The sequence below is a fragment of the Lynx canadensis genome, chromosome C2, assembly GCF_007474595.2.
Source record: "Lynx canadensis isolate LIC74 chromosome C2, mLynCan4.pri.v2, whole genome shotgun sequence".
NCBI lineage: Eukaryota > Metazoa > Chordata > Mammalia > Carnivora > Felidae > Lynx > Lynx canadensis.
Window position 1 is genome coordinate 104,065,355 of NC_044311.2, and position 72,089 is coordinate 104,137,443.

The 72,089-nt window shown below is 39.0% G+C and overlaps 1 protein-coding gene and 1 long non-coding RNA gene across 4 annotated transcripts; both read left to right on the forward strand.

Moving 5' to 3' along the window:
- The first annotated feature begins 309 nt into the window (after positions 1-309).
- CD47 (CD47 molecule) lies at positions 310-46,500 on the forward strand. 3 transcript variants are annotated; one of them, XM_030328975.1, is made up of 11 exons: positions 324-448; positions 11,909-12,256; positions 19,805-19,894; positions 32,496-32,603; positions 33,996-34,088; positions 35,114-35,206; positions 36,024-36,116; positions 42,279-42,310; positions 43,700-43,724; positions 44,336-44,368; positions 46,253-46,500. In XM_030328975.1, the coding sequence occupies exons 1-11, from the start codon at positions 403-405 to the stop codon at positions 46,255-46,257; spliced, it is 966 nt and encodes a 321-aa protein (XP_030184835.1). In that variant the 5' UTR covers positions 324-402; the 3' UTR covers positions 46,258-46,500. The 3 variants fall into 3 exon arrangements, with proteins under 3 accessions (XP_032450651.1, XP_030184835.1, XP_035920190.1); XM_036064297.1 differs by lacking the exon at positions 44,336-44,368; XM_032594760.1 differs by lacking the exons at positions 43,700-43,724; positions 44,336-44,368 and having other exon boundaries at positions 310-448.
- A 3,980-nt stretch (positions 46,501-50,480) lies between these two features.
- Positions 50,481-51,877, forward strand: LOC115524165. The gene is made up of 2 exons (XR_003971963.1): positions 50,481-50,779; positions 51,505-51,877. It is a non-coding gene; the product is annotated as an uncharacterized LOC115524165 (long non-coding RNA).
- The last annotated feature ends 20,212 nt before the right edge of the window (positions 51,878-72,089 follow it).

Consider the following 72,089-nt stretch of genomic DNA (forward strand, 5'->3'; position numbering starts at 1 on the left):
TGGGGAGTGGAGGGTGGCGGGACGTGACCCGCAAGTCCGGCGCTTGCCATTGCGGGGGAGCGGGATCCAGACCTCGTCGGAGCAGACCCGAGCGCGGACTCGAGCCCGCAAAGCCGAAGGGCTTCGCGTCAACAGCCCTGGCGGCGGGGCGGGGGCGAGTGCGCGTGCGCGTATCGCGCGGCGGGAGAGCTGGAGGGTGGGAGGGGAGCGAACGGGGGGGGGGGGGTGGCAGGAGCGCGCGTGCGCACGGCCAGGCAGCCTGGGCGGCGGGTCCTGCCAGTGACGGACGGCGGCGGCCGGTCCTGCTTGTGACGGCGGTGGCGGCAGATCCTGCCTGTGACTGCTTCGGTGGCTGCTCCAGACACCTGCGGCGGCGCCGGCGGCGACCCCACGGCGGCCGCGATGTGGCCCCTGGTGGTGCTGCTGCTGCTGGGCTCGGCTTGCTGCGGTGAGTGGCCCCTTTTTCCTGGGTCGGCGACTCGTGTCTCGGCGCCCCCGCGGCGCCCCCGCGGGTGTGTGGGCTGCGCCCCGGCTGGCTCGGCGTCGCCCTGGAAAGGGTGGTCCGAGCGCGGGACGCTCGGGCCCTGCACGCTCCTGGTGCGAGCGTAGGAGGGCCCTCGGGTAATCCTGCGCCCCCTTCCTTCCTTTCCCTCCTCTTCCTTTTCCCCCCTCGGTGGGAGAAGAGTTCTTCTCCTTCCCCCCCCCCCCCCCCCCCCGTACTCCACCTCCAGATGCACACCGAAGAAGGTTCTGAGCCGTGCACCTCGCGCAGAAATTAACTGTGGAGAGAAAGGGCGCGATCGGAGGCGAGGGGTGGCAACTGTTGGGGGCCCCCCTCTTTTGCACCCCGCTTCCTCCTCTGTGTTTAAACGCATTTGGGGATGAAGGAGGGAGAGTGGGAGGGCCCGGGCCTCTTGCGATAGAAGTGCGCATTTTGGCGAAGTCTGCAAGATGGGATTTCTCCTGTTTGCCCTCCCACTTGAACATAGGAGTTAAGGAAACATAAAGGACACAATTAAGTTGCATTTCCAACCCAGCATTTAATAGGAAGAATATTTTGAGTGCTTTTTTTTTTTTTTAACTCTAGAAATAAGCTACCTGGAAACTCTCGCTACCCACCCCCACGCCCTATTGCCCGTTCCAAGTTTTTCTACTTTATTTGGGCGAACCGTCTTAATAGTAATACAGATTTCGCTTGAAATATGAAGACCGTAACCTCTCTAGAGTCCAAACATATTTGCAGCAGAGTGGGATTTGGTGTCTTTCAACGCCAAAGGCGTTTGGTCCCCCCAGGCTTTTGGAATCCATTATGCTTTTTTTTTTTTTTTTTTTTTTTTAAACGTGTGCTTCCTCTGTAAAAAGTGAGGAATAGGAATTTTTGTGGTTCTCAGGTGCCTGTCATACTTCACATCTGTACAGTCTTCTGTGAACTTTTTGTAAGATTCAGAACTGAATTTGAGTAAAAGTAGGAAGCAATTGTTAAATTGAATTCTAGAATGCTAAATTAATTAGATTTTAAACCGATTATTAGCCTCCTTGTGTCATTTATAAAGGTTTGTGACTTCAAGCCACTTCCATTATGCCTTTAAATCCTTGGTTACCACTTTCCTCAATCTCTGAAACATCCTGGGTTGTTGGAGCTGTTAAGGATATCTTTATTATCTAAAGAGTTATTAGATAAGGTAGTATTTTCTTGTTATCATTAGTGGCTTATTGCCATTACTATTACTATACCTAAAATAATACTGCTTTCAGAAACCTGTTGTAGGATGAGAAAGCCTTCATGTTGAACCAAATTACAAATTTGTAATAAAATATCAATAACTCAGACCATTGGCATCAAAGCTAGTCTGAAGAATAAGAAGTGTAAGTCATATAGTATTTTAAAAACAGAGGTCCTGTTTTCAAGCAGATCGGAAAGAACTGTTATAATGCCACTTTTGGAGATAGGATTTTTGTTAGGCCATATTTAATAATAGTTAAGATCACATGTAATTGGTACTCATTTACATACAATATAAATATGCTCAAGTCCCCACAGTCACAGAATTCACAATTTATAGTATTTTATTGTAGTTAGTTAATAACCCGGAAAAAAAATAGAGGCATTATACTTTTGAGTTTTGTTGACTATAAAACAAGAAGTGATCGTGTTTGTCATAAGATATAATAGATTTTGTGTGTGTTTAATATGTGGTTTTAAAAAGGACATGTATGAAGATATGTTAACAGTCTCAGAACACGAGTAATTACCAACCAGGGTATTTAAGAGACTGAGTTTAGAATCCAAAATGAGTAAGAAAGTCACATATTTATAGGTTTATTTGTACTGAAGTTTGATTTTGCTTTCAGTTTCATTTATACATGACTGTTAATCGAAGGCATTTTTTTGAAGACACTACAGTTTCAGTTGACCTTTGTGGTAAAAGAAGTTATCTAAAATGCTCCTTTCATCTACTTTCAGGCAAACTGCCACCCCCCTGTTGGTTTACAAGATGCAGAATGAATTACTAGGCTCCTTTCCTCCCCCCTCCCCTATAAGCCCAATTATACTTTTTTTTTTTTTTTTTTTTAAAGCACATCAGCAGTTTCAGTAGTTTTCAGCAACTGGCAAATAAAACTTTACTCAAATAATGGCAGGGACATTGACTGTCTTTTCAGCAGTTGAATGATTTTTCTTTGTTCAAAGTGAGTTTTTAAAATCAAGGGTACACTGATTAAAAAACATTTTTATTATCTACGTCTGGTAGTAACGTGTCTTGCTTAAATGAAAATGTTTTCTTTTCTCTTAAAGAATGTATTACTTTTAAACACAAGTTGCCATTTTAAGGAAGTAAATGCCTATTTAAAAGTACTTATTTATGGGGCCTCCCCAGCAGTCTAGAGGCAGTGTGTTAAAGCATTACACTAAATGCCTACCATTAGGACACTTGCTCATGCTGTCATCTGTATTTTGGCAGATGTTTTATCTTTGCCACTGAGCTGTTAATGGAGATTTGAAAGACCAGGTTCTAAAGAAGAAAAATAGGTGTTTTTCCCAAGTTTGATAAATATTCTAAGTCCACAGTAATCACTCATATTATTAAAACCAAGTTTGTATTCCTTAATGTTAGTTCATCTATAGCTATATAGGCATTGTTTTTAATACTTTAATGTTCTTTTTGTGATATAATTTTCCTACAACCATTTCAGCCATATTATAGGTTTTTGCTGTTACCTTTTTATATAAGATAAAAATCTCTATATTTTTATATCTTGTGTCTCACTCAGACTAATATAGTGCACTCTTGGGTTGTCATAAAGCTACTTTTACTTTGTGTCCTGGTGCAGATAGTAGTTCCATGACAAAAGAGCAAAAATAATAGTGTAGGATTGATTTTGTTAAACTCATGTAGTACTAAAGTACATAGAGCACCTAAGAAATTTGATCCTGATATACCTAGACTAAGGACTTTTCCTTGTAGTTACATAGAGTTGAAATGGGAATTATGAGTTCTAAACTCTGAATATTACATTTGCTATCTGTGGAACAGTTATATAAGACTCAGAATCTGGTCAACCCCAGAGTTTGAGATTAAGAGAATAAAAGTGCATATTTGAATACATGTCACACTTACAGTTAAAAGGTAAGGTAAGGCATTTGGCAACTGCAAGGTCTGTCAAAACTCCCTTTTTCCATTTTGAGCAAATATGAGCCCATGCTATGCTCTAAGCACTTTGTAAGGCCCTCTTGTGTATAACAGATAAATTTCAGATCTTTTGCTTCTCAGTAACTTAAAATGTAGTATATAAAGGATAGGAAAGTTTGTTTGTTTTTATCTCCTGGTGACATTGAATATATTTTAAGTGCTTGAGAAGCCCATAATTCTGGATGTTACTAACTTGAAACTTTCTCTCCCTTGCAGTTCTAGGTTGACCACTTCTGTCCTTATAAGGCCACTTTAAATCTAGTGGGGGATTACTGAACACCTTGTGGACACCCCTACTTTCCTCCAGGCCTTTTTTGGTCTCTGTTGGGGAGAGAGCTGTCTAGATCCTCCTTTTTGACCCTAATTCTAACCCGATTCAGTTTGAGACTCCAGGTCTTCATACCAAGGGCTTGATCTAATGGCAAAAACTGGTAGGATTCACTTTGAGCTGTTATCTTTACTCATGAGCTTTGCTTCATTTACCTTAGTGACTGTTAGGCTTCTTACCCCATTCCTGAACATCCATTTCAAGCAGATAATTAACTTCCTACTCTACTGCAAAAAATAGTGATGTGTGGTGTGGACTCGCTCAGCTTCCCTCCCACCATTACTAAACTTATCTGCAATATCTTAAGCGGCCTTCATCTCATTCTCCTCCCTCCCCCAGTTTCAGAAGTATACCCATTCACCTTTCCAAGGAAAGGTTCACCTGTCTACAGCTCTTTCACTTCCACCATCTTGGAGACTTGCCCAGACAGCTTAATTCTTTCATCTTAGATCTCTACCTTTCCATTGGCTTCTTCCACACATGCTCAAGTTTTACCCCTTTTGGTCTTAGATCTTTCATCTTAGATCTCTCCTTCTCCATTGGCTTCTTACACACATGCTTAAGTTTTACCCCCTATTACAAACAAAGAAGAAAAACCAAAAAACCTTGCCCTTGTCCCCTTCTCCAGACTCTTTCTGTTGCTTTCTCTGTCTGCTTTCTTACACTGCCAAATCTATTGAAAAAAATAACTGCTTCTTCCTTCTTCCCACCCATTCACTTCCCAGTGCATGATGTTTGCTCCCACTAGTCTGCTGATATTGGTGTAGATAAAGAAGCTAATAATGTAGTTTTTAATCTAGAGGCTGTCTTTACTCATACCATTTAAGAACTATTTTGTTCATATAAAGACCCTTCTTTGGTGGTCTGCAGTGGTATTCTTTGCTGCTCTCACTTCTTTTTCTCACTTCCTTGATTTGTTCCTCTTTAATGATTTTTCCATAAATCTTGGTGTTCTCCAACATTTTATTCTCTTCTTCCTGCTGTTTGCTTTGCAAGTACTCTCTGGGCAATCTTGATTATGCTCACAATTGTCACTTACCAGCTGTTATCTTGGTGATTCCCAGGTATTAATAGTTCTGACCTTTCTTCTTAAATCCAGATCCATATGACCTGGGAACTATTGGACATCCTCATTTCATTGTACTGCAGGTACTTTAATACCTAGCCTATTAAATATTGAAAGAATATTCCCCTGTAAATGTCCAAAACTCCTTTCTCAATAAAATCCACAATCTAATGAGTTACACATACTCTTAGTAAATAACTTTAATTCTTTCCTCTTTCCCCTTGTTTCCCACATCCGACATATGTTGATTATATTAGATTTTTACTGTAATGTTTGGCTTTCTCTCCAGGTGTCAATTACCTGGACTATTGCAGTGGTGATCTCTTAGTGGGCCTTCCTTTCCTATCTCCCTTCCTGCCCTCAGTTTACCCTTCATACTACTGTACTGTTTTTTTAATGCAAGTAAACCTGAGTGTTTTGCTGTTGCTTATATTATCCAGTCCCAGCTCCTCAGAGTGACATGCAGGGAAGCCTTTACAGTATTTCTTTACCATCCCTTGTTCCTAGTGTTCACTTGAATAATCTTCTGCCTCCTGTTACCCACTTTCCTTATTCCTCTGTGCATGTTACATACTCTGCCTGGAAAGCCCTTCCTTTTCTACACCATTCCTACTCCTCCTTCAAGACTTAGCTTAAATACCATCCTCTAGGAAGATCATTACATTCGTGTAATTCTTAAGAAACTCTTCCATGCAGTTTGCAACTGACTTGTTCCAGATTGTCCACTAAACTATGTTGCTTCTCAATTCCATAATGAGGTCTATTGAAGTGAGAAGCAGTGGAAGATTCACTGGACATATGAAAGAAGAGTGAATCCTTTTTGCTACAGTGTTTAGATTTTGATTTCTTGGAATTCATACTTTACATTTTTTTACATTCATAGGGAATGTATTGCTTTGTATTTGTTGGACCCTGGATCCATACATAGGATACCAAATGAAGACACTGTCATTGTTTCTCTAACTTCTGAGACTAATGGAGATTCCAGTTAAGGAAAACAGTAATTGCAGGATTCAGTAGTTGAGTGCAGTGACAAAACTTGAACAGGGGGCAGTATGAGCAATAAGGAGGGGATGAATACGACTGAGTAGTGGTAGGGAAGGAGGGGAGGACAGGACTGAACATCTCCATTGTGTTTTAGTAGGAAGAACCAAAAGTAGCAGACTATAGCTGCCATTTATTGAACATTTCCTATGTATGCAAAAGCACTGCACTAAGAACCTAATATTTATTATCTCATTAAGTCTTAAAATCTCTATGATGTATACACTGTCACTACACATTTTCTGGATGAGGAGACTGAGGTACAGAGGTTAAAAAACGTGCCAAAGGTTATACAAGTATAAAGTGCTAAGTCTTGAGCCAAGGTCTGACTCCAGAGTGTGTACTCTTACCTGTACACGTTTGCCAGCATGTGCAGAGGTATGGAGATGAGAGGGCATTTGCAGATTCATGGAATTGTAAGAGGTCATTATGATTGGAGCTTAGTTTGGAAATGAGGGAGTACAGGAGGTGGGGCTGGACAGGATCTTGAAGGATCTAGTTCGCATTCGATGATAACACACTTAGAATTTAGCTTGAAGGGGGCGGGGGGTGTTGTTAAAGTGTATTAGGCAAAAGAGTGCACATTTGCATTTAGAACAGTTATTTTGGGAACTGTGGAAAATACATTGAGGCTAAGATGGGAAAACACTGAGGCTGGAGGTAAGGAGCTAGTCAAGAGGTTACGGCAGTATCTCAAAAGAAAGATGATAAATGTCTAATTCGTACAACAGACATTGGATTGAGGAACCATTAAATAATAGGTTGAGCCTATCAAGAATTTTTCATGGCTAAAGAGAGGGAGAAATCTAGCATGATTCTTACTAGGTCCAGGTCTTGTTGATGAATAGGTAATAGAAAATACTTTGGATGGTGAGTATTTGGGAGGGGGATAGGAAGAGGGTAAATAGGCTTTTGGACATGTTGTCCAAATTTCAAATTAAGTATAGTGCATTCAAGTGGAGGTGCACAGCAGAGTGTTGGCTTTCCAGGTCTGCAGTTGAGAAAGTTGGGGCTTGGTTAAACAAAAAGTGTGTAGATGTTAAAACTGTGGATTAAGGAGAATGCTGGACCTGGGGCATTGGGAGGAAGGTGGACAGTGCTAGTTATGAAGTTCTGAGGAACACTGACACTTATTGTGAGTCAAGGAATAGATTTCAGTAAAGAAAGAAAGATGAAGTGCGGTGGACAAAGCAGTAGGAGGAAATTCAGAATCAGGAGCTATCGCAGAGGCCAAGGGACAAGAGCAAGAAAGGAGCTGCCTACTGGCTGAGGAACTATAGAGTAGTCAAGATACAGAGAAAACCATGCACATTCAGTTTTTCACTTGGGATTATTAGGGCTTGGCAAGAACTATTATAGTGAAGAAGAGGTAGAGGCCAGGTTGCAGAGATTTAAGAAGTGAATGGGAGGTGAAGAAATGCATTTAGATTATTTTAGGATGCTAGGGAAGAGATGAATGATTTTTTAAACATTGGCTAATATTTAAGCATTTTTTAAAGTATTACAAAAAACCCTATGTGAATGGCATAAAGGATGTAGGAGGCTGATAATCAGTTAGGGAAAGTCCTTAGGGAGATGAGTGGGTGTGGAGCCAGAAATGAAAACTAACAGGTGAAGGGATGCAATTCTGAAGAGGAGGAAGGTGAGGGGGTTGTGGATAGTTGGGGTTGTAGGTAAATTTATAAGTGGGAAGTATTGGAAGCTTCTGGCTTCTCATGTGAAGGACTCAGATTAAGAAATAGGGCTCCTGAAGCACCTGGGTGGCTCAATCAGTTGAACATCAGACTTCAGCTCAGGTCATGATCTCGAGGATTGTTATGTTGAGCCCCACCCATGTCAGACTGTGCTGACAGCCAGAGTCTGGAGCCTGCTTCAGATTCTCTGTCTCCCTCTCTCTCTGCCCCTCCCCCCCTCAAAAATAAACAAACATTAAAATTTTTTAAATTAAAAAAAGTAATAGGGTTCCTTTGGAGAGTATATGATAAGCTCCTGCAAAAGAACAGTGATTTAAGAGTTGTTGCAAAGGACAGAGGCTTTACGTAGCATATATAGAAAGATAAAAGATTGAAGACTTGAGATGGGTGGCATCTATGACAGTCTTCTGTTGTTTCCTTGGTAGCAATGCAAATTTTCTTAGACATCTGTAAGACTGGTTACACTCCTGCCCATCTATAGCACTTTCTTCATACCAAAGGATAGCACTTAGGACCTTGTGTTACAAAAAGTATGTATCATTCTTCCAAGTGAGAATCGAAAGCTTCTAAAAGATAATTCTTGCTTTTTTTTTTCTTTTCTTTTCTTCCCCCCCCCCCCACCCCCATCATTGTATCCTCTCATCCTATCAAAATATTTCAGGTCAGGTAATTCTCAATAAATGTTTATTGAATTTGTACATTTCTGAGCTAAACTTGTGTGCTGTGACCACCATGTATTGAGCCCTGTCAGCAACACATAATAGCTGTTTTCAGGACTGTGGTATGAGATGGTTTCAGTTGGTGGTCTGTATTTACAGAGGTTGTGAAGTCCAGTATTTTTGGCATTTTATATAAAATAATTTCACCATTTCATTTGTTAATTTATCTGTAGGTCTTGTATCACTGATGGTTATACTTACCTATTCCTATCTGATTTAGACTGCTATAGGCATATCAGAATTTACTTATTCATGTTAATTGCCTATGTGCTTTTATTTGCTCTCTCTATTTTAAATCTTTTCTTCACTTTGATGTTTCATCAGAAAGCAATACACAAAAGAGAGAAAACCCAAATCAGATAATTTTACTAGGTGATAGGTTTTTTGTTTTAATAAATGTTTGTAGGGATGGAGCTAGTAGTTAACAGCTAGTAGAGTGGTATATTTGGACTACTTTTATTTATTAATTAGTACAAGGGTTATTAAAGTTATGGCTTATCCAGGTCAATTTTGCTTTGGATTTTATTGACAGCATTTATTCTACTTAAATTGCTTCAGCTATAAAATTCTTTTGTTACAACAAATAATGGAGTGCAATTAGTGCTTTCTGTATTCTTTAGAAAATTCATTCTCTAAACGTAAGTTATGAAATTATGGAGTATTTGCCAGCCATTTCTTTCTTAGAGCCTTCTAAAAAAGTTTGTTAGGAGAACTGAGCTCTTCACTTTTATCTCTTTTATTAAACGGTAATTTTTAGAAATATTCTTTTTTATCTTGACTCAAATACAAAATGACCAAGTGTCAAAGATTTTATTTCACATGTTAATTAATAAGTAAGCCAGCAAGATGGTAAAGCCACCTTGATTTTAAAAGAAAATTGAGAGAACAGACACATTTATAGGCAATCAGGAATGCTGAAATGAATTTTCAAACAGATGCAAGACTGGTCAGTATCCTCAGGGCAATAAAATGTGCTTTTTTGAAATCCTCTCTTCTTCCAGCAGGGAGAAGTGAATTACAGAACAAAGTTTATTTGTGTCTCTATGTACATGAATCATTTGCATTACTCAGTTTTACCAAAATTGTAAAATAGCCCAGACAGACAAACACAGTGAAAGGCACAAGCCCTCTACAGAATCAGATATTCCCAAGGAATTTGTCACACAATTCCTAGCACTCTATTGAAAGGACACTCAGGAATCTTTTTGTCCATTTCAAAACCTTTCATTATATTTTATGACACGTTCCGTTCTAATTCCAATGTCATACTTACTTCTCTCCTTTTTGTACGTTGTAGTTCCCCCTCACCTCCAGTGCTTCCTTCTCAGGGGGAATAATTCACAACCCCAAGGCTAGGGACAATTACTGGAAGTACAGGTTTTGCCTGGCACTTGTGAATGTTGGATGGCAAGCAATGCCGAGAAGTGGGAAGGGGTGAGCGGTGGACATCCCAAAGTTGGTTCAAACTGCACATTCCCAGAAATATAACAGTTTGGACCTGCCAGGTCCAGATTGTCACATTAAAAGGCTATGTTGCCTCACTTGTACAGTACTGCCCCTCATATTTAGAGCGTGGTATTGTTAGAGAGCACTTGCCCAGAAGTTTTCTCCTTTGGTGCTCCCCACAATTGTGTGAAGTAGCCAGTGTTTGTTTTTGATCCTCTTACTCACAGAGAGTAAACCAGGGCATAGAAAAGTTAAGTTAATTGCTTGCTTTGTACTCAGGCTTTCTGAACATTGTTCACTTCATATTCCACTATGCATCCTGGCATTTAAGTGGGCAGTTACTAAATAATAATTATGTTCCTAGAACAATAACATTCTATACCCCTGATTTTTATTCCCATTTTATGAAGGTAGAAAGAAGAAATCTTAAGGATGAGCTATTGAAGGTGATGTTTTATTTATATTTGTTAGTGCTTTGTTTTTTTGAGGAAAGAGCCGGCTAACTACTTAGGTAAAAGAGTTGATAAATGGCTGAGCAATGTGGAAGACCGCTATAATTTCCCCATATTCTTGCACATTTTAGATTTCATTTATAAGGCAACAATAGTTTATCATATGGAGAAGAGCTGGATAAAATATGGTGGTCCCCCTTACCTGCGGGGGGATATGTTCCAAGACGCCCAGTGGAAGCCTGAAGCCACAGATAGTACCAATCCTATATATACTATTTTTTCTATACATATCTATATATTTAATTTATAAATTAGGCATAGTAAGAGATTAACAGCAGTAACTAATAATAAAATAGAACAATTACAACAGTATACTATAGTAAAAGTTATATGAATGTGGTCTCAAAATACCTTCTCTTGATAAAATGCCTACATGATGAGATGAAGGATGTAGGTGCTGTGACATAGTGTTAGGCTACTCTAGCATCTTAAAATATAGAAATTTATAATGAAATGAATGTATAATATGTAGAATTATAGAATGTGTCAGAAGGATGATTCTCTGCTTCCAGACTGGTTCACTGCAGGTAACTGAAACCACAGAAAATATGACCATGGATACGAGAGGATTACTCTGGACCCTACTTATTAGCAGTATCTGCTCTTGGTTTTAACTTGTTTTTTAGCTTCTTTTGAATGGTTTATGGTTTCTGGGAGGAAAGAATACCTGTAATACATATTTGGAAATTGTTGTTCCATAGTTTAATGAAATACAGGGGTGGGAAAATGCCTTTCAATTGTATATACTCGTTTCTAATACGTACAAAATGAGTATTGCTGTCTGTATTTTGCAGTGGGGAGAAAGCCACAGAAAGTGCTTTTTCTTCTTAGCATTCTAAGACTTTCCATCCTCATGGAGAGATGTGATGTGATTCATCTGGTTTACCTTTTTATATTATAGTAGACTCCATCATCTTTTTGGAAATGCAACATAAGGATAGAGATAAACTTCCTATCAGTTTAGCACGTTCTATTTGGAGGAAGTATATGAAGTTGAGATTGGATATAATGTTTGGTTTGATTTTCTGTTCAAAATTTTCACATGGTGAGGACAGTATTTTTCTACATATATCAGTAGGCAGTAACGATTACTTCAAAGCTTCCAAAGCCAGATACTACACCTGCATGTTCCAGCAGGGTTGCTGAATTTATTCCCAAGATGCATGGTAATGTGTACTTTGTATTACTGAGGTTGAATAAGGAAAAGTTACAGTGTTCTCTGCCAGCTGTGCACATTAATATTGAAATAATTTGGGTTTTTTTTTCACCTTGCCTGTCTTCTGTATAGTTGCACTGTTTTCTTAAATGAACAAGAGTAGCATTGCTCTTTATCTTAAGGATTTGTAACATCTTAAAGTATAGAATTCTATAATGAAATGAAACAATTTTCTTTTTCTTTTTCTTTTTCAGGTTCGGCTCAGCTAATATTTAACATAACCAGATCTGTAGAATACACTGCTTGCAATGAAACTGTTATCATCCCATGCTATGTTAATAATGTGGAGGCCACAAACATTAATGAAATGTATGTAAAGTGGAAATTTAGAGGAAAAGACATTTTCACCTTTGATGGCGCTGTAGAAAAGACCACTCGCGACAATAAATTTAAGAGTACAAAAATCATACCACAAAAATTACTAAATGGCATTGCCTCTTTGGAGATGAACAAGGAAGAGGCTGTTGTAGGAAACTACACTTGTGAAGTAACAGAATTAAGCAGAGAAGGCGAAACCATCATAGAACTAAAATACCGTATTGGTAAGATTTCTATAAAAGCTTCTCATTTATTTGTCCTGTAGCATCCTGATCCTATTAGAAAGGGGGCAGAATGGGGCTAGGCAAAGCACAGGCTATTCATAATGTTGATGTAATGTTTATCAGCTTTAAAATCATGAGTTTTATCTTACTTGCTTTTCTACTTTTCAGAGTAAAACTCCTTTGCTGTTGGTTAATTTGTATATTGTGTGGTTCTCACACTTTTGGTCCCAGGACTATTCCTTTGGGGTGAACAGTCCTAAGGTCATCTATGCTGCATTTCTGTTTGCTGCCATCAAAAGTACTCTCTTTCATGTGATTAATTTTCCAGCCTCTTTCCAATTATTTGGCCTTTTCTTTAACCTTACACTTTGACCAAGGGTTGACGAGTGCCAGCCGTTTCCCCTCTGCAGAGACTAGATTAGGAGACTCAGGAGATTAAAAAATCAGGTTATCATGGATGAGTCCTTAAGGTTTCCTATGCTTCGCTTTGCTTTGGTGTTTTCTTCATTGGCCAAGATTTGGAAGAACTAGAGATCCAATTCAGTGTATTTGAATTCAGCCTTGATTATAGCACCATGGTTCTGCCCTTTCTTCACAAACTTGGCTTGGTGAGTTGTATAAAGCAGTAGTTAGTTGAAGTAAACAACCTGCTTTCTTTTCTTTATTGTGCCATCTGATTTCTTCAACCACATACAAGTGCATCATGACCTTTTGTTTGAAGTATCTGTTTAGAATCACTAGACATATTACTGATTTTAGGATTAGACCATACTTTGAGAACCTCTGCTCTGATGGGACCAGAACAGTTCAGTTGGATCACCTCTTTGTCTTCCCCTAGTGTTGAGACATTATAAAATGTCTGTCACCAGACTGAGAATGACCTGTTTAATTTGGTGGAATCTTTTGACAGTGTTTAGGATTAGGAATCAGGAAATCTAAATTCGATCACCTATTTTGCAACTTAACTATTTGCCCATATGATCTTGAGAACTGTCTTCTCTGAGTCCAAGTTACCTCCCTTATCTCTGGGATGGGGATGAAAGTAGATCCCTGCTTTTATGTATTCTGCAGTGTAATGAGCATCAAATGAGATCTCATATGTAAGTTCTTTGTAAATCAAAGTGCTTTGCAAATGTTGGTTGTGTTCCTGGAATGTTTATTTTATGAAGTAAGATTTATCAAGTTGTTGAAGCTGGCCTGGGATATTGTAAGAGGGATTTTTGTGCAGTGAGGAATGGGTAGGAGATAGTTTAGAGCGGGCTGGCAGAGTTTGGAAGGCGATGCTGCTAGGAAATCTCTTATGTTGTAACTTGTATTAATTTGACATTAACTGGGACTAAGAAGCTTTTAAAAAAAAAATGTATACCTTTCAGCAGGGTCTGACCATTCAAACACTGGGATTACCTAGAATTAGGTAACCTGACACCTACTTGAAATTTTTCTGAAGGAATGTATACTTAATGTGGGAATGAAAACACAAGATGGAGGGGGCGGGGAGCAGCAGTTTTGGAGTATAGCGTCAGTCCCTGAGAGACAGACTGTTAAACTCAAGATACGAGATTTGAAAGGCCAGAAGATGGAGTGAAGGTGGATGGGAAAGAAATACCAGTATCTGAGATGAAGACCAAGTTTATATTTTCATGTGCAATTATTTTATTTTTCTTTGTTTTCAAAGTACCCTATAAAAAAATGAGTTGTACTTACCTTTTGGGCCATTAGAATGAGAAGGTATTATTTTCTTGCAGAGAATGTTGAATACTATACAAGAAGTTTCAGACATTTGGCTTTGCACCCATTTTTATTTTTTGAAATAAAGATTCATAGGAAATTGTAAAGATTGAACAGAAAGATGCTGTCTACTGTGCCCAGTTTCCCCCAGTGATTACGTCTTCTGTAACTGTAGTAAAGTATCAAAACCAGCAGGTTCACAGTGGTACAATGTGTGCATATTTCTTTGTCATTTTATCACGTGTGTATATTTAAGTAACTACCACCACAGTCAAGATTCAGAACCATTGTTCCATTAACACAAAGATCTTCCTCATGCAATCCCTTTATAGTCACCCCCAACTGTTCCCAACCTGGCACACATTAATGCATTCTCTATGGCTATGATTTTGTCATTTCAACAGTGTCGTATAAGTAGAATCATACAGTATTTTGAGATTGGCTTTTTCTACTCAGCACAATGCTGTTGAGAACTATCCAATTTGCTGTGCGTATCAATAGTTTGTTTCCCCCACACTTCCTCTCTCTGAGCTAAGTAGTATTCCACGGTATGGGTGTATCACAGCTTGTTTAACCATTCACCTGTTGTAGGACATTTTGGTGGTTTCCAGCTTTTGGCTATTACAAATGAATCTGCTGTGAAAAATCATGTACAGGTTTCTGTGTGGACATAGTCTTCATTTCTCTGGATAAATGCCCAGAAGAATGATTACTGGTTGTATGTAAGTATATGCTTAGTTTTTAAAGAAACTGCCAAACTGTTTCTCAGAGTGGTTATTTCATCTTACGTTCTCATCAGCAACATACAAGCCATCTAGTTTCCCCACATCCTCGCCAGCATCTGGTGTTGTCTCTGTTTTACACCCATTTTTGACTGGAAGAAGAAATAAACCTCCTCTGCTCAAAGATGTTAATTTGGGGCAAGACTCTTACTGTGCAGTACAGAGTTACTATAGTAGTGCTGCTTGCCCATCATGTGGACTTTGGAGATTTAGCAGGAGAAACCATTATCACTATGTTGTGCTGTTTTTTGCCAATGTAGGTATAAATGAGGAACAGAAATTACTTAATAGAGAAATCTACTTAGTGGAATGTGGAGTAATGGTGACCATTTGTGTTCCTTTTCTGAGCACTAGGACTGAATGTGTAGAATATTATATATGAATTAGAGTTTTATATACCTCTGGTGTCTCTGTGTAGTATTATACTTTTGGAAGGAGCACAGGACTTGAATTTAGAAAGATTTTTCTATACTTCACCATTTCTAGTTTAAGAAAACTAGGTTGAGAAACTCAACCAATCTGGCCCTCAATTTTTTACCTGTAAAATGGGGATACTGTCTCCATGACAGAATTGTTTGGGATGTATATAAGTTAATATTTCTCTTTCTTAAAAAGATTTATTGAGTACCTACTATTCCCAGGCACTGTGCTAGGCACTAGGGATTCAGTAATGAGTAAGATGTGATCCCTGCTTTCAAGGAAATGATAGCAGTATAAATAAGAACAGTAAAATAACCTAACATTTATTTGAGCGCATACCAGATACTTTATGTATGTTGTGTCCTGTGATCTTCTCAGGAATTCTAGGAGATAGACATAGGTCTTACCATTTGTTAGGTGAGGCAACAGGCGAGATTGTGGCAGAATTCAGTTCCTTGTGATTGTAAGACTTCTTTCTTTGTACTTCTGTTTCTTTGCTAGATGTCTGCTAGGGGCTTTTCTCAGCTCCTAGAGGTCACCTCATCCCTTGCCACACAGCCTCTTCCATATAATAAAGCCAGCAAAGGAGAACCTTCCTCTTGTACAAAGAATCTCTCTCACATTTTGATTTTCTTTTCCAGGAAGAGCTCAGACCTTTTTCAGAGCTCACTTGATAAGACCAGCCCCCTCTTCTCCCAAAGGCAATTTCCCTTTTGTAAAGCCAACTGGTTGGGCACCTTAATCACATCATCAGGATCCCTTTTGATACATAACACAACAGAATCATGGAAATGAAATCCATCATATTCACTTCCCCATCCCTTCTTCAAGGGGAGAGAATTATAAAAGGCTGATTGTAGGGAGCAGGGATTTGGGGAGCCACCGTAGAATTATGGGTTTAATTAAGTAACTGGGGACTAGCCTAGCCTAGTCAACACATCAAAAAAGTCATCACAGGCCTGAAACATCACATAAAAATGTGGCTTGAATTTTAGTGTTATAAATTTTATTTTAACCTTCTTTTGTGGAAACTGGTGTTTGTGAAGGTTTACCATGTATATATTTGAAGGAAAGGCACATTTAATTTATTTTAGTGATCTCTTCACTTTTTCCAGTTACCCCTTTTGTATACAGTGATAAGAGGAGTGAAGTACTGGGTTTTTAGAATACTTAGGCTGGGAAGAAAAATTTAAACACTCATTCATAGACCATATCCTCTTAATATCATTTCTTTGTTTTTCCACTAATAAGTTCATCTTCTTGAGACCACACTACCTGAACAAGAATTGGGGAAGAGTAATGGGCAGAGTTGTCAGCCACAGCTTGAATGGAATAGCATTGCCTTTGGACTATCTTTCTTATTCCTAAGGTGGAAAAATATCCAATAGCGACTATTTTAAGCTTAGTTTATTTTCTTAGTACCATAAACATTGAAAATTGAGAAGGACCTTAGAGAAGTGTCTTATTCTTTTCGCCCCTTGAGGAACAATAGTTAAAGTCATCTGATAATAGTACCAAGACAGATCAATAGCTTAATGGGTATATAAGTGGTTTTATATAAAACATTGGCTTTTTCCCCCCAGCATCTCATTTGGTTCTTGAATGTCCACTTTGGTGACCCTCGGACTCTCCACCTTAACAAATTAGAGAGAGGTAACACATTCGTGCCAGTGAGAAGAGGTAAATTATGCCAGAGGTCTGAAGCAGTGATTTTAAACTGAGAGAATGATGGACCACCATGTACATGTGTGCGTATGTGCACACATGCACACATGCATACACTCTTGCTGTGGAGAACATATTACAGTCTTGGGGTGAGAGCTGAGAGGAAAGAGTGTGTGAAGTTTGAATAAACCTTCTAGTAAGTTTCAGTTAAGCATCTCTTAGGCAATAATATTTTTTATTCTATAATCCTACTTTCTGTATGTCACTGAAATATTTCTCATACTTCTCATTATTTCGGCATAGAGGCTTGGAGTTTTCCAGTAGTCATTTAGTCTCTTTCACCATCTCACTCATGAAGTACTTCTATCACATACCAGGTAATTGGTCATTCAGACATTTTACCTCAACATGTAACATGATGAAACTCTCTTCCTTCCCAAAGGTCTTGGTTTATTAGTAGGCAGTTCTAGTTGTAACTTAAGTCAAGCTAGAACTTGACATTCTGTAATTTCTCTCATGAAGAAGGCTGTGGTGTTTCTCTCCCAAGCTTGTTTTTCTCTAAGGTAGAAATCCCCAGTTCTTCTAGCCATTGCTTCTGTTTCAGGATCCCCATTCTAATCACCTTGCTTTGGAACAGTTCCTTGTTATGTGTTTAAATGTGAGGAGTGAAAATGAACTCAAGATTGTATTTGTGGATCACATGTTGCTTTCCTGCTACTACACAATTGCTGCAGCAACTTTATGATCAGTCCTGCTTCTTATTCTTAATCCATTGTCTACATAGCTAGCAAAGATTTTAAATGAATCAGGTCATTTTTCTCCCCTGGATGAAGCTTTCGAATCACTTATCATTGTTCTTGTGATAAAATCCAAACTCTTATTACAAGCTATTAAGACCCAATATGACCTTACCCCAGGAGACTCTTCCCATCCCCTCTTGTATCATTAAATTCTAGCCACAGTGGCCACCATTTTGTTGCTTGAATTTGCTGTTCCTTTGGTGTCTCTTCTTCCCTGTCTATGTGGCGCAGATCCAGTTCCTCACCCAGAGACCTCTCCTTACTACCCACAAAAGTCTGATCTTCATTTCCTTCCCCTGCTCACGCTCATGGTTCTACTTGCCAAATTCACAGTGGGTCTTAAGTTTCAATAAATATTTGTGAAATAAGTGAAAAATGAGTGGTCAGACCATGGTTAAACACATCTCTCATTAATAGGTTTCTGTCAATATGTTCTGAGATTATTTTGTTGCGTAGGCAGGGAGGTCAGTGAAAGAACATTTCATTGTTAGCTCATCTTGAACGTACACTGTTCATGTTGATCAGATACTGGTTGTATTTTGAATGTAGAGGGCACAGGATTTGCTGTTGGACCAGGTATGGGGTGTCAGAGAAACCAAGGAGTCAAGGATGACAATAAGATTTTTGGCCTGATGAAATGGGGAAACCCTAGGGGGGAGGTTTGGTGGGGAAGTAGGGGGAGGACTCTCAGAAATCTGTTTGGGACATGAAAACTTAAGATACTTAGGATTCTTAGTTCATTGTGCCTCAGTTCCCTCAGCATTAAGGAGGGGCTAACAGTTCCTCATATAATAATTGTGAGAATTAAAGAGTTAATGTAGACAACTCAATAGAGAACGTAGATTAAGAATAGTCATTAGATCATAGAGCTTTTAAATCCTTTGGGCATTAGATACAAAAACCTAAGCATAATTTACAAAGATTTTTCCTGGTAGGAATTTTGGCCAAATTGAAATAGGTTTTCTTTGGTGTAGGAAGATACACAGTAATATAGTTGGAAATTACGGTATTGATTTAGAGTATCTGAAAAATCCATCTCTTGGTAGAAACCCAAAGTTTAAGATACGGTCTTCCATTCACTCACCAAACTATCTCATGATTAAACCTTTAGCAGTAAACCGTTGAGTCTCTAGTATATACAGGGCAAAATGCTCGATTCTGAAAGGTCATATCTCTAAGACAGAATTTGTAACGTTATTTTGTGTGGATCATTGCGAACGTTTATCAGGTTTTAACGTAAGAGTAGCACAAGAAATGCATGGCTATCGTGGTGGTACGAAAGCACACAAGATTCTTCACACTCCAATATGGAAAGACAGAGCCAGGGAGGATTTGAATGAATAGGGTTGGTTTCAGAGGAACACCAGTGCTTGCTTTGGGGCAGTATTGAGGAATGTTCTTCAGCAAGTCCCCATTGTAGAGGCAAACTTTGAAATGTTTTTAGTGCATTTGCTTAGCTTTATTGTTAGGGAAGAAATACCATGATAAAATCAGTGCATTAGTGTTAAGATATGATTCAATTTAATTTTTAAAAAGTTCTCAAGTTATTTGATATCTTAATGTCACGATTTCTTTCATATAGACTGTGTGACTATTATTTTCACTGTCTAGGTAACATGTGACCCACTTAACAGAAGCTTCCTGAATACCTAATGTTACAATCATTGTAGTGAAGGTTGACTGAGTACTTGGTACATGTCAAGCTTTGTTTTAAGCCCATTTCACGTTATTAGCTTTGTAAATAGTCATAACAGTCCTTCAGGGTATAGGTATTCTGTTGTACTGGGGTTAACAATTGAGGTCACTGAAGAACAGAGAGGTGTTAAGACTTTGTCCAGGGTCACAAAGCTTGTAACATAGAGTTAGCTTTCAAGCCAGCCAGAGCCCTGTTCTCAGCTGTGCCATACTGTCTTCTTCCACAAATCATAGGTTAGGGAAAACGTGGAAAACACACTTAAATTAGCTTCTTTTTTCATAAATAAAATTTGTTGTATAAGTAAATTATTTGTGTAATTTGTAATTATTTTAAGGCCACAGCTTTAATAAATTATTTTTATTTTCTATCTTTACAGTAAAATATATTGTTGACTATTCAATGGCAGGACTTAACATGATTGTAGTAAATATTAATTGCGACTTTGTTTTCTTCCCAGTTTCATGGTTTTCTCCAAATGAAAATATCCTCATTGTCATTTTCCCAATTTTGGCTGTACTACTTTCTTGGGGACAGTTTGGTATTGTGAGTAAGTATTTATTTCTATTTTTTGTTTATGTTTTAATGATGAAAAGATTATTTCTGGGAGGTAATATCAGTGAAATATTTTACCTGACTTGTATTAAAAAGTGTGATAATGTGATAAATAAGAATATACAGTCTTAATATTCTTCTTGATTCATAAGTGGCTTTTTTTTTTAATTTCTTAAGAATGACTGGTGGGAATCCTAGCAATAACAATACCTTAAACTTATGTAGAGTTTAATATTTTCAGAGCATTTACACATATTATTTTGGCAAAGAGATGGTCACAGCCCACCTTAGTGTTAGGGTAGAATATTATACTTTTTATTTTCCCAGTTTGCACTTGTCCGTGTCCATGTGTTCATCAAAAGCCCCATTTGAACTGTGTGTTGTCATTCTTACTATGATTCTGTAAGGAAGTGGCCACAGGAAAATTGTGGTTTTGGATCGTGTTTTATTGTAATAATCACGTGACCAAACTTGTCAGGGAAAATCTTGATGCTATATCAGAATCAGCATTAACAATGTAGAATGGTCACTACTAGGTGAAAAGGTAGTATGTATTCTGGTTGATGCTTATACTCAACCATATTTCCCTACTGGTTTGGTAAAAGAAATTTACTAAATTAGTGAAGTTCTGAGGTGACAGTGTAAACTTCTAAACTTTTAACATGTGAGATGTATTCCTCATCTCCCTTTCACACAGTGAGAGGTCAGTCATTGAAGGCCAGCAAGCATTTATACGAGGCAAGGTGTGAATGATGCTGATTTCATTTATTTCATTCTATAACTTTTAAAAAAGTAAAAAAAATAATAAAATGTGGTAGTGGATTGGCTTATTGTATATTTCATGAATTTCACTTTTACTCAGAAATCTAAAGTGATCTGAAAATGGAAGAGAGATGACTGATTATATATTCTAAGGGCTCTTCTCAATGTATCACACTCTGGAAATGCTTTGTGATTTCAAAGCTGTTCTCAACTTTTGTCTAAAAGGCAAAGAAAGGGAAGAAAAGGGCTAACAGTGACAACTGTCAAGACATTTCACAACTTTTATTTTCAAAAAAGTGTCTAGACTTCTTATGGAAATTTTCTTAGGATTTCGGTAAGTCTTTTATATCACGAAAAAGACTGATACAGCATCAAGACCTATTCAGTCTGTATTGATGTTAGGGAAAGCCTTTACCCTTATTGGCAGCCCCAGGCCTTAAGCCTATGTCATATGTTTGAAGTAGAGAATAGCCTTTTTTTTTAAGATAATGAAATTATTTCACAACAGTGTGATTTGTTGCATTTGGTTTGATTGAAGTTTGCTGATCATAGCATTCTCATTAATGACATTACTTTTCATTGACTGAACCAGGAGTTAGCCTGTTTACTATCAGCCCTATTTTTACAAAATAAGCTTTACAATTTTTTTCTGACTTAAAAAATAATAAATACCACTTTAAGAACCCTTATACAAAATTGGAAATTATAGAGAAAAAATAAAAATCTGAAGTCCCAGAACCTAGAAATAAACTATTGGTATATTATAGTGAATTTTCTTCTTCCCTTTCTGTTTTTTTCTATGTATTTTTGTTAACCTTTCTTTAAGAAGGAAAACCATATATGGACTGATGTAACTTACATACTTACATCCTAATTTCCCCCCTTGTTTTCAGAAAATTTTTTATAGCTGCCTATGCTCTACTTTTATGGATGCAGTATAATTTACTTAGCTCTCATCTTGATGGATATTAAGGATGTTTCCAAGTTTTTTGATACTATGAAAGTAATTCTGCTAAAGATAGGTAAGACTGGAAACAGCAGAGGTATTTTAAGGCTCTTGATACATACTGCCAAAATGTTTTCTGTAAAGTTTGTATCAATTACTTACAGATGAGAATATCTGTTTCTTTAATAAGTTTATTTATTTTGAGAGAATGAGCAGGGGAGGGGCAGAGAGAGAGGGAAAGAGAGAGAATCCTAAGCACTATTACTGCAGAGCCTGACTCAGGGCTTGAACTCACATACTGTGAGATCATGACCTGAGCCAAAACCAAGAGTCAGACGCTTAACCGACTAAGCCACCCAGGTGCCCCAAGAATATCTGTTTTTTACCTCCGAATCCTGACATAATTATAATTCTAAAATCTTTGCTAGTAATTTGATGACAAAAAAAGCATCTTGTTTTAATTTTCATTTTTGTGTTAGGTTGAATGCTCTTTTTTTGTATTTATTCCACTGATCATATTTTAAAGAACATGCTAATTAAGCTAAGAAAATATTTTGATGGCAATTTTTTATTTAGGCTCTTCTTAGAACAAGTATATGTGGGGTGTGTGTGTATGTGTTGGAGGAGGACCTATATATTTGATTCGCTCAGTCTGGACTCACATTTAAAGGTGTTTAGGATAAGAACACCTATTTATTTGTGGAACTCTTGCTCTGTATGATAGATGCTGCGGAGCACATCTGCAGTCACATTTTCATCTCACAAGAACTCTGTGGGGGTAGGTACCATTGTTATTCCCATTTTGTAGAAAAATACGGAAGTGCAGGTAGGTTAAGCAGTTGGCCACAACCCCCCAGCTGTTCTCTGGTAGTACTGGGATTTGAACCAGTGCTATTTACCACTGCAGTATACTGCCTCCGTGTCTTGAACTTACTTTGAGAACTTTTTTTTTCCATGAAGAGTGAACCTATATGTGGGTACACATACTGAGTAGATGAAACTATTACTGACAGAGCAGAATGTAGACCTACTTTGTTTTAATTTATTCAACAAATGTCTATTGACAGGGTGCCTACTGATTGCTAGGCATGGGCTATAGGCTCGAGATGTGGAAGTGAAATGCATATTGCCCCTGGCTTTGTAGCACCCACATTTCAGTTGAGGAGACATGTAAGTGTGCATGTTCTGTGCCTTCTGTCACATTTTTGGGATAGTTATGGATCTAAGTCTACCTTTTACTTTGGTATGTTTTCTAAGAGACCTCCTATTTATGGCCTAGAGATTCCACCAAACAGGAGAGCCCCTCTATTTTTCACTTGCCACTTGGTTATATGTTTTTTACAGTGTGGTATCATGTAGCCCCTGAAGTATTAATAGTAACTCAGACCCATGACTTTCACTTTCTAGATTGCTAGTTCTCCTTAACTGTTTCAGATTACCATTTATAGTCTGTATTTGACCACTGGAGGTTTTTCTCAGTGGTTTTCTGGTTCTGCATGTCAGTCTTTTGGTAGCCCAAGATTAAACTTGGACTTCCCATAGGCTAAACATGTAGTAAAGAACAGGTTGTACCTTCATTTTTAGGAGAAAGAGTTACTTTCTACCAGAAATGTATCTTGAACTGTATCTCAAGATGCGATTGATCCTACTGAGGAAGAAGCCTGAGAAGACTTTTAAACTGCTGAAGCCAAGCCAGGACTTGGTGAGCCCTAGACCATGTTTTGAAGACAAAGGTTTCTCACAGGGAAATGTTCCTGAATACCTTTGCCTTTATCTTTAACTCATAAACTTTTAAGCAGAATCTTAATGCTTAGCAAGCTCAGAGGTTACTAGAATCAAACACTGAGTCTCAACCAAAGTCACAGATCCCTAGTAGTATTATATTTGAGGCACTTTGTGTTTTTTTCTAAAACTATACCAACTCACAGTTTCCTGCTTGACAGTTTCCCTTAATGACAATTAAGGTACTGGCTTGATTTCCAGGTTTCTTCTTTCTTAGTCTTTGACAACATACCAGGTAATTTCTATCATTTAGGTGTTTCATAAGTGGTTTCAAGTGTTACCCACCAAAATCTCTGGTTCCTATAGGGTTAAGATTCAATTCCATATCAGGAACTTACTAACATTCTGAAATTCTTTGAGTTAGGCATATACATTCTTACTTTTCCTTCCTTTGAACTTTTTACAAGGAGTCTTTCCACAAAACTGTGAGACAATAAACGTGACCAGGTAAGCTGAAACTTTGCAAAGCAATCTAAAATAAATGCAAAAAACTACTATTGCTCCACGACCTTTAACATTTTTGTCAAAACATTAAAACTTTTACTGTCAGTAATAACACTAGTAGGAAAGGAAAAAAAGTAATACTTAGTAGACGGTAAATTGAAACATCAAAAACATTGAGAATTAAAGTGTTTCATCAAGAGTAGTTGGAACAGTGCTTGCCTCCTTATTTTTTTTTTTTTACCATTTATTTATTTATTTATTTATTTATTTTTAATTTACATCCAAGTTAGTTAGCATATAGCGCAACAATGATTTCGGGAGTAGATTCCTTAATGCCCCTTACACATTTAGCCCATCCCCCCTCCCACAACCCCTCCAGTAACCCTCTGTTTGTTCTCCATATTTAAGAGTCTCTTATGTTTTGTCCCCCTCCCTGTTTTTATAGTATTTTTGCTTCCCTTCCCTTATGTTCATCTGTTTTGTATCTTAAAGCCCTCATATGAGTGAAGTCATATGATATTTGTCTGTCTCTGACTATTTTCGCTTAGCATAGTACCCTCTAGTTTCATCCACATAGTTGCAAATGGCAGGATTTCATTCTTTTTGATTGCCGAGTAATACTCCATGGTGTGTGTGTGTGTGTGTGTGTGTGTGTGTGTGTGTGTATACACACCACATCTTCTTTATCCATTCATCCATCCGTGGACATTTGGACTTACCTCCTTCTTATTATAGAACTTTGAATACAGAGCAGGCATCTTTTTTATGCCTCAGTGAATTGTCCATACTCCTTTTTAAGTTGGGATCAGCTTCCAACATTTTATCCTTTGCATTTACAGGGTTACACAATATCTCCCACAATTTCTTTCATGTGAAGTTTTTTGCCAGAGTCACCGCTCTTGGGACATCTGTGTTCCTTTTGTCACAACCTACTCACTGTCCCCATTTATGCCAATAAGTTCACTTTTACTGAGTTTCTCTGACTGTATATCTAGAGTCCCTTGAATGGCAGTATTGTTGATATTCCCTCATCCAGTTGTTTCTTCTATCATGCCATTTACATTTTATTCGAATTTCACTTCCAACATTACCACTTTATATTTCTTTACTCTTTCATCTTTGTTGCCTGTTTCCTGCTTTGATAATCCATCATAAATTATCACACTGATTTATTACTGGGACACAACGAAGTTACACAACACCTGCTTTGCTGTCTGTGCATGAACTGAATAACAGGTGTTCAGTGAGCAGTCACCAACAGTCTTTGAAAGAAGTGACATGATTGGTCACTGATCATGATACACATCTGATATTAACAGGGTGATTTGTGTACTGAAGAGATAACAGTGAAGTTTGCACTTCATGCAAGTACTCAGTTAATTTATTGTGGTATTGCAATAACTGAAATTTCTACTGTAATTTGGGGGCATTTGTGTTATTTAAACCATGGCAACTGAAATTCATGCATATTGAAACTGAGCCAAGCAAGGACCACTGTAATTTATTTCATATTCATGCATTCTGGGCATCTTTCATGTCCTTTTCTAACTTTCTAGTCCTTGCTCAAAATTACTCCACAAAGATTTTGGTTACTGCTCAGAGGTATTTGGTTATATGTTCCTGTAGAAGTCATTGTTGCGAAATTCAAGGAAAAAAATTACCACAACAGCTTTGAGATCCTATTAAGACCTTGAATCCAATTTTTAGGACTATTTTATTGATATTGAAAGTAGTTAGACCGTGAGCACACCTAAAAAAATAACGTAATGGAACAGGGGATTTCTTTGTAGATCAGAAAAATCATTCTGAAGAAGTGAGGATATATACTAATTTGCTCCAGGAAATTTCTATCCAGGAAGGTAAAATATTGGCACAATAAATACTATTACAAAGAATCATTCTGTGCCCTGGTTGATGGATACTATTAATAGGACTTTGTTATTAAGTTTCCTTTGAATTTCATTCACTAATCTTGGACTTAGAGTGCCTTCCCTTGGTCCTTTCCACATAATTATCACACTGTGTTATTAAATGTTTTTATGCCCTGGTTTTATTGTAGGAAGAACTGAACAAAACTGTAGCTTGGCAGTGTACTCTTGTAGAAATGTAATTGTTATTCCTTCGACTTTTTACAAATTCAAGCATCCCAGCTTCCTGCATATACTCTGAAGTTATGGCACCATCCATAAGATCAGGGAACATTTGGAACCAAGGAAAGGAAGTTACTGTGTTGGACATCCTCTTCTTTAATCTTCTGTATTCAAAGTACTTTCTGTACAGTGCCTGGGCTTTTTTATTTCGGCGTCCTATAGACCAGGAATGTGATTTTTAGTCAGGATTCATTTTTACCAAATTGTTTCATCAAAGCCAGTTGGATAGTGCATGCAGTTTATTGTAAAATCCTTTACTTGCCTTTTGGCAAGTAATCAGTTTATAATGGGTATTCATATTCTGTTTTCTCCAGCACCAGATTCACATAGCCTTTGTTATTTTTTTTATGAGTATGTTAAATATTTGTAAAGTAGTAATTTAATTAAATAATTAAAAATTTGGAAATTGTAATTTCACTTTCAAAGTGATTGGATGTGTCTTATCCTGCATCAAAGACAATATTGATTTGCAGCTGAACAGATACCAAAAAGATCTTACAATTACTCTCCTAAAGTTGTCAGAAAATAATGAAGTCAGACATGTCTCCCTTTATGATTTCTTCTTAATCTGGTATGCATTACATCTCGCTGGTTAGCCTTCTTATCTGACCACTAACTCACTGACCACTCAGTAGAGGAAACACCTAAATGTCATGCCTTTGAGCAGATATCGCATTCATAGATTTGAGGGTTTGTTGGTTGGATAGACTGAGGTCTTTGTAGATCTGTATGGGCATATTGAATCCTGTCTTTGGAATATCATGAAAACTAGGGTGACAGCTTTTATTTGATCTCCAAGTTGATCCGGTAATTTCACTATATTTTATCAACCACAGCCTGCATTTTTTTCTTGTATGTCCTTTCTGTTAGTCACAAGGAGACAAGAAAACCTAAATGGACTATGTATTCATGACATTAGCTGTTGTTTCAGGTGGTTAGAGGGACATGTCATTTTTTTATTCACATTTGAATTTGAAGATTAAATACATAAAGGGCCTTTCTTAGGCTAGAGGAGACCCACACCTTTTACTGAACTGGGAAAGAAGGCCAGGGAATAACATTCCATCAATCGCTTCTCCCTTACCCCTAACACACACATACAGGTGCACACGCATGTACACACACACACACACACACACACACACTAGAATGTAAGGGCTTTGAGGAAGAAGTATTTGTGTTTTTTGTTCAATGCCAGCACTTAGAATAGTGATTATCACATGGTAATGCACCATTATTGTTGCATAATCTTCTACTTGTACCTTGATTTCATTGATAGGATTTCAGCTAAGAAAAGGGCTTGCTACATTGTCGGTACATAGTAAATATTTCTAAAACAAACAAATTAATCAGCCTCGCTCATTTCTGAGAAGTAGCTGGCTATATTTAATTATTTTATAGAATATGTAAAAGGGGAAAATTTTAGAATTCCTAATTTATTGTCAAAAATATAATAGTTCTCCCCCATATATTTGGTACTCCTTTGTCAGGCAGCATTAGGGTTATAAGTTTTTGTTAAAAATATAAATACTGACAACACCAAATGCTTATGAGGATGTAGAGCAGTAGGAACTCTCATACATTGCTAATGGGAATGCAAAATGGTACAGCCACCTTGGAGGACAGTTTGGCAGTTTCTTTAAAATCTGAACATGTTCTTCCCATATAATCTGGCAGTTGTGCTCCTTGATAATTATCCAAGTGGAGTTGGAAACTTACGTCCACACAGAAACTGGCACACAGATATTTATGGCAGCTTTACTGTTCTACAACAGGTGAGTGGATAAACTGGTACATCCATACATGGATATTATTCAACAATGAAAAGAAATGAGCTCTCAAGTTGCCATGAAAAGAGATGGGGGATACTTAAATACATATTATTAAGTGAAGTCAATCTGAAAAGGCTGCATACTTTATGATACCAATTATAAGACACTCTGAAAGAGCCACAATTGTGGATATAATAAAAAGATGAGTGATTGCCAGGGAAGGGGCTAGGGGTGGAGGAGAAATGCATAGGCCAGAGCACAGGATTTTTAGGGCAGTGAAGTTACTCTGTACGATATAATGATGGATAGGTGTCATTATACATTTCTATAAACTCAAGAACATACAACAAGAGTGAACCCCTACGGTAAACTAGGGACTTTGGATGATTAGGATGTGTCAACATAGGTTTATCCTTTGTAGAAAATATACCATTTTGATGAGTAATGTTGATAATGGGGAAGGTCACTCGTGTTTAGGGGTAGGGTATATATGGGAATTCTCTGTACCTTCCTTTCATTTTGTTGTAAACCTAAAACTATACTAAAAAAATAAAGTCTTAAAACATAAGGAGTGTTACTGTCTTATTTTATTTTTTGTATTGATTTCAGTACTTTTAGCTGAGGAGAATCTTTTAACATGTGCTGATTTTTAAAATTACATAGATTTTTAAAAATCTATGCTAAACAACCAGGAAGTTTGATAAGAGCCTGCAGTTAAGGTCAGAAGAATGAAACTGGACCACTTCCTCACACCATACACAAAAATAAATTCAAAATGGATGAAAGGCCTAAGTGTGAGCCAGGAAACCATCAAAATCCTAAAGGAGAAAACAGGCAACAACATCTTTGACCTTGGCTGTAGCATCTTCTTACTAGACACATCTTTGGAGGCAAGGGAAACAAAAGCAAACATGAACTATTGAGACTTCAAGATAAAAAGCTTCTGCACAGCAAAGGAAACAATCAACAAAACTCAGAGGCACTCTGTGGAATGGGAGAAGACATTTGCAAACAGCATAGCTGATAAAGGGTTAGTATCCAAAATTTACAAAGAACTTATCCAACTGAACACCCAAAAAACAAATTATCCAATTAAGAAATGGGCAGAAGACCTCAAAAGACATTTTTCCAAAGAAGACATCCAGATGGCTAACAGACACATGAAAAGATGCTCAATATTGCTCATCACCAGGGATATACAAATCAAAACCACAATGAAATAGCACCTGACACTTGTCAGAATGGCTAAAATTAGCACAGGAAACAACAGATGTTGGCAAGGATGCAGAGAAAGCGGAACCCTCTTACACTGTTGGTGGGAATGCAAACTGGTGCAGCCACTCTGGAAAACAGTATGGAGTTTCCTCAGAAAGTTAAAGATAGAACTACCCTACAGCCCAGCAATTGCCCTATTAGGTATTTAACCAAAGGATACAAAAATACAGATTCAAAGGGACACTTGCACCCCAGTGTTTATAGAAACACTATCAACAATCAACAAACTATGGAAAGAGCCCAAATGTCCATTGACCAATGAATGGATAAAGAAGACGTGGGATACACACAGACACACACACACTGGAATATTACTCAGCCATCAAAAGGAATGAAATCTTGCCATTTACAAGAATGTGGATGGAGCTAGAGTGTATTACACTAAGTGAAAGTCATCAGAGAAAGACAAATACCATATGATTTTACTTGTATGTGGGATTTAAAAAACAAAACAGCACGTGGGAAGGGAAAAAAAGAGGGAAACAAGCTATAAGAGACTCTTTACTGTAGAGAACAAACTGAGGATTGATGGAGGGAGCTGGGCAGGGGGATGGGCTGTAAATGGGCAAGGGGGCATTAAGGAGGGTACTTGTGGTGAGCATTAGGTGTTGTAAGTGAAGAATAACTAAATTCTACTTTTGAAACCAATATTACACTATTGGCTAACTAGAATTGAAATAAAAATTTGAAACAAAATTGTCAGAATATTAAAAGAAAAAGTCTATTAGATTTGAATTACAAAAAAAGGCACATTGTATCATTTTTATCTTAATGCTAAGTGGGAAATTACTTGAATTTATTTTCTTTGATACATTTAAAGTTTTTATAGGTTTGATAAATAAGAGTAATTATACTTAATAAAGGGCCAGAAAAAATTACCAATAAAAGATCCTTGAGATTATTGGGTTCTCTGACATCTATATCAGATTCCTGACTTTTTAGCTACACTGAAAACTTTGACAGCTGACTTAGCAACAAGGTGCTTTCTCCATACTTGCTGTAGGACCTGCATAGGCACCATCGTGAGCAAGAAAATGAGTCAAAAGAATTTGTTTTTATAGGTTCACTAAAGGTATATAGAGATGCTTCATTGCCTGTGGTTACATAAGTAGACTCCACTGATATTTTTGATAGAAATGGCTACTTAATTTAAGGAAGAAGATAGTATCCTTGAAAATAAGTAGTAGTTGAACTAATTAACAGGAACAACAGCTATCTGGAACATGTAGTGCATTTATATGCAAAGGTTTGAAAAGTGGTGGTTTATTTTTGTGACTATTGTTGGCATTATTTTTCTCCTAAAGCTCTTCTGAGTCTGAAAAGGTAGAATTTTATATGAGGTTCACACTCTTATTTTTGTTAAGAATGATATGTCTGCCTCTTTGCATGAATTTGTACTGTACTCCGAGGTGAATTCTTGCTACGTGATCTTAGTAACTCTTTTATGTGTTGAATTAAACCAGAGTCTCATAAATGTTTGATTGATTGTGAGGTACGTTTGAAACACAACTTCTATTTTATAACCCTTTTGCAGAACTTTCAGGCTCTATTTAGATAACAGTATGCATGGGATTAAATCAGAAATCTGACATATGTCTAGAGAAAGTTTTCTTTTTTTAAACCATATTTGTGCCTTTTGTGACCTATACATGGAATTTCATCCTAAACAGTGTTTGAGCCTAGAAAATAGGGAAGATGTGAACACTGGTGCCCTGTAATAAGTCAGGAACATGATTGAATCATAGTCACGTAAGTTTCAAGGCTGGATGAGTCAAATGAAATCTTGGGTAACTTGCCATATTGATTCTCTTTTCTGATGAACGTGGATTTGATTACTCAGCTTCAGGACTGGTTATTGCTTAGCCTTCCATCTCCCCCTGAAGAGAATAAAGTTGAGGTTACAATCTAAAGTATGATAACAACCTAAAATAGGTAGGGAGTTAAAAAATCTTCAGGTGCCTGCATTGTATCTTAACATCTTAACCATAGATTATAATGGAATCCTAGGTTATAATACCTTATACATAGATTTTGTTATGGTCATTTAAGGGTTTATTTGTTGTTTTTAAAATTATATTTAATTATAAATAAACATATTTATAATTAATAATGTATAAATATATATATTTATAGTTTGTCATTTTAGTTGAAGCAGATTAAATGCTAAATATAACATTTAAAAAATCTTCACCTCAGTTCAGTCACCCATTGATTAATGGCATGGAAAATATTGTGTGTATGAAACACAGCAGAATTTCTGTCATACACTCTGCTACTCAGCCTCCTTTTAGGTTACTTTAACAACTTTCTTGGTGAAAAATTAATATTAGCCAAAACAGAACCCAAAAGGTGAATGTATAGCAAAAGAAATACAGTTAACTCTTGAACAACATGGGTTTGAACTCTGTGGGTCCATTTATATGTGGATTTTTTATGGTCCAATGCTATATATACATATATATTCCCTTCCTTATGATTTTCTTAATATTTCCTTTTCTGTAGCTTACTTTCTTATAATTCAGGACATGATACACCTAACATACAAAATATGTATTAATCGCCTGTTTATGTTATTAGTGAGGCTTCTAGTCAACAATAGGCTATTAGTGGTGAAGTTTTGGGGGAGTCAAAAGTTTTATACTTGGATTTTGGACTGCAGATGGTGAGGGAGGTCAGTGCTCCCAACACCTGTGTTGTTTCAGGGGGCAACTCTAATATTTTTAGGCTTATCCATTATATTCTTTCAAGGAAGGTATTAGATACTTGACAATAAAGCTAGCACCAAAAACAGGAACACATATGATGAGTGCTATTGAGTATTCGTAGTTTATTTTTATACAATTATTTTAATTGAACAATGTAAACATGTTTTACCCTCAGGATACCAAAAGGGTCTGATGTGTCTAGTGTTTATTCTACTTTTTCAAAACAATCTAGAATTCCAAATGCTTTCCTAATTTTATATTTTACTAAGTAGCCAGTTATTTCTCATCAGTGTATGTATATCAATTGTAAACCTGAGGCAGTTTTGTTCCTCAGGGGACATTTGACAATGTCTGGAGACATTTCTGATTGACACAACTGGGGGGCCATTCATGGCATAGAGTGTGTAGAAGCCAGGGATACTAAACATTGTATAATACACGGAACAGAGTTATCTGGCCCAAAATGTTAATGATGCCTTAATTTAGAAAGCCTGATGTATATACCTTCATTCTTTAAATACAGGGGAATAAAGCATCACCTTTAAATTTAGTACCCATATTTATACTGCCATGACAATAATTTAGATAATGACTTATGAAAAAGATTTGAGGTAGCTTCACATGATAGGAGGGAGTTGTTCCTCAAAGATTATTCAGTTACAGTAAGTTACAGTTTATCTCTGCATTTCATATGTTACAGAAATGGCTTTACTTTTTGTGATTGGGTTCATGTAATTCTTTGTGTTGTTTTTTTTTTAAGCGCTTAAATATAAATCCAGTCTCATGAAGGAGAAAACCATTCTTTTATTTGTTGGTGGACTAGTGCTCACTATAGCTGTCATTGTCGGAGCCATTCTTTTTGTCCCAGGTAAGATACACAGTTATATGAGTGAGGCAGGATTGATGGAAATGAGGACCCGGGGGCAGTGGGGTGGGGGGGGCTCATAGGGCTGTTGTAACACACATTACCACAAAGGGGGTGTCTTAAAAGTGTAGAAATTTTCTCACAGTTCTGGAGGCCATAAAGCTGAACTAAAGATGTCCTCAACACCATAATCCCTCCTGAGGCTCTTGGGGAGAAACCATTCTTTGCCTCTTCTGGCTTCTGATGTTTGCTGGCACTCTGTAGCTCCTTGGCTTATGGCACCATAATTTCCATTGCTGCCGCAGTAGTGTCTTTGTCAAATCTCTCTCTGCCTGTCTTACAGAGACACTTGTCATTACATTTAGGGCCCACCTGGATAATCCAGGATAAACTCCTCCTTTCAGGATCCTTAACTGAATCATCCTTTGCTATATAATGTAATATTCTTTTGCCATAGAAGTTAATATTCACAGGCTCCAGGGATTTGGAGGTGGATGTATCTTTAGGGCCATCATTCACCCCACTGCAGAGGCAGACTTCATTTGCCAAGACCTGGAAGTGGGGATGGGTGTAGGAAACAATTCTACCTGAAACCACTTGTTTTTGGAAGATGGGAGTGGAAGGGGGAAGAAAGGGAGTGCAGCACATGGAAAGATGGCAGATATGAGCTGGGACCCACAGTGCAGACTGGAGAGATCTGTCATTGCTTTGGAGCTAGATACAGTACAGTGTACTGTTTAGGAACATAAATTTGGCAGCTCTGTTTGCCTCTGGAGTTAGGACACCGGGAGGACGAGAAGAGTTGAGAAGATAACTTGAAAGAACAACTGTTTTGACTTTGGGACAGATTGAACACAGCAAGTAAAGGGAATAGTAAGAGGGACTCCCAAGTTTCTCACTGGAATTCTGTGGGTAGTTGAGGCAAAGCCAAGTCAAGGTTTCCACATGTTGAGACTTAGATGTTGACATTTAGTAGATGTTTTAAGTTTGGTCTTAATAAAAAAATAGTTGTGGGGTGCCTGGGTGGCTTAGTCAGTTGAGTGTCTGACTTCAGCTCAGGTCATGATCTCACGTTTTGTGAGTTCAAGCCCCACGTTGGGCTCTGTGCTGACAGCTCAGAGCCTGGAGCCTGCTTTGGATTCTGTGTCTCTCTCTCTCTCTCTGCCCCTCCCCTGCTCACGCTCTGTCTCTATCTCAAAAATAAATAAAACATTAAAAAATAAAATTAAAAAATAGTTGTTTTGTGTGAAGTTTTGGGAGAAATATATTTTTGAACCTTTTGCAGTTTGTAAGAGTAGTATTGAGATTAATACACTTAGTAACTTTGAGTACTTTAACTTCCTGTAAAGTAGGAAGTACACAGGATAATATTTTTAATGTTATTTTTATTAACAGGTGAATATTCAACAAAGAATTCTTGTGGACTTGGTTTAATTGTGGTTCCTACAGTGATTTTAATATTACTTCAGTACTGTGTGTTTATGATAGGTAAGTATATGTTATAGCATGATTTTGTCTACCTTTTTCTTTTTGAAAACATTTTTGGTTAAAATATTTCTTGTATGATTTTCTTTTTTTCACAACTTAATAAAAGTCGGCTTATGTTCTTAGTAACACTTTCCCTGTGTGGATTAATTTTAAGGTTAGCTTAGGTTTTCAGGGCATTCTATTATTTAATAAAAAGTAATTTTCATATATATTTGATGCTAGCCAGTGGATTTTTAAAATTATGTTATATAATTTCTTAATGATTATCTTCATATTTTTATATCAGTTTTTTCAAGTTATAAGCAGACATTAAACATGCCCTTTCTCTTCTTTTGCTAAGCCTGTCTTAAAAAATAGTTCTACAAATTAGGGTTATCGATTATAAATAGAAATATATCTTTTTTAGTTATTGCCAAATCTCAACATTGTAGTTTTAAAAGATGATGCAAGTATCCAAATTGTAATTGGTATAATCTTCACTGCATTTTTGGAGTCAATCACTAACATATTTTTGTTATTATTACAGTCTGTTTTTTCCTATTTGCACATTTAACTCCGTCTTTGAGCTTATCTCTGGCTTGGTGTACATTGGAAAGTTATTAATTTGTTATAAAATCACGGATCTAGGCACACGAGACAGAGGTTATGATGTTTACAGCAGCATGTTTTGCATAATGGTTCTCTTTGCTAGAGTAATTTTATGTGCATGTGGTGAAGTCACGCATAATAGCCATTCATACTGTAAAATGCACAAATGTGGTAAAAGCAGCATTGTTCTAAGGTTTGGGGTAAAAAGCACCAGTCCAGCTCAGCTCACTGTGAAAATAAAAGACTGCTGAACGTGTGACTCTGGAACAGACTACTTGTGTGAAAAGGCAAAGTTTAAATCGTTGGGAAAGAATCGAGCATCTCATAAGGAAATCCAGAGTCAGTGTATGGTCACTGGATGTTATTTTTGATTGCACAAAATACAAGTCGGTATGATTGCTTCTTAAATGCTCTCAACCCACTTTTTCTTTCTTCAGGTGTTTGGATGTCTTCCTTCACCATCGCCATATTGATCCTTCAGGTACTGGGCTATGTGCTCTCTGTGGTTGGACTAAGCCTCTGTGTCTCAGGTAAGGGTTACGTTCTTCTCTCATCCCAGTTTTTCTTACTACAGATTTCTCTTGGACAGAGCTCTTCTTCCTCCTCTCCTTCTTCTTTATCCATTCATCCATTCCCCTATTGAAGGACATCCTGCTGCTTTCAGTTTTTGATGATTAAGAATAAAGCTACTATAAACATCCATGTGCGTGTTTTTGTGTGGACATAAGTTTTCAACTCCATTTAAGTAAATACCAAGGAGTGTGATTGCTGGGTTGTTATGTTAAGAACATATTTAGCTTGTAACGAATTGCCAGTCTATCTTACAAAGTGGCTGTGCCATTTTGCATTCCCACCAGCAATGAATGAGAGTTCCTGTTGCTCCACATCCTTGCCAGCATTTGGTGTTGTGGGCTTTGTGAGCTTTCTTTTTTTAACTCTCATTTTTTCCCCACTGAGAATAGTGCTTTCCATATTGCCATGAGAATATTGGCTGTATATGGCTTGTGGGCTGATTATTCTAGCAGCCAAACTGCTGTGCCTATATTTGTGGGAGAATTTTTTAAATAACCAGCCTCTAATTGGTTGGAACTTAAGGCTTTACACACTATTTTCTATTAGTCTTGATGTGATAAGGCACATGTTATGCAAACAAAATCTTTTGTCTTTTAATAATTTGGAGGCATTTCACTGAGTTAATAATGATGAATATATGTAGGTAGTTTTTGTTTCTTAATAATTAGAAAAAGACTTACTCTCCTTAAAACTTGATTTATTGTTGTTTGTTCTTTTAAAAAGATAACTTATTTCATGTAGATTTTTAATGTAAAATCTCACTTGTTTTTACAGAGTGCACCCCAGTGAACGGCCCTCTTCTGATTTCAGGTTTGGGTATTATAGCTCTAGCAGAATTACTTGGATTAGTTTATATGAAACTTTTTGGTAAGTCAATCTTATTTTTTGTTAGCCTGTGCCGAGAATTTCAGTTATATAATTGAAATATAACGAATGTAATGCTTTGATTGGCTCTTACGGTTTGACTAAAGAAATTTATCAGTATTCCCAAAAACGAGAATATATCATGAATGCAGCTGTATTTCTTAAATAATAAAATTGGAATGATTTGGGGGTAATGAAAGAGGGTAGAAGTAATATGAATTAATGACAATTTTAGATTATAAACTATTTTTTAAAAAATGGCTTTATGTTTTAGAATGTATAAACTATACTAGCTAAAAGGAGAAAATATTGAGGATTCGTTTTATATTTTTTTATTTTTTATTTTTTTATTTTTATTTTTTTTTTAACGTTTACCCACTTTTTTAGAGACAAGAGACAGAGTGTGAGCAGGACAGGGGCAGAGGGAGGGGGAGACACAGAATCTGAAACAGGCTCCAGGCTCTAAGCTGTCAGCACAGAGCCTGAAGTGGGGCAAAGATTCATTCTAATAGAAAAAGGTTTTTAATTGTCCCATTGTTTCTATGAGAGACCTAGTTGTTACTTGCTCTTCTTGCAGATTGTTTATAGACCTTGGCTCCCCTAAGTAGACAGGTTGAAATTCAAAATCTGTCACTTTTGTTAAAAGAACAGTGTCTTTTGACTTTACTTGACTTTAAAATATTTTTACTTAAGAGACTCTTAAATATAGGGAACAAACTGAAGGTTGCTGGAGGGAAGGGGAATAGGGGAGATGAGCTGAATGGGTGATGGGTACCAAGAAGGGCACTGTTGGGATGAGCACTGGGTGTTATATGTAAGTGATGAATCATTAAATTCTATGCCTGAAACCATTAACACACTATATGTCAACTAACTTGGATTTCAATAAAATTAAAAATACAATACAATAAAATAAAATAAAACCTCCCAAAACAACAACAACAGCAACGAAACGAATATAATAAAAACATGGAGCTTTAAAATTTAGGCTTTTGCTACCTTTTAATTAATTAATTAATTAATTAATTTTTAAAATCCAGTATAATTAACATACAGTGTTATGTTAGTTTCAGGTACACAATATTAATGACTCAATAGTTCTATACATTATTCAGTGCTCATGATGAGGAGTGTGCTTTTTACTTCCCTTTGCCTATTTCCCCCATCCTCCACCCACATCCCCTCTGGTAACCACCAGTTCTGTATAATTAAGAATCTTATTTTTGTTATCTCTTTTTTCCTTTGTTTTTGTTTCTTAAATTCCACATATCAGTGAAATCATATGGTGTTTGTCTTTCTCTCACTGACTTATTTCACTTAGCATTATACACTCTGGATCCTTCCATGTTGTTTTTACTACCTTTAAAATAAATGGTTAGTAAGTTGGAATTAGCTAATTTTTTTGAATTTCATATTTAATCTGCCAATTTTCAAATAACAGATGTCTATATAAATTCTTATTTTTTATACATAGAGGCAGATGCTTTTAGGTAGTATGTTGTCTGATTTAAGCTAAAAATGTTCCCTACAATTGGTTTACATTAGTATCCCTTTAAAAAAGTTGTTTTTTGGGGCACCTGGGTGGCGCAGTTGGTTAAGCGTCCGACTTCAGCCAGGTCACGATCTCGTGGTCCGTGAGTTCAAGCCCCGCGTCAGGCTCTGGGCTGATGGCTCGGAGCCTGGAGCCTGTTTCCGATTCTGTGTCTCCCTCTCTCTCTGCCCCTCCCCTGTTCATGCTCTGTCTCTCTCTGTCCCAAAAATAAATAAACGTTGAAAAAAAAAAATTAAAAAAAAAAAGTTGTTTTTTTTATTTAAGCAGTAAACCAGACTCTTAAAAATTTTGTCAAAATAATCAAAAGTTGCCAAATAATAGAGTAAAAAAAAAATCAGTGTTCTGCTTTAGGTGAACTTTACTGTGTTTCAAAAATTATATGAACCTTGAATTGTTAGTCAAATAATTTTCCATATGGCTTACATAATATTGTCAAAGAAACTTTACCTTTGTTTCTTAACCTCAGCTTTTGCTGACTGATCATTGAGTTCAGTTTTGTTACATATTCTTTTGTCCCTATCTAGTTAATGCTTGTTAGATAAACAAAATACTTAACTAAAATCTCCCTATCTTTGGTTTATGTGTTCTCATAAATCAGAGTTGTTTCCTCAATGAAATTTTCTTAGTTCATGACTCACAGGTCCATAAAATACAATGAAGACCTCTCAGCCCAATGGTAGTAGCTATCATGAGCATCACATTATGAATGTTGATACATATTCTATTTTTGTTGAGTATTCCAGTCCCCATTTGTGTAGTTCTTGAAGTTGATACTGCTAGTTACATTGCTCTGTGTGAATGTTTGAGAATACAATGTTCTCCTCAATATTCCTACAACATGATGTAGTATTAGGTGTCTTTGATGGCTCTTTGTTCTGTTTATTCCTCATTGTCTGGATCATCCTCCCTTTTTTTAAATGTTTGCTTATTAGTTTTGAGAGAGAGCACGCACGCACATGGGGAAGGGACAGAGAGAGTGGGACACAGAATCTGAAGCAAGCTTCAGGCTCTGAGCTGTCAGCACAGAGCTGGACATGGGGCTTGAACTCAAGGACTGTGAGATCATGACCTCATCTGAAGTCAGACACTTAACCGACTGAGCCACCAGGCACCCCTGGATCATCCTCCCTTTTATTGCCTTGCTCCCCATGCCTTCCATGTCTAACAAATAATGATGTTCAGTAGAATTGCCAACAGGTCTGGAATGCCGACTCGGGTGGAAATAGGCATTGTCTAGCTACCACCTCCTGGGTCCTGTCTCTCCCTTCTCCATAGCTTATCTCCCAAAGAAGCTTGGGAAACCAGTGTAGTAACACACATACTGTTCTCATGTGAAAAATCGAAGTGAAAGTAAAATCCTAAAAGAGTTCCCCCAATTTTTTCTTTATCATAGTTTAGCATATAAATATTTACATGTTAAGAATTTAGTCCAATTTTATTGACATTTTGAGAATATTCTAAATTAACTTTCCAAATCAACTTGTCTAATGCCAGAATTCAGAGGCACACCTTCGGTCAGTTGAAGGGCAAGAAGAGAAAAGGTACAGAAAAGTTGCTCTTTAGATAATGTGGTAGAATAGGAAAATTAGTGTGTTTTTCTTATATAATCTGAGTGTGTAAATATCAGTATATGTAACATTAAGGTTGCAAATTTTAGCATTTTTATCAGGGGGCAAGTAATTGTGTTTCCAAAATAAATTTTACTCATTGTGCTCTATTTTGGAAAAGCTTAATGAATGTGTCTTAAATGCAATAAAATTCTCAGATTTTGTTGTTGTTAAAATCCAAGCTATCTTTTTTAAGAGTAAGTTAATGGCCCTATGAGAATTTTAACTTTGTTATTTTTATTATTTCCAAGTTTAAATTTGTAGCCTTAATTGTTACTTTAGAAGTAAGATTTTAACTTTCACTTTTTATGGTCTTTTGAAACTGTTGGATTTTTTTTTTTATTACTGGAAGTATTTAAGTTTTACAAAATGAAATTGGGGTTGGAAACAAGAATAATGTGAATCACATAGAAAATTAAATACTGCTAACTAAACTCACTAGAATTAGGCTTGTTGATTATATGGGGCATTTATATCCATTATTTATAAGAGTCCATACTTGTTCATTTTGTTTTCCTTTTTTTTTTAAGCCATTACCAGTTCAGTATAAAGACATATAATTATGTTTTGTTATAAATCAACCTACTAGTAATCAAAAACCAGATTTATCACAACATATCACTTGTTTTAGAATGACATGGAATGAATATATATAAGTGATATTTTATAGTTCACTGTTAGGATGTTAGGAAGAGGTAGGTCTGCTATCAGTAGGAAAAATATTTCTGAGAATTCAAAATGTAGAAATATATTTGTGTCATGTCATCAGATGTTTCAGGGAGAGAAGAACAAATCAGGAAGAAACCTTGCAAGGGGGTTCATATGGAATCCTTAAAGCTTGTGGCTTAAAAATAAATAAATATATGTATTTAAACTACATATATATGTGACTACATACACACACACACACATATACACATATGTATGTATGTGTGTAGTGCCTTAGGCATGGTAAGAACAGATAAACCACAGCCATTTTGTCACCTCGGTCATATGTGTGTGGGAGAGAATTAACTCAAGTGAAAACTCAAATTAGCTTTTGCACTTCTGGGTTTTATACTACTACTAGGGAGAGCACAGCTGACTGGTATCCCAGCTCTTATTTTCCAGAATGGTCTAGCCAAAATGTGATGTTCCCTGGACCTGAGAATTGGAACTCAGAAACTATTCTTTACACATTATTAGGATAGAAAAGGAGTTACTTGGAAGTTCTTAATGTTAATCCTGATAAATAAATTTATGATTTCAAAAATATAGCTCTAAAATCTTACCTCTGATCCTTCACGCTACCAGTCAGAAATTTGCACAGCTGTTCAGTTTTCTTTTCTTGGATAGAACATAGAGTCATGGTTTAGTTGAAGTGATTTGTATATATACGTAACTACTGTGATGATCCCTAATGAAGTTCTATAATTCTGCTTGGCTTCTTTTGAGAGGCTGCTAAATGTGATTCACCCATATTCCCAACCCATTTCACTCCATACTACTTTAGAAAGTGGTTTCTTTGTTTGGCTGCAAGGACCACACCGCTGCCCCCGTGCCTCCTGTAAGGGAGATTTACTTTAAAGCCACACGTGACACTAGCAGAGATGGGGATCTCTTGAGAACTGAGATATAACCAGACCTCACAGGGGCTGAGACAGTAAGCCATTTAGGAATTAGAAAGTTCTGATACATCTCTACAAACTGAATCATCGTGTTGCCCTCTGAGTAACAAGAGTTAGTCAGTGCCCATCTGCAGATTATACTGTGAGTTCCTTTCTGGTTCTTTCCCTAAGAGCTCATCCTCTCCTTTATGGCCTCATCTTATATTTTGTTCTTGTCTTCTCCTTGGTAGTTTCTCTTATGTTTGTCTCTAATCTTTGAGCTTCTCTCCCAGCTTGCTTTCTGTCTCCTTGTCACCTTCCTTTCCATCACCAACTTTCTGGTCTACTTTCTCTTTCTCCTCTTCAGGTCCCAGTGGGAGAGAAAAACTTTTCAGGCTAGTTAGTCCCCATGGTCTCTGTTTGAGAGAGCCTGTTGGCTTCTGGCTGGTTTCTACATTGGCTGTCCTTGCGTGGGGTCTCACTCCCATTGCCCATCAGCTTTGGAAGCTTGGTAGGGGTGAATGTGGAGGAGGAATGGTAGTAAGTAAAGAGCACAGAACACTAGAGCGGTTCTGGGGCCCTGCATCAGTAGCTCACAAGCAAATTCAGCCTTCCATCCAATCCACAGGATAATGTAATTGACTATCCCATAGCATTACCCTCCCACCAGCCTGTTCACAGGATGTTGCTGGTTCATGCTTTCATACATATAGGACTCTGATTTAGGACTGGCTTCCGCTGCGCTGGGTCCTTCTCACTTGGCTTTTGTAACGAAGTTCTCTCTTTCTCCCTATGCAACTGAAGTAAATGTTTTTCCCCCTTTCTCTTTCTCCATGCCCTGTATTCCTTCATTAACCAGTCCACTCAGAAACAGTGCAAAGGGTAACTTGGAAAACTGAGAAAGAGTACATGGAGAAGAGGTTGATTGTGGCTAAAACTAACTGCTGGGAGAATTCATTGAACTCCGAGGGATCTGAATATTTTTTTTCAGTTTGTTAGCTGTTTGGAGCATTGAAAACTGGAAAGATGGAAGCAGAAGAGAAGACTGGGTCACAAGGAATGAGAACAGGGAGCTAATAAGGGCAGGCAGTGGAGTAGAGGTGAAGATTGGTCATTGCCACCTTCTGTCCACATTCTGGCTGGGTTGAGTGGGGAGGGGTATAGAGTCCACAGTGGGGATGAATAGATGATAGACAGCATTTTTCACCAAGAAGTTTAACAAATGGCTGATTTAGGAGAAATATAGCCTGTACAAATGAGAGAATGTATTGGTTTATTATTTGATGTAGGTGGGTCATTTGATCATTATATTCTATCAATGCATAAAATCATTTGAAATTAACCATTAATAGTCATTGAGATTAAACATTATATTGCCTTGACGTATTAAATTTATTTTCTCAATTTTTAATTATATCAGCTTCCAATCAGAAGACTATACAACCTCCTAGGGTAAGTTAAACTTTCTTAAATGAATTTGGAATGATCAGTTGATGGTTTTGACTGAGAAATGATAATTGAGATAGATACTAAAGCCTTTTGCTCTCTGTTCAGTGTATACCATCAGATTAAGAGAACACTGAAGTAATTTCATGACTTTTGCATGAGTAGATCCAACTTACTTTAAAATATATCTGGTCGTTTTAGTTGCAGTAGGACAGAATCAGTGATTCCTTAACATTGTGCTAATAATTTCTCAAGTGACTTCTCACTTTCTCAGAACTGGAAAGTTTCTGTGTAAGAATAATGGTTATTATCTCTGCTGAAGGAAGCTGATTCCAGTATATTGCCTCACCTATTGGCTCCATTTGATGTAGGTATACAAAATGTTACTTCAGGCTTTTAAAATGAGAGCGAGAGATTTGTATGAAATTGATTTCATTAAAAATAATCTATGCAATAAATGTACATATTGCTGAAATATATCTGTTCTGAATTATGATTCGTTTCCCTTCTTCCCTCATTTTAGAAGCATTTTTCTTCCTCCAAACTGTACTATAGTTTTTACTCTATCTTGGATACCTTAAAAACTATCTAAGAAAATTCCAAGAAAAGGAACAAATTAGGAAATAAACCAGATAAATGAGCAGGTGAAAAAACCCGTGTAGAGAATTATCATGTGACAGGCCCAAGAACTATTTTATGGAAAGAAGACCTGGAGAGGACTATACTGTACTCACCTTCCTAGAAGGAATAATAGTAGCTCTATCTGAAATGCCAAAATTGAGACTCTTGTCTGTGGCAGGAAGTGGAGATTACATATACTCCTGAGTCTGACAGGCTTCCACAGACATGCCTGATAGGCAAGGAGGGCCTGAGGGTGCATCTTTCCACGGGTGTTTATTCTGAAAAGATTGGGGCTGTAGCTACATTGGTCACCAACAGCCAAGCCAGCAGTGTTTAAAGTGCCCCTGTTAGAGATAATGCAACCATTGGACCCTTAAATCTTAACACATTTTTTTTCCTTGTTACTGAGTTCAACTTGCATGATTTGAAAATGATTGTGTTTTTGTCTCCCCCCTTGTTTAACTGTATTATCTATTATTGTGTTGCTATTTATGTTTGCACTTTTTTTGAGAAGTTTGAATTTCTTGAACTGAAAGAGGCAGAGTGGGTGGGAAATTCTGCATAGAAAAATATTAAAAGACTAATAGTTATTATTAAACTATCAGGTAAACTTGGCAATCTTTGTTTCCTTAACTTTTATTGCCTTACTTTGTTTTTAGCCTATAGGATTCACTCTTTACTATAGAGTTTAAATGTTAGCATATATAAATTTTAGTATAAAAGGACATGAAATAAATTCTATTTTTACATAAATATATTTTAAATATTTTCCAGAAAGCTGTAGAGGAACCCCTTAATGGTATGTGGTTATTACAAACTTGTATATTCTTCTTGATCCATTACCAGATGATAATTTGAACTGGCCCCAAAGCAGTTAGAATGCTCCATCTATGCCTGGGGAAAAAAATCCCATTTTTTTCTTGCCTGACCTCTCTTTTCTTGATTATTATAATTAATATAATAATTAAAACAATAATTAAGAGTATTACTATTGTAATGTTCTTACCTCTGAGAAAAACGCACTCCTCAGTATCTCTCCAGTCCTTGCTTGCACTGGCCAAGCAATACTTAGGCAAGAAGACCATTGCCTTATATTAGCCGATAGAAAAGAATCTCAATTAATTTCAGTTTCTGATTTACAAATTCAGATACAGACTGTCATCATGTAGTGAGACCCAAGCATCTCACTTTCTTTCTCCCTAAACCTAGATCTATGTTCCCAACTGACATTGTTTCCTTTGAGAGTCTGGATATGAGCCACAGACATGCTTTTGTAATAAAGTAATAGACTTAAAATTAATTTGTCTTCATAGCTGTGGAATAGTTAGCATGATATTACTGGATATTTATTTAGAAATGATTTCTAATTGTTGAACCTTACTAACTGCTTGGCTTGTTACTAATTCTTAGCATTTAAAGAATCAAAAGGAATGATGAATGATGGTAAGTGTAAAATGCACCTGCAATTATAGATTGATTAAAATAGGAACATTGAAAAGAAATAAAAGGGCTTCTTTAAAGTATGCTTTTTTTGTATATAAAAGGGACACTGTCAAATCATAAAGGTCTACATTTTTTGATTTATAAAACTTAAAGCTACTCTTAAAAGTTGCAAAACCAGTGATATAAAAGCTGTAGGGTGTCACTAATCAGACTTTACAGTCTTACTGCTTGTAGCAAAGAGAAATTACTGCTTTTTTAAAAACATTTTTCAGCTACAATGTCTGGTGCCTGTAACTTTTAAAAATGATTTTTAGAAGACACATAGATAATCTGGCACAAATCTTTATCATCTTGACAGGGTTTCTTTTGTGCTTGTGTTGGTGATTTGTTGCATTTAATTCATGGGGACTTAATATCTCTGCTTTTCCAACTAGGGCCTCAGTTGTAACCATTTGAAAAAGGATTTAAAAAGAAATGTTTAGTCACTCAGCTTTTGCTTCTTGTTTTGGAACTCTGGGCTAATCACTTCTGTTTTGTATTGATTATTTCAAAGACATTTGCTAGTTTTTAAAGATAAGTAAGTCGGACATATTGAGTGCTATGAGTATTCATTTTGATTTTGCTTGAAGATGCTGTGATACTTCAATTCTGTTAATATTTTAATAACTGTATGTTTTTATCTTATCAAACATTTCTTCATACCTTTGATATTTAGTCATTCCTTGATCATGTAAATAGTGTGCTATTTTACTGCTTTAACCTCCTCACCTCTGTGGCAAAGTGCAGCATTTAACACAAGAGGCTATATTCCCATGAGTGCAATTAATTTTTGCATAAGATTAAAAACACACCAATTGTGTACTGGTGGGCAAAGTTTAAAACAATGGTTAGGCTGTGTTCAACAAGGAATCACAGAACGATTCCACTTTTGTAGGTTTGTGTTGTAGCCACAGCCTTTACTACAAAAATGTCTGTTTTATTTACCAACCACCACCTTCCTAATAAAAAAAAATTTTGCAGTGGGTAGGAATAAACTAAGTGACATTCAAAAAAAGAACTGGTACCTGGAATTGTGGCATAGTTCGTCCATGTTTACATTCTCTTGTTTTGTTTTTATTTCTTTGCTCTTTTTCTTCTGCCATGTGATTCTTCTGTAGTTGTATAAAGAAATGAAACTCCTTTTCTCTGTTTTCAGAAAACTAGTATAAGAACCTCAAGTGCATTTTCCTTTATTAATTTCATGTGACTTTTTTTGGAACCACCATGTCAGTAGATACAGCAGTTTTTGTGTGTTCATAGCATACAAAGTCTATGATGATCTTTGAAATTCCCTTAATTTTGCTAATATTTAGCTGTTCAGAATTTGTTCTTGTTTTTTTTCTTTTTTTTAACCTTTTTTTAAATCTTTCTGGTGGGCTCCAGGCCCTCACAGTGTGTCTGCCTCCTCAGTTTCAGACTGTCTTTCTAAGGACCACAATCCCGTTTTCTCTTTCACTTGCACCTACTCGCATGTTTATTTCACTTACATCAAATGAATGATGTAGGTCTAAAGTGAATGTGATAGAATATTATTCTGTGGTCAATATCTTTTGCATTGAAAAACCAACATCTCTTGGCTTCTCAGCCAACCCAGCCAACTGAGATTATCAGACTTTGTTGATTTTTATTTTCATGTGGCATTGGCCTTTTACTTACTACAACTAAAAAGGCTAATGATTTACCCGGTTTACATCTGTGACCTTTGTAAATCTAAGATTAAACACTTTTTCTTTATTTTTAGATGCTGTATATCTGAAACTTTTAATTTTTAAAAATTCATCAACTTGTTAATGCATAGAAAATGGACAGGAATAATGATTATATGTTCATTTTTCAATTTTCCAGAGTAACTGAAGTGAAGTGATGGACTCTGATTTGGAAAGTAGTAAGACATGAAAGGAATACAATTGTGTTTAAGCACCATGGCCTTGATTCACTGTTCAGGAGAAGAAAACAAGAAAAATTACTGGTTCTCATCTGTGGGAGAAAGTAAATCTTTGACCCTTAAATGATTGTTACAGTTAAGTTTTTATTCAAAGCATTTGTAATTTAGTTAATAAAAGAATTATTATCTGTGTTGTGTGCCCAATTGAGATCCAGTTTTTTGTTGTTATTTTTATTCAGTAAAGGGCAAGGGTAGAGTGGCTAATTTCCAAGAATGATGCCTTTCAGATCTTAGGGCCTCTTGACTGTAGTTTACCAGTTTGAATTGGTTCGAGGTTGAGAATCACCTGACGCTAACCTGTTGGTTTCCCAGGGAGATCTGTGAAGAACAGTGGCTTCCACAGAACCTTAGCAGACTCGGGTTCACAGCCACTTTGGCAGTCATGGCTGGTGTTAGCCGAGTAAGGTTTCTGGGACTTCTGGGTCAAAGGAATAGCAAATTTAAGTACAGATAGGAGTTTGGTTGGGAACATCTTGAATGCCGCCTACATCTCCGGCAGGAGACCATGGTCTTCATTCTTGGGGGTTGCCATTCACACATTCTTCCTTCAGCATACCGTGTGATGAATCCTTTTCAGAGTTAGGGTAATTTTATTGATGAATGTGTTTATCTCTTACTCACACAACCCTTTAAACCCTGTCTTGTCCTCCTGTTATTTGCTTCTGCTGTACAAGATGTAGCACCTTTTCTCCTCTTTGAACATGGTCCCGTGACACGTGACATGGTAGCATCATTGCAGAAAGGAGCCAGACTTATTTTCAGAGAACTATGTTCACACTTTTCAGCAAAAGTAGCGATGGTTGTAACATATGTATTTCCTTCCTCGGATTTGAAGGCACAATCTACAATGTTTCTTCACTTCTTTTCTGATCTGGGGCATGAAAAACCAAGATTGAGATTTGAACTGTGAGTCTCCTGCATGGCAATATAACGTGTCACCGTCAGGCCAACAAGCCAGCCCTCGGAAGGGTGGTTTTGTTACTGTTGTGTCTGTGTTGCATGATAAACACTCATCATCTCCCTCCTGTAGTCCTGCCTCCGTAAGCCCCTTACCCTAAGATTGGAAAGTAAAACAAAACCCCCACGTTTCCTACCCCCATTAGAAGAAAACTAACATTCTGACCGTTGTGATCACCTGGAGTACTCTTAGATTATTAGCACTCGGTTCCCTCTGTGTGTGTGTGTGTGTGTGTGTGTGTGTGTGTGTGTGCACATGTATAAGGTAGGCACGTGCATCTTCTGTGTGGACAACAGTGGGTACCCACAGGAGAGCAAATGTTAATTTCATGCTCTTAGTAAAAACATTTTAAAAGATCTTTATTGGATGGAATTATATTTGATGCGAATATTTGATCATTTAAAACTTCAAAAACTTCTAGGTAATTTGCCAAGCTTTTTGACTGCTCACAATACCTTCTAAAAATACTAGTAATTCTTCCTGTCTGTCTAATAAGACATTCATATCTGTAGTTACATTACTAATAGTTATTTCTTAGTCCACTAACTGTTCCCATGTGCCTCTTTTATGCCAAATTAATTTTCATATTTCACGTTGGGACCAAATGGTTTTGCCCATGGCAAACCTCAATTTTATGACCTGCTGATGCTTCTCAGAAAACCGAACAAACGATGAGGACAGCTCTTCTTGAAAAAAATTTTTTTTGTTTTTCTTTCCTAAGTGTGTTGCTGTCCAAAATATTATCATATGTAGAGAGAGCTGTGTTCCTTTATATAAATCTGATGGCTCTTGCTGCTCTTTTTCCCTCTGAAAATATTTATATTTTACTATATTGTTTGTTACTTTAGAAATCAGTTTTGATGAAGGGAGGAGAAAAGCAGATGAACTTGAAAACGATCCAGATACCTATTCTCTATTAAGAAAAAGAAAGGCATGAAAACCTTTATAGTAAACTTTTTTATAAACTAAGGTTGTACCTTTTAATATGCAATAAACTCTCATTTCTTTGGGGTTCAGTCTTGGGACCCACCCATCCTTTGTGTTCTCTTTAATGCTGCCTGTCTTTTGAGGCACTCACTGCCCTAGACAACGCACAGAGGAAGCAGGAGAGATGCCAGGTGACATCAACTCTCGCTCTTACTAGTTGTCAGCTTCTCTGGAAAAGGGACCACATCAGCGGGAGCCCTCTTGCTTGGCCATCATTGGGCCAGGTCATTCTCTTTAAATCAGACGTGTAGTGGGCTCCCGATTTTTTTTGTTCCACCAAATTAGAATTAACATTAGTTTTGAGCATCACATATCTGTTCCTCCCCCACACAACCTGCTTTTAACTCAGTGATCCCAATTTTTGCCACCGACTCTTCCACTCGATTTTATTTATTGTACATTCTCTGACACCCCTTGTCATTTTTGCAACAACGTTTCCAGTGTTTTTGGCCAAATCTGATTTTTCCGTCTCCTTCAAAACATTCTCCTCGAGCCCTGCCTCCCCTACTGGCTCTCCTCTGTAGTCCACCCCCCTCTTTCATCTAACACCTTGCTTAATACTTCACGTGTGTCTGCTGAGGTCTAGTGGGTTTTTTTGTCTTGCTTCTCACTTGATGTTGAAATTCTGTTATGGCAAGAGCTTTTTTTTTTTTCCTTTCTCTTCCTGCAGTGTTTTGCATACATTAGATGTTCAGTACATAGGTTCGATGATTGAGAGTTGGCTGTGTGTAGATGCCCTACTATTTTCAGTAGAGTGATTTAGATAGTTTTCTTTTCCAACAAATTTCACATGCTCCGAAAACCTTAAAAGGTGATGATTTTTCACCTGGAAACTCCAGGTCCATTTTGTTTAAATTTCTGAGAATGTCAAGATGAAAATAATGGGGCTATCCCAAATTTGAGAGTATTGGTTATTCTGGGATGCTACAGTCAATTTAGTAAATGACCAAATTGTGATTTGAATGAATAAAGCTCAAAAAGTGATGTGTTCAACTCCTCCATCTCATTAAGAATTAAGCTCTGTATCACCTTCTAGATGTTTTTTGTCCTAAAGGGGGTATTCAAAAACAGACCTGTGGGATGTGTATGGAAATGCATACTCCTTTATTTACCTGCCATTGGAAACTGGAGAAATGATTGTTGGGCAACCCTTTATCTTTTTATTATGTTTTATTTGATGGAGAGTTTGTTTAGAAACTTTAGTTTTACATGTGTCATATTCTCAAAATCACTAACTGCCATCACCCAGTGGGGTCCTTTGTTAAGTCATTTTCTGTGGCTAATAGGGATAATAATCCAGGTAACTTTTAAGAGATAAGCAGTGAGCAGGAAGTTTTCCTGCCTTTGGCTTTTGACAGCTCTTACTTATCATTTAAGACCAGCTTTCCCATAAATTTAGCCTTTTGAAAAAAAAGAGAGCATTTGTAATAAGCTTCTCTGTAAGGCGACATCAATGGAATCTTAAAAGTGTTGTTATCAGGGTTGATGAGAGAAAGAAACATTTCTGTTTTTATTAAATGGAGCATTATTTACAAAAAGCCATTGTTGAGATTTAGATCCCACATCATATAAATATCCATTAACCATTTCTAAATAAAAAAAACTCCAGTGTTGCTATGTGCAAGATCCTCTCTTGGGGCTTTTTTCCATAGCAATTAAAGGTGTGCTATTTGTCAGTAGCCATTTTTTGCAGTGATTTAAAGACCAAAGTTGTTTTACAGCTGTGTTACCGTTAAAGGTTTTTTTTATATGTATTAAATCAATTTATCACCGTTTGAAGCTTTGAATATCTGCAATCTTTGCCAAGATACTTTTTTATTTAAAAACATAACTTTGTAAATATTACCCTGTAATATTATATATACTTAATAAAACATTTTAAGCTATTTTGTTGGGCTATTTCTATTGTTGTTAAAGCAGGCCACAAGCACCTTTCTAAGAAATTTATTGTATTTTCAAGTTGTCCGTATTCGAGGTAACGATGCAAAGGATCAGTTAAGATACTAATTTAGAAGTTCTTTTTTAAAGAAAATAACCAATAAGTAATCTTTTAACATATTTTTAATGTTTATTTTTGAGAGAGAGAATGCAAGCGGGGAAGGGGAAGAGAGAGAGGGGGACACGGAATCCGAAGCAGGCTCCTGGCTCTGAGCTGTCAGCACAGAACCAGATGTGGGGCTCGAACCCACAAACCGTGAGATCATGACCTGTGCCAAAGTCGGACGCTTAACTGACTGAGCCACTCAGGCACTCCACCAATAAGTAATCTTTTAATTGGAGCAAAGGTTTAACTAAAAGTTTTAAGCAAGTTCCTTGTGTTGAATTTTTCCCATGGTCTAGTGTGAACATCCCATGAGAAAGTAAGAACCCTGGGTTATGGTCCCATCTATACTGCTAACTAACAGAGAACTTGACAACCCCACCCCACGTTTCTGTGCCCCTCCTCACCAGCAGAATGAGCAAAACCTCTTCCAAGATACATGTAAGTTAAAACGGTTCTCCATTTCAATTGTTTGTCAGGACTGTTTTGATTACAAGTGAAAGAAAACTTGTATCTAAGAAAAATGGGGTTTATTGGCTAATGTTACTGAAAATTCAGATGCATAGCTGGATAGTGGGCCTCAGAACGGTGTCTTAAGGACCCAGCGTCTCGCCAGCTCTCCAGCTAGCTCTTGCCTACCTTCACAGGTTGCACGTGTATGGCGAAACAGCAATTGCAGTCCCAGACACCTTCTGCCAAGGTCTGGGAACATAGAGGGAAGAAAAAAAGAGTGCATCTCTCTCAGAAGTCCCATGCACCCCAGCTTGCACCTTGGCCGTTCTGACAGGGTCTGGGCCTCCTTCTCTCACTCATCTAGGCCAGGTGTCTCTGACACTCCCCCTGGGCTGGCCTGACCCCCATGTTGAGCCTGGAATGGAGACTGGGAGTGCCATCTGGGATGGGGGTGGGGACAGAGGGGAAGGAAACTTGAAGTCAAGTCAGGGGATTGTTACCAGGTGATGAGATGTCCCTAGCTTTTCCAGCACAGCATTCCTAGTCAGCGCCACATGCCTTACAGGTATGTGCTCTATGATTCTGCATTGTATGTGTGATTGTAGACTATTTGAATGGAAAATAATATTTGGCAGCAAGGTACCATCTCATTTCTTACCTTATAGGCAATTTAATTTTTTATGCATTTATGAGGACTTTTTCACTCTCAGCAGGAGTAACTAATGGAGTTCACAAAACATTTAAATGGCCTACCTCCCGCACTGAAGGCTGCTCTGGATAGCACGGAACTGCACTCAACCTGATTAGGACTCCCACGGAGGTGCAGCCTTCCAGATGCAACTCGATTTCATTTTTGCACGGCGCCTTTCCAGCTGAAGGCTTCAAGTTTGACAGCTTTAGAAAATACTGGATTATGGTAACACCATCTATGTAGGACATGATTTCCCCAGAAGCTCAGAGATTCGAGCACACTCGACAGCCTTGGTGTTAGTAAGTATGAGGCCGTGCCGGAACTCTGCACCCAGTGTTTATTTTGCATGTAGAAGCTTCATGCTCGAATCGGGGAAATAAAGTATTTAACCCTGAGTTCTGGATAATTGGACTGATGGTTTCATGTTGAAGATAGCAGTACAGACTGCACAGAAGTGATGGTGGACCTAGAAATTAGAACTCTAGCGAACACCCATCCCTTTAGTCAGCTGTTTGACTGGAATGCAGGAGCGCTTCAGCTCTGAGAATAGCCCGCCACCCGCGGAGGGCCAGGTATCTTTTCCCAAGAGCGACAACGAGAAATGCTTCCTAAGCAGTATGCTTGGGGAGGAGTCCAATTCGGAGAGAAATGATTTAGAAGTCTAAAAACCGCAATTCCATGTCAGTCTCGATGCCAGGTAGCCTGCGAGTTGTGCACGTTTGCAAAATTGCAGTTCCCTTATAGATGCTGTCACACTGGCGGCATGGCACAAGGCTCGGGACCCTCCTCTTCACATAATCTTATTTGATCACAGCCCTGCCTTCCAGAAAAGACAACTGTCGTTTCACTTCCTAATTTTCTTTGAATTGCCTGCAAAATTTCTCAAGGTTAAACTGACATGATATATAAGCTGATAGACAGTCTAAACACATGGATTGTTGGCAAAATGTAAGTGTTGTTTGCTTAAGATATGGAGTATATCTTCCGTGGGAGCACTCTACTTACTTACTTTTTAAGTATAGAGTACTTTAGCAATTTCAGTATACATAACAGATTGTGTGGGGAGATAGCTCTCGTGCTGAGGGCAACTGGAAAGTACTGGAATCTTTGCTCTTGCCTCATTGCCTGCCAGTTGTAGGACTAGTTTCCCCACCACCTTGGGTGAGAGCTGGGTGGTGGCAGGCCTCTCACCCCACCCCCCAGGAATGCTTCTCACTCTTTTGGCAATTTCCATCCCCAACTCAACCAGACATTTTTAGAATGTGATGTTCATAAACCCCATTTTAGCAAGCTAGAGGATGCCTATATTTGGTTAATTGAAAAAAACGTTTTTATTGCACTGTTATCAAGTGTTCAATTCTCACAATTGAATTGGTTGGGTATATATATCTTGGATCTTTTTTTAATTTGATTATCCTGGATTCAATAGAGCCCACATCTCCTCCTATCTTTAGCTACATACCTAGCTATCAACAGGGATTGTTCTGGTAACAACTGTTACTAAATCGGAACAGAAAATATTACCGTGGGACCTATGGAGGGATATATTTGAACACATCAACAAGTATCAGTTGTTTTCACTTTCAGAGGAAGTTGTCAGAAAATTAATGGAATTTTTCTTTATGCTTTAAGCTCATTGCTTTAGCCTGATATGAGGCATTCATTCATTGCCTAAATTGTGAACAAAATTATACAACAATTTTTTTAAAGTCTTTTTTTAAGTTTATTTATTTTTGAGAGAGAGAAAGAGCACAAGTGGAGGAGAGGGGCAGAGAGAGAGGGAGACAGAATCTGAAGCAAGCTCCAGGCTCTGAGCTGTCAGCACAGAGCCTGAAACGGGGCTCGAACTCACAAACCGTGAGGTCCTGACCTCAGCTGAACTCAGACACTTAACTGACTGAGCCACCCAGCTGCCCCTAAGTTAAGCTTTTTTAAAAGCATCCCAGTTAGTAAAATTAAATGCTCTTGTATTATTTTTATGTTTCTGGCAAAGTATTAAATACAGTCTCCTGGGAAACATCCGGCTGAAGGGCTTGACTGGAAGAATTACCAAACCTCATCCTTGTGCCTTCTGGCTGGGATCCTTCTTCTTTGCTGTATGAACTGAGTAGACTCAGTAGAGAAACCAACAAGCTCCCTCCTCAAAAGCATCCGGGATCCTCTGAAGGAGCCATCATATAGCGATGAGTAGGTCTCGGAACAGATTTTTCCTGAGTGACTGGATCCCCTGGGAGGCCACTCAGTTGCTTTAACATGTGTTAATGAGACTGGTGATCCCCTCCCGAGCCAGCTACTCATTTATAGGACTCCATCTAGTTCCTCAAAGTACTTAACATACTTGTTTGGGTCAGGTACCTACGTAGAGAAAAGCTGCTTTCATGATCACGAGCACTTGGGTGCTGCCACAAATCGGCACGGGTATCCGGTGGTGGGTAAACAGCTCCATGCAAAACTATGCCTCTAGATCCCTTGCTCAAAGTAACTGGGCACAGAGGCCAAGAGATTCATTCATTCATATAAAGAACAGTTCCTTATTTTTCCCCTGAGAGGCAAAACCACCACAATAAGTCCTACTATATGTAGAAAACAAATTTATTTTTAAAAAAAGAAAAAAAAAATTCCTGAGTCAACAGATTCCAAGTGCCTGGATGCTGTCCAAATGAACCTGGCAGTAACACAGGGATGGATGAAAACAGTGTCTTAGGAGTCTGCCTTCTCTGGTCCTCCTGAGTATTTTTATTCTTTGTATTGGGAGATAAAAATAGGGGTTGACATCTCAAGGTGAGAGGAGAGAGAGAGAGAGAGAGAGCAGCATGTGTTCTTCAAAAGACCCAACAAGATAATAGATTTTTTAAAAAGCTGTTGCTGAGTGTAACGTACTTAGTTTCAAGGGGCTTTTTTTTTTTTTTAAATAAAATCTTTGCAAGCAATAGTAAAGAAATCTGGAACCCCCCAGGGTGACCAAAGTTAGAATCCTATCAGGGATTTAAATCTAATTATTAGCCTGAAAGTAAAGAAGAGAGAGAACGGGCCAAGTGTCAGCCTGGAAAACAATAATAGCCATGACAGTGTTCAGCAGCCCAGTCATTAGTGCCTTGAAGGATAGTTCAGCACATTTATTCTTACTCTTGAAAGAGAGCCACAGAGGTTTCTGGTTTCCTGTTCATAGTTTCTTCTGTGGAGTAGCGAGGTTTCCTCTGCTTCTACACACCGTGCCATCCAAGCACCTGGTAGAACAGGCACTTAGAGGAGAGGCAATGTGCAGAGTCAGAGCACCCTGCACTTCACCAGCTGTGTGGCCCCGTGCAAGGGAACTCACTTGTCAGTGCCTATGTGTCTTCATCTGCAAGATAAAAATGAAATGTGAAGATTGAAAGAGATCACGTATGGGAAGTACTCAGCACAGCACCCGACCCACCGGGAGTCCCCAGGAACTGTAAACTATTTCTTTTTCCTCTTCTTATTAAACACTGGCCAAGGAGGAATTCCCCGTCCTGGAATGCAAAGATGGAAGAGGAGGATCCCATCCCTGTAGCACAGGGAGGGTCTTTGGAACCCTACTCCTGCCACTTTTACTCAGCTCATCCATTTATGCATTCGTGTCAGTGGCTGATTCTCAAGACTTCTCGAAATGTGTTAAGAGCAGGCCCTCCAATCACTCTAGATAGAAGACTTAGATTAAGAACTTAGAGCTGCCTTTAGGCTAATAACCAGCAGAAACTAAATCCAAGTATATAGGAGAGAAGATGAATGTTGAAAATATTGAGTCCTGGTAAATATTATTTGACAAATGCAAGGATTGCAGTCGGGGGATTTTGATAAGGCTTAGGTTATACTGTAATCAGCCCATTCTCTAAAATGATGAGAGTCTTCGCTCCATCCTGGGTGGCTGTAGAAAGCAAAAAAGGCAGCTGGAGACATGCTGTGAATTGGAAGTAGCTTCTATTTGCTTCTTCTCCGCCTACTCATATGGCCATGGATGATGCCCAGTTCAAGGGGGAATCAGACGCCAAGTGAGGCTGCACGGCCTGTCCTTTGAGCAGAGTGCGGAAACTTGCTTGAGACAGTGCTTGGTTAAAGGCCCCAGATACATCTGAAGACCTGGTTTTCTATTAAGCCTTGAATGCTTACAGTATTATACACTCTCCATAGAGAGCGAATCTGAGCTGTCCTATGTCAATGTTTTAGTTCCTGACTCCTAACTTGGCAAGAGATGTGTGGTGAATCAGTATGTCACAGTCTGTTAAAAGATGCTTCGCTGTTTATGTTTGTTGGGTGTTTAGAAATGCAATAACTATACTGGCGTCTTTTCTTAGTCTGTCATCTGTTTCCGAGGGAACAGAAAGTGATGCAGAGGGCCGATCACAGCACCATAATTACACCAAGAAGTGGGCGCTAGTATCCTCCATTAGGAACATTGCTATTCCATGCTACCGGATGAAGAGCATTTTATAGACACCTCCCTCTCGTTTCTTCCTCCAAACCAATCTCTCGCTTTGTTCTACCCAAAATAAAAGTACAACGTGAATTGTGCCACTATCAATGAATTTTCGGTGGGAAGGATGTTCTGAGCAGTGAAAAATATAAATAAATTGGTTCTATGCTGAAATTAACTGCGGAACCAGGAAGATAAACACAGCACAACTAATTGTATCCAAGCAAGATTAATAAGAATGGTGTTCTATGGAAAGGGAAAAAAATCCACAGCATTAATGGAAATTAAGCAATATCTCAGTGAAACTAGTAAATTAAAAAATATATATCTATATGTTTAATTAAAAGCAAGACACTCTATTATGTCTTCTTTCTTACTGAGCTGCTTAAATTAAGAAAGTCTAATGTTAAGTGAGAAAAATCAACTCAGGACACCTTGTCATCTGCATTTAATTGAGACTTCTGTGTCTCATACCAACTTTTAAGACAGGTCATGGCAATGGTGAATTTAGGAGTCTCATGTGAACTTCCCACGATGTGCAATTTACAGATTTCTGTATCTCCAGTTTGGACATAGAAATATCCCCGGAATATTGTGACTGTAAAGTCACTTCCCCTATTTTTTCTCTGTGATTTTGATGAAAAGATACCATATCGGACGAATTAATATAAGCAAAGCTTATATCTACAGCTATAGCTAAAATTAGAAGTATGTTGCTTTCTGATAATAAAAGCTTTACAGAAATGTTTTGCATTTACTTGAGGTTTTGCTTCTTTTCAACTCTATCTCCTGCAATGTTCTAGGAATCACAGTATCCATTAAAGGTCATATTTTGAGTGGAAGGCAGATTTTGGGAATTGTGCCCACATGCTTTCTCTAAATACCCTACCACGATCAATGTTAAGTTGTTTTCTCTACACCTACTAAGAGGCCAAGGTGACATTTGAGTTAATCTTCCTTGCTGAAATCAGTGATGGCCACTCCTAGGTGATGGGGCAGTGAAGGGCCTCTCCTTCAAGATGCCTGAAGATTCCAGCAGTGCAGGAGCAGAGGCAGGAGATCACTGTATGTCGGCCTTGTGTCTCCTCACTGGCCAGAAATGTTGCCAGGATGGGTGGACAGACAAGTGAGGTACCTGTCAAACACCTCAAAATCCTTGGAAGAAAGAAGTTGTGACATATAAAGTCATTTCTTATTTCAAGATTAATTATGCAAACTTCTTGGGGCATCTGGGTCGCTCAGTCCGTTGGGTGTCCAACTTCAGCTTAGGTCATGATCTCCCGGTTTGTGAGTTCGAGCCCCACATTGGGCTCTGTGCTGACAGCTGAGAGCCTTGACCCTGCTTCAGATTCTGTGTCTCCCTCTCTCTCTGCCCCTCCCCTCCTCACACACTCTCTCTCCTTCAAAAATAAATAAGCATTAAAATTTTGTTTAATTATGCAAACTTCTTTCTTTCCTTCTTCATCCCATGAGGTCTTTGTTCATCGTTCATGAAAGTCTCATCACCCACTTGCACTTCCACCCGGGGAATTACATATCAGCAACTACTTACTGAGCACCTGCTTCACGTAAGCACCATGTCAGAGCCTGAGGATGCAGCCAGAATGAGACAGACAGACCTTCTAAGCTGGGGTGGATAATTTAATAAGCTTTTTGCTGTCTCTGAGCCTTGATTCCCCCAAAGGGTACATAGGAAAGGAATAAAAGTAAAAAAATAAGAATCCCACCTTCGAGACATGCTTTGAATACTCCATGAAATAAGGTATACAAAGGTATTCAGGGAACTATAACCAGGGTTGAATTAATGTTACTCACCCCTGTCAATCATAAGCAGTAAAAGAAATAAAATCTAAATGAATACATTTTCCAATTTCTTAATAATTTATACCTTTTTCACAAAGATTGTTGGTGGGTATAGTTGAAGCTCTTGATATTTTTTTAAAGTTTATTTATTTTGAGAGAGAGAGAGGTTGGGGTGGGGGGTGTGGCAGAGAGAGAGAGAGGGAGAGAGAGAATACCAAACAGGCTCCATGCTGTCAGGGCAAAGCCTGATGCGGGGCTTGAACTCGTATTAGATGATGACCTGAGCTGAAGTCAGATGCTTAACCGACAAAGCTACCCCCAGTGCCACTAAAGCTCTTCATTTTTAAAAGTGAGTGATTTAAGATCAAATAGCAGATCACAGGTTAGGAATCATAGGATGAACAGTTTTTTTGGCCACACTTCCCTCCAAGAAACCTTCCATCAGAAGACGCAAACCCTCCACCAGACTGAAAAGTGTGCAGGTGTAAAGCCCTCTGAGAGGAGGGTGGAGGGAGAGCCTTAGCTTGCTTCCCTGACCCGCCCATGGGAGCAGCTCTGGGAAAACCTGTGCAGACCCAGGGAAATGCCTCTTCCAGGCCTGCCCTCCTGCTGGCTTTGCCTGGCATCATGGTCCAGTAAGTTCCAGGGCATGGGTGACCCCAGATCCTGGTAACAAAATAATCAACACACCTTTCTTCTGGATGGATCTTGGGTGAATTCTGCCCACATGCAGAGACCCCTGTTCTTCTTCTGGCCTTCCCAAGTTTTCCCAGCCTCAGTTCTGAAGTTTGGCCATTTAGTCTGTTCCAATGTCCAGGTAACCTCTACAGAAGGCCTAAAGGGGCTAAGTGTCCATGGTGGGGGTGGCAATGGCATGGTTGTTGGACAATGAGGCAGGAAGCCTAGGAGCTCACTTCTTAGCTGTCACTGAGGAGCTGGGGGCTCCAGCAAGGTGGCTGGGCTTCCTGCATCTCAGCTTCTATATGCTTAAAATGAGGGGCTGGGCCTAGAGGCCACCAGGGCTCCCCCCAACGCTGCTGGCCTGTCGTCTCTGCTGTGAAGTTGATCAGGACAATCGGAAGTGTTTCTTCTTTAATATCTACCCAAGGAGAGGTCAGGAGGTGGCCTACAAAAGGAGCTGGTGCCCCAGTGACTACCTTAGGGTGACATAAAGACACCAGGAAAGAAATTCTGCTGACAAAAGGAGATTGCCCCTCTGTCCAGCCTGCACCAGCCCCCTGGAATGTCCTGAGGATACAAGGCCCAACTCAAGGTCAAAGACATGGCCCTCCCAGCTGCAAACCCTCCCAGGAATGCCAAATTTGGAGTAATTTGTCAAGAACACTTCAACATTCAGCAGACTATGTAGAAGGTGGGATGCAAATGGACCACAGGCAGGTGGGTTTTATTCGGTGTGTACAAAGTTGTAAACAACATTTGTGCCATTGAAAGAAAAGAAGAAAAAGAAATCCCAGCAAACAACAGCAGATTCCAGATTTTAAAAAGTCTGGATTTCCAGGTTCTGTTAAATAAAAAAAGGAGAAGATCTGGCCACCCTGAGCCCACATGCTCACCCCCCATGGATTAGCCGAGGTTACCAGCTTCTGCTCTTCTGGGGGGTTGGGGGGGCACGCATTCCCCAGGTCTTTATAGCTCTTTCCACAGCTGTTACTTGGGCCTGTATTTTAGTATTTTGCTTGTGGTAGAGAAATAATTTCTCTGAGCTCATGAATCCACAAAAAGTGAGAAAATAAAACATACCCAGAGGACCATTTGCTTTATCAGCAAGTCGAGAACACATCTTTGTAGAAGTGCAGCACGTGGCTAGTGTTTTCTGTGCAATCCCCGGCATACTCCACTCATTTGCATTACCTGGCCTGGCTCTTAAAGGCATTTTATTCTTGTCCTCTCCCTGGAAAACTGGGAGGATGAAAATCTGCAGACAGCCTGCAACTTCTGTCCAGCCCTTCCTCTTCTGGAGTTATTCAAGGTCACGGCAGGATTGCCTTGGCACCTGATCTTGGCAGGATTCTGGTTGTCCTTAGCCCTTGTTTGCTTCATCACCTGCCACAGACTTAAGTCTCATCTTAAGGCAGGTGGGAATTTGGCAAACTAATTTAGCTTCTTTGCTTGAAGTACTAATAACATGAATTTCCATTATGATCTTCCCTGTCTTTCAGACAGATGAGGAAACTCGGGCTCAGACAGGTAAGTAACTTGCTGAAAGGGTGGAATTCTAGCACCGGCTGATCTAGAAGGGGTGTGGGGAAAGGAGGTTTTCTTGCTCCTTTCTCCAGGGGAAGCAAGGTGCCCTTCCCCCACAACCTCCTTCTCTCATCTCCCAGCACACACACTTAGCCCTCAGGCTGTAAATTGCCCAGCATCTCCCCCCCCCCCCAAGGTCACCTTCATCCAGCAGATGGGGCAGTGTGGGGAGAGGAGCCAGCTGGTGTCTGCCCGCCGCAGGCCTGCTGCCTGTGGGGGAGCCACTCCAGCCACCCCAAGCAGGCCTGACCATGAAGAGCAGGGGCCTGGAGTCCTCAGCAGAGCACCTGGCCACATGTGGACAAGGACAGGCCAGAAGGTCTCCTAGTTTTCTATGTAGGGCTGCCCAGTGCTACCCAGTTCTCAGGAGGGAGAGCACCAGGAAAGGGGTAAACACTCATCTGAGCTCAGAAATGGAGCTGAGACCACTCTGCCAAGATACAGAGAAGCAAGATTAGTAATATCATGGGACTTGGAGTGTATATAAACATCCTAAAGAAAGAGCAACCCATTGCATCGGCACTGACGGGGCAAAAATACGACCCTGGATGTGGATTCCGGGGGTCCTTTTTCCAGTCACACTCTCAGTCCCTATTGATATGCACCTACTACGCACTACTGTGTATCACTGTATTCATAGTGATATGCATCTACTCTGCACCTACTATGTACAAAACCTACAAAGTACTAGGTACCTAGACAGACACAGTTTCCCCAGCATCCCTGGCTAAGGCCACACAATCCACAGGGGAGCATATTTGCTGAGCATGAGTGAGATCTGCAGAAAATCCTAACTTCTGAGGCTTCTGTGTCTGAAGTTCCAAGTCAGTGTTAAAGCAGTCAATTCAGCAGCTATTGACTGAATGTGCCCCCCCCCCTTAAATTCATATACCAAAGCCCTACCCAATATGATGGTATTTGGAGGTAGGGCCTTTGGGAGGTGACTAGGGTTAGAATAGGTAATGAGGGCGGGGCCCTCATGATGAGATTAACTCCCTTATAAAAAGGGAAAGGCAAACCAGGAAGAGCGCTTTCACCAGATACCGAATCTGCCAGATCTTTGATCTTGGACTTCCTAGCCTCCAGAACTGTGAGAAATAAATATTTGTTGTTTAAGCCACCCAGTCTCTGGTATTTTGTTATAACAGCCCGAGGTGACTGAGACATTATGATAGGAAACAAATAGGATAAAATGGGAAGAAAGGGAAAGGATTAGGACCTGAGGCCCCTGGGTGGAGAAAGAAATATTTTGAAACAATGCTGGGAGTATCTGACCACAGCCAACCCCCTCAAGTGACTCCCCCTCAGGTTTGCTTCAGGAATTTGACAAAAAGACCTGACTATAAATACGTAGACCATAAAACCTATGACCCACAAGGAACTGGTGTGGCCCTAGACCACCCCTCATACAATGGAAACAAGCCAATCAAGAATGGACAACGCAGCACCTAGAGTTATCATGCCAATAAAGGTAAAACCTGAGAAGAAACAAGGGGAAAGGAAAGGCGGGGGGAGGGGGGAGGGCAACCACAACTTTATAAAACCAGGACCGTTGCCGATTATTGGTAGGCATTCACTTTTGAATGTCCCCTCTCTGCAAAGAGAGCTTTTCTACCATTCTTACTTTCTAATCTTATATTCTAATAAACATTTGCCTACTGCTCATTTTGTGTCCACTTCTTCATCCTTCAAAGTGGCCAGACAACGAATCCCTGGTATTGTGATAAAGAGCCCTGCAACATTTCTTTGGGGGCTTGTCCAGGATATCAACATCTTCTAGCCATAAGTAAAGAGCAGCCGGCACCCCATCTTTTCTTTCTATCCTAAATAAAGCTCTCAAGCCAAACAATGGGCACCCGTCAGCCAGTTAAGAGCGAATAGCGCAACTGCCATTCTCAAGTCTCGGGTGACAGGCTCCTTGGATCTCCTCCCAGCTGATCCCCCATCATAGTTGGGAACATTGGTGTGGTGGAGTCCCAATCTCCTTTCAGGAAAAACCCCCGGATGCACTGAACTCAGGAGGAGAAATAGCAACTTCTAGGGCCTGACCAATTCTACTCTGGATGCCTGAAGGCCATTGGCAGAACCTGATCCCATTTGGGTATCTGGTGGAATTTTCTTTTTCTGTCTTGGCCAGCCTCTCCCTTTGGGAAATGAGTAGAGAAGCTCAAACTGATCCCTCAGATATCCTCCCAGGAGTGATCTGAGTGACCTACTCAGGACCTACCAAGGGGTCCTCCTCACAGGTCCCAACTACAGTGGAAGATGGCCCTCTGTTTGCTTCTATTTTTAACACTCTGGCCTGGATCACCTCCCAGGTCCCCATTTTTTGGACCTTTCATTTGCAAAGGCCTCTTGCAGAGTGGAGAGCAGGACTTACTTCGACATCTTCTGGGCTCACCCTCCTCCTGATGCCCACGGTGGGGATGGGAGAGAAGACATTTGGCAGCCTCCCACAAGATGCAGATGATAATTAGAGCCAACCATCTCTGGTTAGTCTGCCTTGGGATGGGGACTTTAAAGAATATTCCCAAACAGCTGCAGAAACTCCTTTTGTTTTAAGGAATTTCCCTGTCCTCTCTGGCCCAACATGGATCACCCATTTCCACTTTTTGGTGGGAAGAAAAAAAAAAGAAAAGAAAGAGAAAATCTGCATCTTCTCATCTGTTCTGAGATGACAGGCTTTAGGACCAGGAGACCTCTTTCTCTGCCCTCTGGACTTTCATCTGCCTCCAGGCTTCTTGGTGGCACCTTACCTCATCAGCCTTCTCCTTCTTCCTCCTGTTTCAGCACCACCTTGGGTGGGGCCTACAAACTGATTCCTGTACCAGCCTCAGTGCCTCAGGCACCACTGGCTCCTCCTCCCACCCTCACTCTGGGAGGGAAGAGCACACCACGTGGACCGCCCTGGTGGCCCAGGTTCAGATTTCCCTACTGGTGTCCCAGGTAAAACTGACAATGGAGCACAAATTGACTTTTAAATGGACACAGATGGAACATATTGGTATTTAAACTAATTTAAGTCTGGTTTAATTAAGATAGACATGACTTTAGAGTTATCAGCATTAAATATAAAACTTGTTCTACCTAGATTTGCTGAAGGTCAAGGAAACTCGTGTTATTTCTGTTGCAATTTGTCAGCAAAAAGGTGACTTAAAATGATGGTTAATTTTGTCTGTCTCAAAGTTTTCATGGGTAATTGTTGAAACTTTAAAGTTTTGCTTGGATGATAAACTGGATTAAGTTCATTGGACATTAGGCCTTTTCCAGATTGGATGGAATGCTAAATTAAAGCATGGCTTACTAAACATAGGTTTGTGCTTTTGACTTATTGCAGAGAAACTAAGGATATTTGGATCTGTTGGGAAAACATGCTTTGTGTTTGATTAATTCATAAATTTGCCATCTAAAAATTCTGGTGTAACAGTTTACAATTGGTTACAATTGGTTACTACAGTTTTCACTGAAGATTAAGGTTTCTAAGAGTTAAAATTCTGCACAATGTAGTAAAGACTGACAGAAACAAGGAGAGCAATTCTGTATGTAAAAAAGTAGATGTGTAAAAAGGATATAAGGAATGGAAATACATTTTGGTTGAAGGTAAAAGAAAGTAATTTTGTCCTAAATGAGACTAGTTGTTTGGAGAGAAATGGCTTGGGACAAAATCTGAATGCAAAGGAAAGTTGTAGAAAGTTTGTGAAGGGAAATCTTTGGACAGGAACTTTACGTGTGGTCAGGATGGACTAAGGTTAAAATGAAATGGATTTTAAAAGTACACTGGTAGGGCTCCTGGGTGGCTCAGTTGGTCGGGCGTCTGACTTCAGCTCAGGTCATGATCTCACTGTCCGTGAGTTCAAGCCCCGTGTCGGGCTCTGTGCTGACAGCTTGGAGACTGCTTCAGATTCTGTGTCTCCCTCTCTGTCTCTCCCTGTCTCACTCATGCTCTGTCTCTCTGTCTCTGTCTCTCTCTCTCAAAAATAAATAAACATTAAAAAAAAGTTGTTGTTTTTTTTTTTAAAGTACACTGGTATAAGATTAAAATTGCCCCTACTTTTGATCCAAAAGCTGGGGAATTGGTGGCAATACCCTTGCACCAGCCTCCAAATGCTCCACATTTGTGTTGTTCCTGTTTAGCGGAGGAATGGACACCTGTGCCATGTGAGGGATGGAAGATATAGGAAAGGCTTTTACTAAGATACATGGGCGCCATTTTGCTAAATTTAGCCCAGTGTATGCCAAAAATGGATATCCACCTAGCTGGAACATATTTATATAGGCATTGCTGAAAACGGCAGGGGAATAGACCTTGATTTTGGCACCCCCCTCAATGGATGTTGATTGATATGTAAATTACTGTTGGACCAAAATAAAATTAGTGCATCCTTCTACAACCAGGGGAATCTTGCTTGGTCACAGTCTTACTCCCAAGGTCCTGCAGGTGGGAAATGGAGGCGTAGGAGACATCAGGGAAGACGAGTCAGCTCTTGCAGAGGTAGAATCAAGCCTCGGTTAGAGTGACTACTACCAGCAGCACCTCGTGAGACTGACAGGACTTTTGACTGCCAGTAGCATAGCCAGCCAAAACACGGGGTCAGGAGATGAGGTTTGTCCTGTCCAGCTATAGGAAATTGAGATAAGGGACACCTTTCTTCCTTCTACCTACAGATGGGCAATTCCCCCACCAAGTTCAGTACTCCTTTGGAATGCATTGTGAAAAATTGGGATAGGAGGAAACCTGGATGCCAGAGGGAAATATCAATTAAATTTTTTTTTAATGTTTATTTATTTTTGAGAGAGAGACAGAGCAGGAGCAGGGGAGGGGCAGAGAGAGAGGGAGACAGAGAATCTTAAGCAGGTTCCTGGCTCTGAGCTGTCAGCACAGAGCTTGACACAGGGCTTGAACTCACAAACCATGAGATCATGACCTGAGCCGAAGTTGGACACTTAACCGACTGAGCCACCCAGGCGCCCCCAGGAAATATCAATTATAACACTATCCTATAATTGGACTTGTTTTGCAAACATGAGGGAAAATGGGGAGAAGGCTCCTATGTTCAGTGTTTTGGGGCCTTAAGAAAAAACAACGAGATGTGTAAGCAATGTAAGGTTCATTGTAATTTAATGCCAACCCTTTCTAAAGTCCAGCAATCAGGAGGGGAAATTAAGGGCTCCTTGCCTGCGCCCAAAGCAGACTTAGAGAAGGAGGAAAAGAAGTCTTCCACCTCCTCCTCCTCGGGTCCTTGATCCATAGATCCAGACTTAAGTATGTGCACTTCTCCCTGCTGCCCACCTTAGGCCCTCCCTGTAATGTAACAGTCATGTGTCCTCTACAAGAAGCTAGAGTGCCAGCAGAAGGGATTTAAGGAGGCACCACTATGATATGTTTACAAGATTTAAGAAAGATAAAAGGAGATCTAAGTAAATTTTCTGATCTGGTTAAGTATATAGAGGTCTTTCAGAAGTATATTACGTACGTTTTTTAATTGACCTGAAAATATATAATGTTTTTGTTGAATCAAGACTCAATGAGACAGAGAAATGTGGGGTTCTGGCAGCGGCTAAGAAATGGGGATGAATAACTCGTTATTGTGGGACTTCCAGTTCCCTACTTCTCACGGTTTGTGAGTTCGAGCCCCATGTTGGGCTCTGTGCTGACAGCTCAGACCCTGGATCCTGCTTCAAATTCTATGTCTCCCTCTCTCTCTGCTCCTCCCCCATTCATGCTCTGTCTCTCTCTCCTTCAAAAATAAATAAAAACATAATAATAATAATAATAATAATAATAATAAATTATGCTAAATTAGCCACTATTTTACAGACGCAGAATGAAAACCTGGCGGCCTTCCTAGAGAGGTTAAGGGAGGCTCTCCTTAAATATACAGCCATTTCCTTTAACACCCGAGGCCTAGCAGATTCTGAAGGACAGAATCTCAATTGCCCCAGATATTCAGAGAAAGCTGCAAAAATTGGCTGTAGGTCTGGAAGGGATCCTGGAGGAGCTCTTTCAAGCTGTCAGTTGGGTATGTTATAACCAAGATCAAGAGGAGAGTAAGGAACAGGAAAGGAAGCTTAAGAAAAAATCTGAGGCCTGAGCACCTGGGTGGCTCAGTCCGTTGAGTGTCCAACTTCGGCTCAGGTCATGATCTTGCAGTCTGTGAGTTCAAGCCCCGCATCAGGCTCTGTGCTGACAGCTCAGAGCCTGGAGCCTGCTTCGGATTCTGTGTCTCCCTCTCTCTCTGCCCCTCCCCTGCTCATGCTCTGTCTCTCTCTGTCAAAAATAAACATTAAAAAATTTTTTTTAAAAAAAAGAAAAAGAATCTGAGGCCTTAGTCGCATCCTTACATATTGTTTCAGACCAGACTTCCTGAGGTTCTGGCACCAAGTGCCATTTATGTGGCCATTTAGGACACTGGAAACCAGAATGTCCTCAGAGGGGACAACCAATGTTGAAACCCCATAAGGCATGCCCCTTGTGTGGAGACCATCACTAGAGATCTAAATACCCTCAGTGTCCTCAATCTGCAGGGGCTGAGATAACCAATGTCTCTGAAAGGGATTGATGGGGCCCAGGGCTCTTTTTGATGGCTCCCCTGAACCAACGGTCTATTGGAAACCCAGAGACTTGGGTAACTAGAAATAGAAGGAAAACTGATTGATTTGCTTCTTGACACTGGAGCCACCTTTTCAGTCCTCCTTTCCACTCCCAGACCACTATCCAAATGCAGTATAATAATTAAAGCCATCTCTGGAGAACTTATGACTAAATTTTTCTCTTAGCCCCTGGGGTGCATATGGGGAGACTTGGTATTTTCACATTCTTTTTTGATGAATGCCAGAGAGCCACACTCCCTTGCTAGGAAGGGGCATTATGACTAAGTTTGGGATGATAGTGCTAGTAGGTCCAGAACAGATAAACAATTGCCTAAACTTATAGTAATCTGGATATCGAAGATCAATCTTTTCGTAAGGTAGAACTAAATATGCCTTATGGAGTTGTTCCTATGGAAACTGGATGGCCAAAGGAGAAATTGAGGATTGAGAATGAAAAACTAGTTCAGGTGCTTAATTATTCTAATCAACATCACACAAATCCAAATAAGTATGGAAGAGGGAGGAAAGACTATAATTAAATTAATAAAAAATATCACCAGATGTGTCAGGGACTTTTTGAATGGCTACAATTTAACTTTCCTTCTTATGGTGTGACCTCCTCCCTAAAAGGCATTGCATTTGGAATATTAATGCTTGTTGCTCCTAATTCTCTTTATATGTCATTCGCAGATGCCATTGTATATGCCAGAAAAATAAGACATCCAAGAAAATTCTGGTAGCCCAGATGTTCCAAACACCCTCCCATTATACAGGACCTCTGGATGACCTCTGAACCTGCCCTGACTGCCATTCCCCATCATCGCCCCCCTTCACCAGGAAGCAGTTAAGATCGATCATCACCCCAATTCCTAACAGCATTCAAGAGTCACATGTTCAGAGGGGAGAATATGATAGGAAAAAAATAGGATGAAATAGGCAGAGAGCTAAAGGATTAGGACCTGAGGTCCCTGGGTGGGGAAAGACATATTTTGAAACAATGCTGAGAATGTCTGACCATAGCCAACCCCCTCAAGTGACTCTCCCTGAGGTTTGCTTCAAGAATTTGACAAAAAACCTAACTAAAAATAAATAGACCATAAAACATATGACCCACAAGGAACTGGTATGGCCCTAGACCACCCCTCATACAATGGAAATGAGCCAGTCAGGAGTGGACAACCTAGAGTTATCCAGCCAATAAAGGTAAAACCTGAGAAGGAACGAGGAGGAAAGGATGGGGTTGGGTGCGGGGGGCGACCGGAACCTTATAAAACAAGGACCTCTGCCTACCGTCGGTGGGCATTTACTTTCCAATGTCCCCTCTCTGTAAAGAGTACTTTCCTACTACTCTTACTTTCTAATCTTATATTCTAATAAACATTTGCCTGCTGCTCACTTTACGTCCACCAGTTCATTCTTCAAAGCAGTGAGACAACGAATGCCAGGTATTGTGGTAAAGAATCCTGCAACAACATCACCCAAACTCTGTTCTTTGGCAATGAATTCACCAAATGATAGCTTTGCAGAATGACCAGTTAACTTTAGGTACCAGTCAAAAGACCACAAAAAACTTTAATCCACACACGTACCAATGGAGCCTGAACTGGGTTCCAGAAAAAAATGGTAAGAATTTAAGTTTCTACTATGTCCTACCACTTTTCTATATATTGTTACTTCATTTCGATCTTGAAGCACTCAACAGTAGGTTTCTCCAGCTTATTTTCTTCATGAGGCATGTGAGGCTCAGAGAGGGTAAGAGACACACCTAAGGTCACCCAGTTGGTAACTGCTTCAGCCAGGTTTCAATCCAGTTCTTTCTGGCTCAAAGCCCCAGCTCTGCTCTCTGCAGCTGTGCCTGGGAAGGCTGTGCTGGAGAAAGCTTTTTTGGTCTCAGACGTTGAATTCACCTTGAGTCACCGGAAGCATTTAAACCAGCTACATAGTTTCTAAAGAGCATACCTGTAGTTTACTTATGTCAGCATCTTCTTCCAGACGACTGAGATGCGTTTGCTGGTGATAAGACCAGATTAACCTATTTCAACTTGATGGCTGGATTCTGACACACTTACAAAAAAGAAAAAAAGGTCCATAAAGGACAAAACCCACAGTTATACTGAACACAGTCATATTTTGTCTTAGGAAACCTTCAGGTTTTACAACCAAATATTTACTAGAGATCCAAAAGGAGATAAAAACTACTGTTCTTCCTTTATTCCAAGATACATAGTTTGGATACTCTGAAATCAAGGTGTGCCCTAAAATCAGTGTGTGATTTTGATGGCACAATCTTTTTTCTTCTTCTCCCACACCCCAACTGAGCTCTGACCTGCAAGTTGGGAGAATTCAAAAGCTGCAGTCTAAACAATTGTGTGTCTTTAAAATTAATTAAAATTAATCTTAGAAAAGAAGAAATATGAAGTAATGATAAGTCTGGCCAGAAGAACACAAACTGGTTCTAATATCCCCATTATTTTGAATGTGCAATAGGATTTCAATATATGTTGTTAAAAGAACCAATATCTCAATAAAATAGGCACTGAATTTTTTCTTAAGATTTAAAAAAAAATTTTTTAATGTTTATTTTTGAGAGAGAGAGAGTGGGGGTGGAGCAGAGAGAGAGGGAAACAGGATCTGAAGCAGGCTTCTCACTGAGAGTGGAGCCTACTACGGGGCTTGAACCCACGAACCTGTGAGGTTGTAACCTGATCCAAAGACGGACACTTAACCAACTGAGCCACCCACGTGCCCCCTAAGATTTTATTTTATTTTTTTATTTTTTATTTTTTAATGTTTATTTATTTCTGAGAGAGAGGGAGAGACAGAGCATGAACAAGGGAGGAGCAGAGAGATAGGGAGACAGAATCCGAGGCAGGCTCCAGGCTCCCAGCTGAGCCATCAGCACAGAGCCTATGCAGGCGCAGGCAAACTCACAAGCCGGGAGATCATGACCTGAGCAGAAGTCAGATGCTTAACCCACTGAGCCACCCAGGCACCCCTTAAGATTTTATTTTTAAGTAATCTCCATACCCAGTATGGGGCTTGAACTCACAACCCTGAGATCAAGAGTTGTACACTCCACTGACTGAGCCAGCCAGGCACCCCGGCACTGGATTATTTAATAGGAAAAATTTATATACTAAAGTATACCAAAGTATAGTGTATTGTAATGAACTCTCATCACCCAGCTTCACAGTTTTCAACTTCTGACCTATCTTGTTTCCTGCTCTGCTCCCTCCCTGCCCCACATTGTTTTGAAGCAAACCCCAGATGCCAGGGCATTTCATTGCTAAATGTTACCACATGTTATCTATAAAAGACAAGAACTACCCTTTTTAAAACCAATGATGATAGCATTATCACACCTCTCTAACAATCATCAGACCTCCTTAAAATTAATACTAATAAGTCCTTAATATTATGGAATATGCATTCAGTGTTTACATTCCCCTGATTATCCTATAAATAGTCCCCCTTGTACTCTCTCTCTCTCTCTCTCTCTCTATTTCTTCATATTTCCTTTGCTCAGAATCCAAATAAAGTGCATACTCCTGTTTCTTATTTGCTGTGTTGTTGTTGAAGGGAACAGTTATCTTTGTCTGGTAGTTTCCCACGATTTGGATTCTGCTGATGACACCCTCTTGACATTGTTTAATTTGTTTCCTTCTCTTCTGTATTTCCTGTAAAGAGGTACTAAGAGCAGGAGGTTTGCGCAAACTTAGTTTGGTTTTTTGGTTTTTGGGGTTTTTTTTGGTACTTGCGTTAGGAAGTACATAATGCCTGGTTGTCTCTGTCTTTGGATATTATTAGTTGTTAATGATCATAACATTAAGTTGTGACCAGCATTTTTGAAATGGCTTCCATTTACTAAAACTACCTCAAAAATATTCCATAAAAAATAATGAGTCTGAGATGCTGGATATGCTACCTGTTCAGTCTTAGGTCCCATTCTTTTTTTCATGTTTATTTATTTATTCTGAGAGAGAGAGAGCTAGCATGAGTGGGGGAGGGACAGAGAGGGAGAGAATCTTTTTAATTTTAATTTTTTTTTTTTTTTTTTTTGAGAGAAAGAGAGCACAAGTGGAGGAAGGTCAGAGAGAGAAGGAGATAGAATCCAAAGCAGGCTCCACACTGTCAGTGCAAAGTCCAACTTGGTGCTCCTACCCACCAATCTTAAGATCATGATCTGAGTGGGGCGCCTGGGTGGCTCAGTCAGTTGAGCATCCCACTTCAGCTCAGGTCACAATCTCAAGGTCTGTGAGTTCGAGCCCCGTGTCGGGCTCTGTGCTGACGGCTCGGATCCTGGAGCCTGCTTCGGATTCTGTGTCTCCCTCTCTCTCTGCCCCTCCCCGCTCATGCTCTGTCTCTCTCTCTCTGTCAAAAATAAATAAACAAAACAAAACAAAAAAGATCATGATCTGAGCTGAAATCAAGAGCTGGCCTTTAACTGACTGAACCACCCAGGCAGCTCAGTCTTGGATTCTTTTGATGACAAGGAAAAGCAATTCCTTTGGGTTGGCCCAAATAACAGAAGCACAGTCATTTCTGGTCATGTGAGAGTCCAGTACCCAGGCAAACTTCCCCTAACAAAACAGCATTATGGAAACTTGTGTTTCAGTTTTTTTTTTTTTTTTTTTTTTTTTTTTTTTAATAGGGAGAGCGTTGGGGACTGTAAGAATCACTATAACAAAATCACTATTTATAGTTTCAAGTATAGAGCTAGGTTACTTAAATGTTCACATAAAAAAGCAGCATGGGACTCCATCTGACTCTTGCTCAAGAATAATGTCACAGGCCATCACCTATGTAACACTTACACATTTCCCTCACCTCTGCAGAACAAAGGGGTTGATACTCTTAAGCAACAGGTCCTTCCCTGTGCCCACATTATCTACTTCTGCATTGGTCTTAAGAGTCTGTGCATGTCCCCTAGTTAATCAAGTCATGTGATGTTCTGTTTATCATATGAAACTCATGTGTACACACACATAGCAATAAGAAACATGGGGATCTTAAGCAACAGGTCCTTCCCTGTGCCCACATTATCTACTTCTGCATTGGTCTTAAGAGTCTGTGCATGTCCCCTAGTTAATCAAGTCATGTGATGTTCCGTTTATCATATGAAACTCATGTGTACACACACATAGCAATAAGAAACATGGGGATCTTACAGGCATGCAGGGAAAGCGCCAAGTGTGTGAGCAGACCTCCCAGGGGCATCAGCTGGGTCTGAGGCAGCTGCAGGGACCAGAGTAGCCCCCCAGTGTGCGTGTTCAGTTCTTCTTGGCTCTGTGCACTTCTCTTGCCAGTATAGACTAGCTTCGTTAGGTTTTACTCTGCATATCTCTGTGGCTGAGACAGGCCATTAGAATGCCCAATACATATAGCAGACACTTCCAAACTTTTTGACCACTATTTAATAAATTTTTATCATGGCCAAGTACACACAAACATGAAGGTATGTAGGTGAGTGTATGTTGTGATATAGATATATAAATGCACACACTTCCACACGC

Coding starts and splice junctions, on each gene's coding strand:
- CD47 (XM_030328975.1), top strand. CDS start 403: ATGTGGCCCCTGGTGGTGCTGCTGCTGCTGGGCTCGGCTTGCTGCG. Junction 32,604..33,995: donor AGCCATTCTTTTTGTCCCAG/GTAAGATACACA, acceptor TTTTATTAACAG/GTGAATATTCAACAAAGAAT. Junction 43,725..44,335: donor TGTAGAGGAACCCCTTAATG/GTATGTGGTTAT, acceptor ACTAATTCTTAG/CATTTAAAGAATCAAAAGGA.